The 72,089-nt window shown below is 39.3% G+C and overlaps 2 protein-coding genes across 4 annotated transcripts in view; one reads left to right on the top strand and one right to left on the bottom strand.

Annotated features, from left to right (window-relative positions):
- The window catches only part of EIF3H (eukaryotic translation initiation factor 3 subunit H), an 88,745-nt gene extending 80,736 nt beyond the window's left edge, over positions 1–8,009 (bottom strand). For all 3 annotated transcript variants that reach the window (XM_029222999.1, XM_029222997.1, XM_029222996.1), the window contains exon 1: positions 7,820–8,009. In XM_029222999.1, the coding sequence (XP_029078832.1) occupies positions 7,820–7,951 (132 nt within the window). In that variant the 5' untranslated portion in view covers positions 7,952–8,009. The remainder of the gene's footprint in view (positions 1–7,819) is intronic.
- Positions 8,010–21,806: 13,797 nt separating this feature from the next.
- UTP23 (UTP23 small subunit processome component) lies at positions 21,807–27,433 on the top strand. The gene is made up of 3 exons (XM_029222414.1): positions 21,807–22,083; positions 25,514–25,688; positions 26,887–27,433. Exons 1-3 carry the CDS (start codon positions 21,896–21,898, stop codon positions 27,268–27,270), a joined length of 747 nt encoding a protein of 248 aa, XP_029078247.1. The 5' UTR covers positions 21,807–21,895; the 3' UTR covers positions 27,271–27,433.
- Positions 27,434–72,089: the final 44,656 nt, after the last annotated feature.

Genomic DNA, 72,089 nt, shown 5'->3' with positions numbered 1-72,089 from the left:
CCTATTCTCACAGCATAGTTACAAGGATTAAAAAATAACCCACCCAAAGTACCTATCACACTGTGCCTAGTAAAGCCTCAATAAACGTTAGCGACTATTACAACCACTAGTTTACAATAAATATTTTACCTAATCTCTTTCATTCATCCATCCATCTATCTATCCCACAAATATTCAGTGAGTGACTGAATATTCCAGATACCCTCATGGCACTTACCCTTGTCTCCTCAGAATGTTCACAGTCTATTCCTCAGAGATTTTTTTCAGTCTTATAAGATATAAATATGACTTATTAAAAATCAGCCACTTAACGCCAAACTTCCATTTTTGTTCAGACTTATCAGGCATCTGTACCTATCTCTTATAACAACCAATGCCACAGGGTTTCAGGACAAGATTTTTTTAATCTGCATTAAAAAGTCAAGAGTGTGAGTAAACTGATTAATTGATTTATTCAAAATATTGTGTATGGATAGATGGATGTAAGTTTCCTTAAAAACATCATTATCCTTGCTAAAAATAAAGACTAGATCCACTACAAGAGTGTCTTAAAAGTCTGAAATAAAAAGGTAAAGCCCAAACTGCACCAGTTGCTAGCCAGACAGAAGAGGTCAGACAGGATGCATGATTCCTAGCTGGCTTTATTCCAGTTTTGTAGATTCTGGGAAGTAAGGTCCACAGCCTGAATTTCTCACATCAATCACCGTCAAAGAACAGCTATTACTGTAGAAGAATTTTAGTCTCAAAGAAACTGTAATGCCACAGAATCTCCCCTTAGCATATTCTGTAAAGTCAATATCTAGACTTTCATTTAATTCTGGCTTCTCTCACTGACTGATCTGTGAACTTGGCAGTTTTCTTATTTGGTTAAGCCTGGATCATTTTTTCTAACACTGAACAAAGAAGGTAGTTACTGCCAAAATGTAAATTCAAAAAACAGAAAGCAGCATTAGTCTTAAATTTAACACATTTTATGGCTCAAGTGGGATGGGGTTCCATTTCATAACTGGCTGAGTCAAATAATAAATAGGATTTAAATCACTGCTGTTAAGTTTTGATGTGAAAGAAATTCAAGTAACTTCAATAAGAAGAAGAAGAAAAAAAGATATTTTGCTCCTGACACATATGGGATCAGTTACAATGTTCCAATACACTTAACCAATATCGCTTCTATAATATTGCAGTTGAAAGACTGTATTTCATAATTATTCTCTTGGATCTAATGCTCATTGATGGTCCACAGTTTTAAAGTTAAATCAACTATTAACTGTTGGGGAAAGGGGAAGAAGAACAACGCAGCCTCAAGAAATTCAACAGAATAGCTCTGCTCTCATCATAAAAATTAGTCATCAGAAAGTACAATGATGCAATCAAACATACAAATGTATAATTGCAATTAAGTGTTAACTGAGAAGGATATTTAACTTATAATATTAAATTTTTACTTTACCAACTCAATATACATAACCAAGAAGCAAATTTTCCCACATATAGCTAGAAGATAATTTTCCTAAAGTAAGAGGCTTAGCTGGAACAAAATTCATTTCCCCTCTCACACAAAACAAACAAAATTTCAAAGCTGTTACGAGCTGTCTGCTTTCCAACACAGTTTAAGCTTATTATATTCAGGAGCGTGAACCACTGCTTAATTAGAAGGCCTTAAGGTGATTTTTAGGTGCTTCGATTACAGTTTGTTTCTGCTTCCTTAACAGGAGGCAATACTTGCCAAAATAGGTCCAGAAGGACATTCAAAAAGAGTAACTGTGACTCTGCCCCTGAGAAAAGGGTGGGTGAAGATAGGAATGAAAGTGACAGTTTCTTTTCACTACCTACTCTTTTTTGCGTTTTGATTTGTGTACCATGTGTACCCAGAGAAATGGCTGTGTTTAATTAAACAGGTTTAATAAATTAAAAGCACTTCAACTTTCCAGCATAAAAAGTATACCACAATAATCCCAGGGGGAGGTGATTATTCACCTTCTTTATCCTCAAGAGGTCCTTCAGAACAAAACTGAAGGTTATGCATTTCTGAACAAAATCTAAAATGGGTTTTATTCTACCCAAAAGAAAAAGAGGTTGGTTTTGTTTTAAAGGCTACCCTTAAACCAAACTTGAAAACAGTGTATCTACAAGCTCTCATTTGGAGGCTATAAACAAAAGGTAAAGAGGATCTTAAAAGTCAGGCTGTAAAGTTTGATGTTATTTTGTGTAATGAGGATTTTTCCAAGGAGTTTCTGCATTCTAGGACCACAGCTACTAAGTAAGTGACTTTGAGAGAATCCAAGGGAAGCCCTAAGGAACAATCAAAGATAATACCAGAAGGCTGGGTGACTTGGGCAGATCTGTGAGTGTTATCACTATCAGACAAGAAATGTTTACTGAACTGATGAATCACTGCAACAAGCACACTAACATGCATACTTAATTTTTAAAATAAAGACTAAGATTTTTAGAAACCATAACTTTCAGGTGGCAATGGTGTCAAGAAACAGCACTCTGTACTCTGTAAGTGGGAAAGCACACTGAACTATACAACTATTCTGGAGAGCAGTTTGGCAACGTGCTTAATATGCTTAAAAATGTGCACAACCACCTTTAACCCATTAACTTCAACTATAGATCTTTATTAAAGCATTGAAGAAACGCTAGAGAAGAAAATTCCGAACTCTTAATAGTGTACCCACCCTCAAGTTATGAGCATATAAACTGATTTCCTTTGTGTTTTTTATATTTCTCCAAATTTTTCTTACTATGAATGTATACCATTTTTTGTTTTCTAAAACATCCAATTTTAGCACATTACTGCTATCCCATAGATAAACAAACATTTGCTACTCATATCAAATGAAACTAGTTGGGGACAGGGATAGAAGGTAAAGGTATTGAGAAAAAACAATGTTTCGTATTAATCATCAAGATACAATGAATACCTGTGGCTTTTGGTACTATTTGGGAGGAAAATAAATCCTTAAAATTTTATGCCAAAATACAGTTGATATTCAGACTCAAAGAGCAAAAAAGTTTTATATTTTGAGTAAGTTAATACTGAGTTACCACTATTTTGCTAAATCCATTTTTTTTTCCTTGTATGCTTGGGCTTGGTACCAACATCAATAAAACTCCAGAATACGGCTCTGGTATATACCAGTACGCACTTCAGCCCTTCGGTTTTGATGAAACAAGTACAGTTTGTCATCAAATAGATGGATATGTAAATTGCACTATACTTTGCTATCAAGTCTAATCTTTACAGGAGATAACCATTTTATAGAACAATCTTCTACAAACAGTAGTTTGCAGGGGGAAAAGATAAAGCTATTTTCTCTTTAAGTGTATTTTCCCATATCCTGCCAAATGAAATAATATCCAAGTACCGTAATTTAAATATTTTACAAAAACAAAATTATGAACTAATTTCCCAGAGAAAAGCAAATGCAACCAAGTTTTCATGTAGTGCTGAAATCAGGAATTTTTATCTAAAAAACTATCTAAAGGAGACTTGGTAAAGTAAAAGAGTATCTGACCACAAAAATAAGAACTGGCAAACATCCTCTTCAAAGCCTAATGATTTATAGAGGCTTTTCTCCCCAATATCGATACTAAAGGCCCAGAAAAAGGTTGCCAAGGCTTAAAATATCTGGATAAACTTATGAAATCCTGGATAATAAGATCAGAACTTCTAGTTATACAGGAGCTAGTTGAAGCCAAAGGTGACAAGAAAGCAAAAGATAAAAAACCAGTAGTCTGATGTAAAAGACTTACTGTGCCCACACCTTTTAATGTCGAAGCAGGCATTTGGGAAGTGATACATGCCATTTCATCTGGACTGCAACAACTATAGTTTAAATTTCTCAACATATTCCATTTACTTGGTCAGGCATCCAGTTTGGAATCCCACTGTAACTAATACCAACTATTAAAATCAATCCCAGCTACTAAAACTGTTATTGACAATGATTAAACATCAGTAGGAAATTTTATATGTTAAGATTTTATTACAGTAGGAAGGCCATGCCTTATCCTCACATTAAAGCAGAACAAACTAAGGTCCAGAAACGCTATTTATTAAATCATCTCCACGTGAAGTACCACGTATGCTAAGCTCCTTCCATCATCCCCACAAAGCTACAAGGAACACCACTAATATAGCTCGTCACCAATGGTGTACATGCCATAAACACAGGAAGCAAGCACTGTCATGAAGTTTTTTTAAAAAAGGAAATGGATTTCAACAAGCTTTCTCGCCTTAAGGGAAAGAAACAATGTCCAGGATGTCTGCAGGGTTATCCAAACCTTGGGAGCAACCAGAGATGAAAAAGCCAGATGGACTTAGGTTTGCCTACCTAAGGCAGGTAAACTACCTTACTTATGGATACCTACTAGTACTCCGCCTGACGTTCCTTAATATACAGTAAACCTTTCATTAACAGCAAATGATTACACGCCAAGATGAGCAACACAAGCCGTCACCACAAAAAGTTCAGAGAAAGGAAGAGATCGATGTGGCCCAGGGCAGTACTACTCAAACATTAATATGCTATAAATTACCTGAAACAGTAGATCAGGAAAAATTCTGAAATACTGTATTTCTGCATTTCTAACAAGCTACCAGGCGAGGCCAATTCTGCTTGTCTTGCTGGTCTTTGGACCATACTTTGAGTATCAAAAGTATAATGTACATAAGTAAGGTAAGATTCAGCCTGGTTTGGGGGGAACAAGGTGGGTTTTACATGAAAAGTCCAATAGGAAGAATTAGCTTGATCTTCTCTAGGAACAATGAGAGCACTTGACTACAATGAAGACTCACTCATCCGTTCTACAAGGATATACTGAGCACTGACTCTGCACAATGTACAACAAAAGACACACTGACAAGCCTGCTGAAATGCACAATTAAGATTGTTGAGAGATATCATTTCACACAACAAAAACAAGCCATCTAACTGTCCATTAACATTTAGATGAGGAAAATTATGTTCTAGTCATACAATGAAATGTAATATAGTAATGAAAATGAATGAATTATAGCTCCTCACTCTAGAACAGAATAATCTCAAAATCATGGTATGAGATATGCATATATATGATTCAAGACACAGGCGAACATATACTATGATTTAATTAATATTTCATTTTTTATTAATATAAATAGAACAAACTAAACAAATTGGGAATACTCTGTGTGGTGAAGCTATAGAGAAAACTAAGAAATCACTGAAACAAAGCTCACAGGAGTGATTATAGGTTTTGAAGAAGGGATGGGAGAAAAAGATGAAACGGGAAGGGGCTTCAAAGGTACTCAATGTTCTATTTCTCAAGTTAAATGCCAGGTAAGTGGATGTTTACTTTGTGATTATTTAAATTATGTACTACAGACACTATTTTGCATGTATAATATATCTTGATTTTTTTTTTTTTTTACAGTTTTTTGATAATGTTATCAATGACCTTTTTAAAAACTAAGTCAGGGACTTGGTGATGGCAGATTCTAGTAGCAGTGAGTTAAAAAAAGAATGGAAGACCACAAATATAGACAAATTCTTTAACCACTGACCTCAAGGAAAAAAGTGGGGACTAAGAATGAACACAAAGTACTAAGTAAAAAGAGACAGGGCTGAACATTTTAATATGGGAAAGTCTGACAATGGTCACATGTTAAGAGAAAGGTAACATTAAAGATACAGAAAAAATTGATGAAACAGGACTAAAGCTTAGAAAGGAAAGGCCCAAGAAAATAAGAAGAAAAATTGGCCTTGGCCATTACCAAGACACTGGAAACAAATGTGATTAAACATGAGGCTAACCAAATTAGTCCTGTGTGGCTGGAATGAACCGTTCCTACGTTGAAGCTTGGAAATAGTAGCAAATAAATGTGAACACAAAAGCAAGGACAACATCTTGGTGGGCCTTGAATTCATTGCAAAGTCACTAAAAACATTTCAAGGGACTTCCCTGGCAGTCCAGTGGTTAAGACTCTGAGCTCCCACTGCAGGGGGCACAGGTTCAATCCCTGGTCAGGGGAACTAAGATGCCACATGCTGTGCAACGCGGCCAGGAGGGAAAAAAAAAAAACCATTTCAAGAGGAAAGTTAACAAGGTCTGAACGTTCACATTAAGTGAATGTTTTAATAAAAGTATGCAGGCTAAGAAAACAAGTCAAGATACCATTAAAATAATCTTTATAAAAGAAGATATCGGGACATGAAACAGGAGCAGTACAAAATTCATCAGTTTATCCTATCTATATCAATTAACCTTTTCAGTTTTGGAAATAGAATAGGTGAAAAACCATAATCCCTGCCTGCCCTCAGTAGCTTACATTCTAGTGGGGGGGCCAAACAAGAAAGCAAACGAGACAATTACAGGCAGTAGAAAATACTACAAAGGAAATAAAGGTGATGTATGCAGAGTGATGGGGATGGGACTATTTTTTACCGGGTTGTTAGGCAAGGCCTTTCTTGAGATGCTGACATTTAAGCCAATACCAAAAGGCTCAAAAGAAGCCACGGAGAAGGAAAAATATTTGAGAGAGTATTTCAGGCCAAGAAAACAAAACTCTGAAAACTCACTGTGACTGAAGCCTAGAAGAAAGTATGAGGTGAGTTTGAAGAAAGAGACAAGAGTAGCAGGACCCTCAAGTCTGTATAAGAAGTCTGTATTTTATTGTAAGTGGATGTGGTTGGTGGCAGAGAGATGAGAAGCAGATGAATTTCATATATTTTGAAGGTGAAACAAACAGAATTTGCTGACGGACTGTATGCTGAGGGTAAAAAAAAGAACATGCATACATTAATCCCTAGGTTTTGACTTTTTCAAATGGAGAGATAGTTCCACTTATTAAGATGGGAGAGACTGAGGTAAGGTTAATGAGTGGGAGAGAAGAAGGAGAGGGAGAGTCAATAATTTTATTTTGGACACGTTAAATTTGAAGTACCTATGAGATATCCAAACAGTGATAGCAAGCAGGCAGCTGGATATATAAGAGTGGCATTCAAGAACCAAGTCAGGCAAAGAATATAAATCTAGGTTAAAGCTTTGAATAGGGGCCTTAAGGAAAGTCTACCACTGTAACTTCTACAAATAATAACAGTAGCAGCTAAAATTAAATGGTAACACGTTTTACCATTTAATTTACCAAGCAGAAAGAGATTAAGTAACATGCCCAATGTCATTCAGCTAATTTTAGAGCTGGATTTCAACCCAAGCAGTCTGACTCCAGAGTTGTGCTTTCATCTACTTTGTGAAGCAGAGACCAGGTGGAAGGAAGCCTAAACCCAAATCCTGAGGCACTCCAACGTTCACAAATAGGGAAAGCAAAAGCCAACACAAAAGATATTTATTCCAATTAGGCGGTTTCAGGTAAGCGCTGAACCACAGGCTCAAAAGTGGCTACAAAGTAAATCTCCACTTGTGAAGTTACAGATGTCAAATGCCAGCAGGGAAACAATAAAGTTTACTCTCCCCTTCCAAAAGCCCTAGAGTCCTAGGTCCCTCTCGACACCTCCGTCACCTACTTGTCTCCCAGAAGAGTCATTCTCCAAATACCCTCTCCCAGGCATCTCAAAACAAGACCCCAAGAATCTGTCACACACACACCCTAGCCTAGGTCCCCTTTTTCAGCCCTCACCTCCCCCATCAGATGGCAGAGAAGGCGGCCGCGTCTCCCGAGCAGAAAGTGAAGATAAAGAAAGGTTTTAGGGAAAAACCTTGTCCCAGCCTCAGCAAGCCCAGAGGGGAGGCTGCCGGGAAGCACGTCTGGCGGAACCGGGCTGGGAACTGAGCTCCCCACGTGGGCCTGGGGAGACGGAACCCCACTCACCAAGCCATCTATCTGCACTTGCTTCACGGCTGAATCTCCGGACCCCCCTTTGCCTTTGCCTTTCCCTGCAGCGCCGGTGGTGGAGCTGGAAGAGGTGGCAGCAGAGCCGGTGCCTTCCTTGCGGGACGCCATCTTTCCAGCCGGACAGGAAAAGAGAGAAACGTGAGTAACCGGAAGCGGAAGTACACGCTTCACGTGACGTCAGACGCAGTCTGGCGTTCGAGAGGCGGAGCTCTTAGGAAAGGCCCGGGGAGGCCCCGCCTCCTTTCTCACTTCAGTCACCTTCTTCGGCAACGGAATCCTCTGCACATGCGCGTTGTGCGTTAGCGGCTTTCAGAAAGCTTTAAGAAAGGAAAAAATGGACTTTTTAAAATGTTTTGCACTTTATGTTTAGTCGGTCTCAACTAGGCAGTTGATCATAACTGCATTATAGCTCACATTTATGTACCGTCCCATTCGTAAAAAATCCTTTTACTTCTAATTTTTAAAATTAATCCCCATTTCCAATCTTGGAAACTATGAAGAGCTATACAAACTCCCATGTTAGGAAACTGAGACGTGATTTGTCTAACGTCATTCTGTTAATTAGTGGTGAGCCATATTGCAGTTTGTTTAAAATTTCTTTGAATTTTTGTCCTTTTAAATATCCCACTAAGATTTTCCAGTCATGTATGCTAAACACACTACATGGGTTCTTGTAATCTGAACAAAGTGTATGTGGGCCCTCTGCATGAAATAGCCCAGAGCCAAAAAATACAAATACAGAGACAGAGAAAGAGAGAGAGTGCGAATGAAGTAGAATTTTAAACAGGAAATCAATATGATCACCCTAACTAGAAAGGGTCTAGAAGCAATGACATTCCTTCACTTGGATTCCTAGTTTCCTTCCCATCTCACTGACTGATCCTTTCTTCTCAGTCACCATTGCTGACTTCTTTACCCTTCCCTAATTTTAAACTTAAAATTAAAATTTAATTTAATTTAATTAATTTAAGAACAGCAGCAGTGTTCAGTCCTTGTACATCTTCATTCCCTTATCTTTACTCCCTATCTCACGGGTCATCATGCAATGCTAATGATTCCCAAATTTATATTTCCTCAGACCTCTCCACTGAACTCCACACCAGCATATCCATCTGTCTATTCAACATCTCCACTTAAATGTCCCACAAGCACCTCCAACTTAACCTTTCAAAAATTGAGCTCCAAATACCACCTCCCCTCGAAAAAAATGTTCTTCCCACAGTCTTCCCCCTGTCATTTGATGACAGTGTTATTCTTCTAGTTGATAAGAACAAAGCCCTTGGGGCCATCTTTGACTCCTCTGTTTCCTTCACACCCTACCCCTGCTCCATTGGAAACTTCTGTAGGCTCCACATTAAAAATGTATTCAAAATCCAGACTTCTTTTGGGAAGATGAAGTAGAAATATTTTTTCCTATTCCTCCCTATGAGTACAACAAAATCCCAGGGTATTATATATAAAAGAAACATAAGAAGACTCTGCAAGGTGAAGAGAAGGAGAAAGACTGGTTAGGGACATGGGGACCCAAGGAGCAACACAGTTGTGATTTCCCAGTTTCTATTTGCCGCATATATCCCAGACTTGGAGCTGAAGTCCAGTCACCTGAAAATATCAACAGGCACAGATTTAAAAACTCCAACAAAAGTCTGTTCTCTGCACACTGCCAGTAGAGACCATGTGGGGAGCTTGAACTTTCACCCCCACCAGGCAGTAATAGGCACCCACTCCATCCCCCAACGGAGTGATGTCAAAGAAGGCCTAGTGGAGACTAAGGATTTCACCACAGCTTGTAATGAGGCCACCCACTCCTAATGCCAGTGAAGGAAACAAGAAGAGCAGTAATGAAGCATTACTACCCCTTCCATCCAGGAGATATAAGTTTACGGGTAGTGGGAGCTGGAACTCCCATCCTCTAGCAATAACAAGGAACTAGTCCTACCCCCAAGGAAATCAATGGAGGCTGAACGTGAAACTTCTATTTGTACCCTTCTAGGGCAGTGATAAGAAGGACTCCCTCCTCCTTCCATTGCCAGAGCTGTGTCAGAGGAAACCAGCTAAAACATATGTCTCAAGATCCAGTGTTCTGCACAAATAACAAATGTTGGCGAGAATGTGGAGAAAAGGGAACCTGCATACACTGTTGGTGGGAATGTAAATTGGTGCAGCCACTGTGGAAAACAGTATGAAGACTTCTCAAAAAACTAAAAATAGAGCTACCATATGACGCAGCAATTCCACTCCTGGGTATATACCCGAAAAAAACAAAAACACTAATTCAAAAAGATACATGCAACCCAATGTTCATAGCAGCATTATTTACAACTGCCAAGATATGGAATCAGCCTAAGTGTCCAATAACAGATGAATGGATAAGGAAGAGTGGTATGTATGTATAATGGAGTACTACTTGGCCATAAAAAAGAGTGAAGTTTTGCCGTTTGCAGCAAAATGGATGGACTTGGAGGGCAAGTGGTTACCAGTGTGGAGAGGAAAGGGGAAAGGAGCAATAGGGGTGTGGGAATTAGAGGTACAAACTATTAGTTATTAAATAAGCTACAAAGATATATTGTACAACATGGGGAATATAGCTAATATTTTATAATACTGTATATGGAATATAGCCTTTAAAAACTGTGACTCACTATATACCTGTAACCTATATAATATTGTACAGCAACTATACCTCAACTTTTTTAAAGTTTAAAAAATAAAAAAAGAAGATCCAGAGTTCTGTAACAAAATACCCAAAAGTCTATGTCTTAATTTTAAAAAATCACTTATCATCGCATCAAGAACCAGGAAGATCTCAAACTGAATGAAAAAAGACAAATAGAGGCCAGCACTGGAATTACAGAGATGTTAGAATTATCCAGCAAGGATTTTAAAGCAGTCACCATATAATGCTTCAACAAACAATTACGAACACACTTGAAACAAATGAAAGAGTGTCAGAAAAGAAGTTCAAAGTCTCAGCCAAGATATAAATAAGAATGAAACATAAATTTAGAACGTAAAAAAATACAATAACCAAAAATAAAAAAACTCAATGGATGGGCTTAACAGCAGAAAAGAAAGGACAATGGAAAAAAATCAGAGGACTGGAGATAGAATGATAAAAATCACCCAGTCTGTACATAAATTAACAGAATATAAAATGGTACAGCCACTGTGAGAAGGAGTATGGCAGTTCCTCAAAAAATTATCATAGAATTACCAATTTCACTTCTAGGAATATAGCCAAAAGTATTGAAAGCAAGGACTCAGACAGATATTTGTACACCAGTGTCATAGCAGCATTATTCATAATAGCCAAAAGGTGGAAGCAACTCAAATGTTCTTCAACAGATGAATTAATAAATAAAATGTGGTATTTACATACAAGGGTATATAATTCAGCCTTAAAAAGAATTGAAAGTCAGAGACATGCTGAACCTTTTCAACGAGGATGAACCCTGAAAACAGTATGCTAAATGAAATAAGCCAGACACAAAAGAACAAATATTGTATGATTCCATTTATATCAGGCACCTAGAATAGTGAAATCTGTAGAGAAGAAACAGTAGAATAGCAATTACCAGGACTTGGAAAGAGGGAGGGATAGGGAGTTACTGTTTAATGGATGCAGGGTTTCAATTTGGGATCATGGAACAGTTCCGCAGATGAACAGTGGTAATTGTTGCACAGCAATGTGAACATACTTAACGGCACTGAACTGTTCACTCAAATAAGGATTTTAAATATAAGTTTTTATGTTATGTATATTTTAAAAACAACTTAAAAAAAGGAGACTGGAACAAAAAATGAACAGAGACTCAGAGGTCTTTGGAACTATAAAAAATACATATCTAACAATCCTGTCATTGACGTCTCACAAAGACAAAAGAAAGAGAGCAGGGGTTAAAAGGTATTCGAAGAAATAATGAATAAAAACTTCCCAAATAGGGCAAAAGTCATAACCTACAGTTTCAAGAAGCTTGAGTGAATGCCAAACAGGATACATCCAAAGAACTTCACACCAAGACATATTACAGTCAAACTTCTGAAAACCAAAGAAAAAATCTTGAAAGCAAAAAAAAAAAAAAAAACTTTATATATATATTTTTTATTTTTTTTGCGGTACACGGGCCTCTCACTGTTGTGGCTTCTCCCGTTGCGGAGCACAGGCTCCGGACGCGCAGGCTCAGCAGCCATGGCTCATGGGCCCAGCCGCTCCGCGGCATGTGGGATCTTCCCAGACGGGGGCACGAACCCGTGTCCCCTGCATCGGCAGGCGGACTCTCAACCACTGCGCCACCAGGGAAGCCCCAAAACACCTTATATTGATATAAGAGAAAAACAATTAGATTAGAGTGGATTTCTCAACAGAACCCACAGAGACCAGAGGAAGTTGCATAATATTTTCAAACTGGTAAAAGAAAGAATTACCAACCCAGAAACCTATATCCAGCCAAAATATCCTTCAGGAATAAAAAAGAAATCAAAACATTCTTGGATGAAGGGAAACTAAAACAATTTGTTACCAGCAGACCTACCCTAAAAGAATGACTGAAAGAAGTTCTCTAAAAAGAAAAGACACAATAAAAGAATAAATCTTGGAACATCATAAGGAAGAAAGAACACAGTAAACAAAAATATGAGTAATTACAATAGACTTTCCTTCTCCTCTTGAATTTTCTACATTATTTTTGAGAGTTAAAGCAAAAATTATAGCATTACCTAGTGTGGCTCTAAATATACGTAGAAGAAACACTTAAAGCAAATAAGGCCTGGTTAAGGGACATATAGGAAGGTCAGGTTTCTACAAGTCACTTGAACTGGTTAAATGACTTAACAGTAAACTGTGATGTTGTTTTTATCTGATGTAATACCTAGAGGAACCACTAAAAATGCTTTACAAAGGGAGACACTCAAAAACACCATAGATAAATCAATATGAAACTCTAAAGAATGTTCAAATAACCCACAAGAATGCAATAAAAAGAAAACAGAAATAAAAACAGAGAATTATAGGGGAAAAAAATGAAATGGCAGTCTTAAGCCTAAACATATCAATAACTAGATTAATATAAATGTTTTAAATACACCTATCAAAATACAACTATTGGAAGAATGGATAAAAACAACCTAACCATAGGCTGTCTAAAATAAACTGATTTCAAATATAACGATATAGGCACATTGACATAAAATGATGGAAAAATCTATCATGCAAACATCAATCAAAAGAAGAAGGACTGGCTGTATTAATATCAGATAAAAGAGAATTCAGAGCTAAGATAATCACCAGAGACAGTGGGAAATATATAACGATGAAATGGTCAATCACCAAAAGCACACAGCAATTCTAAATGTGTATGTCCTAGCAACAAAGCTGAACTTATGTTGAGAAAAAACTCATAGAGCTCAAAGGACAAATAGACACACCCACAGTCATAGTTAGAGATGTCAACTCTCCTCTCTTAACAATTGATAGAACAACTAGAGAGAAAATCAGCAAGGATATAAAGGAATTTAGCAATGCCATCAATCAACAGGACCTAATCAATATTTATAAAACATTCCACCTAACAGCAACAAAATACACATTCTTGTCCAGTCCCCATGGAACATAGAGATCATATCCTGAGTCATAAACCAACCTTGACAAATTTAAAGTAACTGAAATCTTTCAGAGTATGTTCAGCAACCACAATGGATTCAAACTAGAAATCAAAATATAAAAGTAAGAGAAAATTTTCCAAATACTTGGAAACTATACAACGTGCTTCCAATAGCCCATGGATCAAACAGGAAGTCTTAAGAGAAATTTTAAAACACACAGTAAACTGAATGAATATGAAAATATAAAATGTTAAAATTTGTGGGACACAGCTGCGTCAGTACTGAGAGGAAAGTTTATAGCTAAATATATACATTATAAAAGAGGATATATCTCAAATCAATAAACTAAACTTCCTCTTCACGATCCTAGAGCAAAGTAAGCCTGCAAACATGCAGAAGAAATTAAATAACAGAATACTGAATATATTTGATCACCCAAAGAAGATTGCTCACAACCATTAAATTGTACTTTAGCCGCCCTCCAAAAGGCAGTTTTGATGTTGTGGTTATTAATTTCACTGTGGATATTCATATACCAGATAAAATAAATTTATCCTGTATTCCCAATAATATGTTCTTCATTCTCTCTGTCACTGGAGCTAAAGTTTTTAGCATACTTCTATATGTGCTGGAAATATTTCAAATTTAGTCAGAGGCAAAAAGAGAGAGGATGGTAAAGGCCTTCCAAAGCAAGCTGTGGGGCCTGTCCACGGTGATTACCGCATGAGGACAGGAAGCAAAGGATAGCCTGCCATGCCTGAGAGAAAAAATGAAAAAATAAACAGTCTGACTAGTTCTGCTTTTGTGGCATAGTAACTCAACCCATTCAGAAAACACAGCCCAGTGAATGTCAGACTGTGACCAGTCCATGCCTTAGACCCAGCCAGTACTAGAGCTGTTTTCCTTCACTTGGCTAAGATTTACCTAAATCCCTTTCAAGGCAATAAAATAGAAGAGTCAAGACACCAAAGATGAGCCAAAGGATTTTTTTAAATGTCACTTTATTCCTATTCAGTATTCAGATGAACCAAAGGATTTTTTTTTTTTAATGTCAGTTTATTCCTATTCAGTTGTTGCCTTCTTCCAGACCTCTATGGAAGGCAAGGTTCCTTTGGACATCTTGACAGTCTGAGTTGAGCTCAGGGTTGGCAGGCAACCTCTATAGGACCAACTTAGCATTGGTTCTAGCCTTGGTATGAAGGAAGAGGGTAGAAAGTCATCTGACCTTTCTATTTACTGTCCCTCTGGAAAGTAACCACACGTTCGTGACATACAACCGAGGAATTGTTCTGCTTTAGTACCCATTAGAAACAAAGGGGTCAAGGAAGCACCATTTTCGATCAAATTTTCAATGAAAGCCTATAAGGGGTGTATGTTCTTATCTCTTCTTTGTAGATTATTTTCTAGGAAAGGAACACAAAGATCTTTTTTTCCCCTTGAGAAGGAGATACCATTATGGCATGGTGACAGGATCTCCCCAAACAACAGATTAGTCACTCCATTGTTAGGGAGTCATAAGTAACCAGGTATAGAGAGAAACAGGAAGCCTACCTTCCAATAATATTCACTCATAAGGAGGGGAGCAGAAACTCCCTACTCTATAGAAATGGGAGGAAAGGGCAAGAGCCGTCCTATCTCCTCCTCTCCAAAAGAATATGTGGTGCCATCACAATTCATGAACAAGGCCTGGGACACAAAAATTGGACATAAGCAAAGCCAGAAGAAACAACGTATAAATAGGGCAAAACTAAAGCTCTGAATTAAGTTCATAAACTCTTTACAAGTCCACAAATATTCATTTGGCCAAAAGAAATCATTTGGCTTAAAACACTAAATGCTTTCCTTAATATTTAACTAGAATGGAAAAAATGCCTTTGGGAGATAGTTGAAAGCAGCTAATAGCAACACTTAACTTTGCATCCCAGCCTCTTCACAATGGTGTCCAGGACAAAACAAGAACATATGCAGAACATCTTAAACTTCTTTAAGGTAAAATATTATACAGGTAATATTATCATTTTCCCTTTAAAAGTACATTTTCTTGCATAGATTTAACAAATATTCCATCAGTTAGGATGCTTTGGGCTACAAGCAACCAAAAAAAAAGTAAACAAAAAACAATTTAAATTATTTTAAACAAGAAGGAAATGTATTCTATCACATAACTAAATGTCTAGAAGGGGGCAGACTCCAAATGAAGCAGCATAAAGACTCCAGTTCTTGGCGATACGCGGGCCCCTCACCGTTGTGGCCTCTCCCGTTGCGGAGCACGGGCTCCGGACGCGCAGGCTCAGCGGCCATGGCTCAGGGTCCCAGCCGCTCCGCGGCATATGGGATCTTCTCGAACCGGGGCACGAACCCATGTCCCCTGCATCGGCAGGCGGACTCTCAACCACTGCGCCACCAGGGAAGCCTCTTGACTCTGTCTTTTACCGTGTTTTGGTTCTGTCCACAAACTGACTGGCTACCCCTATAACCTCAAAATACCTGCCAGTAGCAAAGAACACAATGTGCTTCTTTTTAAATGTTTATTGTAAGAAAAAGAAAACCTCTTCTCCTAACCATGGGGAAAAAGTCTTTCTCTTTAGTCTGGGATCAATTTAAGTCATCTGTCTTCTTCTGTGTACATACATACTATGTGAGGTTATACTTTGAAGAACAAAGTGATTTGTTCAAAATTATGAAAAGTCACAATAGAGAGGGTAAAGAGAGAGCCAATAAAAAGAAAATAATATTCATTATTCCTATGACTCAGCATGTGGGTATTTTCTATATGTTTGCTAAAATAATAATTTTAAAATGACGTTTGATCTTCTCATCCCAGTATTTTGATGTATGACTTATCAACTAATATTAAAAGAAAGTGATCTCACATTGAAAACATTTGCACAGATTCTAAGAGCGACTTTTATTTGGTATAATATCATGTAACTAATACCTTGTATTGGTGTAATTCAATTATAAATATAAGACTTTGAAATAATATTCTACTGAATTATTGAAAGCCTTGCCACCAGAAGTTCAGTTTCTGCCCTGAAGTCCTCCTGCTGCTTAAAAATATATACGAAACCATGAGTGAAAGGGTTGTCTTCAACATTTTGTTCAATATAAATAAATAGTGTTTTTAGGAACTCGTTTAATGCCATAATCTGACATAATTCTCAATCTTTAAACTCCTTTAAGTAACAGTAATAATATTTGCTTACTTAGAGTAATTTTATAAGGATTCATTAATCTTCTAAAAATGCTTTGGTAGGTTAAAAATGAATGACCCCATACAGTGTGAACTTCTCTACCAGTTTCAGTTATGATTTAATTAAATTTCAAAGGGCAGTTTGTTATGTATGTATCAAAGTAAAACATTTTGCACATTGCTACCACTTCTTAACTTTTCTTTTTTCTCTACCATTGTATGTTTTTACTACTTCAATTAATGCCACTGAACATTTTGTAGTAAAATCCCAATGGAGAGCACTATGCAGATCTATTGTGTAATAATAAATTCCTTTCAACTTACCTCACATGGCAGTATTTGTTCTCTGTATAATTTCATTCAAATAAACTATTTAGCAAGCAAATTTGCTAGTCTAATTTTACAGCCATCTGACAACAGTCATCTGATAACCAATGGTGAACTACTTCCTGATCACTGTCTTGCTTAGAAATATCCTTGACAAAGAGCAATCCCTTGAAATTTTTTTCCAAGAGACAGTTTCTCCTTTGTCATTTAAGGAAGAGCCCACTGGTACTAGCTGGGCCAACAGACAGAAATTCTGCTCGCTTTCTTTGATTGACAACTGGGTGACACTAACATTTCCTTGATGTTTCTTGCCCAAGCAGCTGGGGTTCTTCATATTTAACTAACTTTTCCAAACAGGAGATATATCCCACTGACATTCTCAGTTCAAATCAAATTGTTTATACGTTCAAAAGAAACAAATGTCAAGATAACTTCTATAGTATGTAAAATGGATTTAGTTTATTTTACTTTGAAAAAGTTTTTTACCTTTCACAAAACTTATAAACTAGGATTTTGAACCTGTTCAAAGAAAGGGTAATTGTATTGGCAAACACTAACCAACATCAAACTTTTATCAAAAACATCTGCCAATATAAAATTCTCTAATTCTGGCAAGTAGTTTTAACATACTCTGTCAATTAAGATTGGGTTTGGCTGCATATAAAAGAAACAATTTATCAATGTAGGTTCCTTCTTGGTTGAAAAAAATGTACCATTCCGGTGAGTGATTTTTTTTTAATGAATTATTTATTTATGGCTGTATTGGGTCTTCGTTGCTGCACACGGGCTTTCTTTAGTTGCAGAGAGCAGGGGCTATGCGCAGGGTTCTCTTGTTGCAGAGCACGGGCTTCAATAGTTGTGGCATGTGGGCTCAGTAGCTCCACAGCATATGGGATCTTCCCGGACCAGGGCTGGAACCCATGTCCCCTGCATTGGAAGGCAGATTCTTAACCACTGTACCACCAGCAAAGTCCTGAGTAATGCTGATAATGGGGGAGGCTATGCATGTGTGGAGGCAGGGGCTACATGGGGAGTCTCTATATCTTCTTTTCAATTTTGTTGTAAACCTAGTACTGCTCTAAAAACAATAGTCTCAAAAAATAAAAAGAAAATAATTTTTTAAAACTAAAATAGAAGTTTATTTTTCTTCTCATGTAAAACAAGGCCAGAGGTAGAAAGTCTAGATTTGGAAAGGTAGTTTCATAGTCATTGATGGCCCAGGCTGCTTCTGTTATCTACTTTGCTGTCTTAGCACATGGCCTCCATCCTCAAGTTTACTTCTTGGTCTAAAATACACTGCTAGGGTTCCCTTTGTCACATCCAAATTCCAGGGAGTGGTTAGAAAGGCAATGGAAAAAAAACAAAAGTGCTCATCACCAAGTTAAGTTCCTTTAAGCAGCTTTCCCAGAAGTCCCTTGTCACACTTATACTTACATACCCTTGGCTAAAACTTAATCGTTTGACTGTACTTGACTGCACAGAAGGCTGGGAAATGGATTCTCTTTTCTGGGCACACTATTGTCCAGAATAAAATTAGGATCCTATTACTAAAGAGAAGAGATATTGAGCATCAATTTACAGTCTGTGTCACAGTCATTATGTTAAATGTGGTGATTTTGTGGGAAATTTCAAGCAGCCATTAAAAATAATGAATAAGAACTATGCCAACTGACTTGGAGTATGTGTGGAGAGGATTTCCACAAGGATTGTTGGGTAAGAAAAGCAAAATGTACAGAAGTGATAAAATACGATTCTATCTTTGAATAACATAGAGTGACAAAAATCTCTACATATGTATGCATATATGTAGGCAAATAAGTATATGAATATTAAAAAATTACAGAAGTTACACAGTAGATTAACATGTGTTATTTGGGCAAGGAAGAGTAGATGAATGTCCTGTGTTGTTCCATTGTTCCTCTTGTTATAACAGGCATGTGTTATTTTTGTAATTTGAAAACTGTAAGGATGATTTTTAAAAACGTGGCAGCCTCCAGAACCAACCTTCATAACACCTTCCCCTAATATAAAAACTCACAGTAAGCAAGTCCCAGATGGAGTTCATCCTAGGGGATCTTAGTGAAGGACTAATAAGCCCTCAATACAAACCAGTTTACCTAAGTTGTTTTAAATTATTTATTTCAGGAAAATATTTATTTAAAGAATATGTTAGCTGGATAACGTTAGGGAAAATGTTGTATTCCTTTGGAGCTAATGGATGTTAACAAATATTTAAATATGAATATAAGGCAGAATAATATCACAATAGATATCTTTGCTGAATTATTTGGTATACTAGTATTTATGAAATTAAACAAAATAACCTTTATGAATTGTATTTAATATTTACCTATTTAATTCCATTTAGGACATAAATCTTTCATGAAAATTCTTGTTTGGAAATTAGTCATACCTTGCAGGAATAAATCATTTTCAGGTCAACTTGGCTTCATCAAAATTTCATGAAGGAAGAACTTCAAAATCATGTACAACAACATCATATTATAAATTATATTTGATCCAAATGTAATAAAGAATATGAAGAGTATGAAAAAATAAAGAAAAATAAATGAATCTCCTACCCCAACTGAATGTCTATTTGGCCTGGAAAATATCCAGTGTACTGACCTGAGGAAAAAAATAGCAGCTAGCAATGCTGAGACATTACTGTTCCTGCACTCTAAAGTCAAAAAAATTTTCAATGACTATTAAAAATTTTTAATTAAAAATTTTTAATAATATTATAATTTTCAAAGTAAAATTTCAGATTTAAACTTATATCCAAATAGTTTCTCCAATAATGGCAATATTTGGCTTCTGCCTTTTGTTGTGGCCAAATATTGATTTTCCAATACTAGGTCATTTGGCATCAGGCCAAAACGTATTCAGTGGACCATTTAATGAAAATGTCCCATTGGGTAAACAGTGATGCTTTACTGCAGACAGTCCTTCTGGAACACCAATATGCATAATAAATGACTTGGGGATATTGTAATAAATGTCACTTCCTCTCTGATTAGTATCCCTCTCCCGCAGTACTTGTTTTGAATCAGAAATGGGCATATTAAACAAGCACACTAAGAACTTTTCTGCAGGTCCCAGGATCATGTTTTGAGAAACACTGCTGTAACAGAAAATTCTGTTTTAGACTTGATAATCAGCAGTATAGACTGTCTTCTTATTTGTGAAATAAGGGTCAGTTGTGTAAATAGCACTGTCATATACATAGAGCTTGAAAAAAATGCTACAGTCTAGTAAATTAAAAAAAAACAAACAAAAAAACTAGAGTATGACTCAAATCCCTAGTCCTGAACCTCATTTTTCTTAGTAGTGAAACGTGGCTAACAGGATGGAGCTGGTAGATAAATCTGTGAGCCTGTTTTTTTTAAAACTGTTTTAACTGTTTTGCAAGGCTGGGATAATATATTTTCTGTCTTTGGCGGGATTATAGTCGGAGTGGGGTGTTGGCACACAGGGATAAAGAGAGTATTCAGATTGGAAGGTCATGAGCAATTATACTCAAGAACCATAAATCCAATCCTACAATAACTCTTCATGTCTTCCAATTCCTAAATTTATTTTCAGTTAAATGAAAGCAGTCATCTAAGGGGTGTTGTGCTGTGAATCAAGACAGGGTTAACATTATAGAAGATTTTGGTTCCAATTTCATAAACCTATATCTTCAAATAAAACCCCAAATGCAAATAACACATCTCGATCACTTTGTAAGTTATTTTTCTGCATTGGTTCTTTCTCTCAATCTTTAGCTAAAACGAGATTTGGGACAGATTCCAGGCCAGAAGAAAAAATGCAAAATTCCATACTCCCCATTCTTTGGTTATTTTGCCTAGAATTGAAGTGGATATGTGGCAGTTAGCCACGGGGGAACTCAAAATTTTCAGATTTACTCTCTTCATTAGTCAAGTTGAGCAAGTAATTTCTAAACTTTCGGTCAGCTTTGTACCTCCCTGTTAGTAGCCCAGTATGTCGTTCTCCTACCTCAGAGACTATAGACATAAAAAGCGTTCTTAAAAGTCATCTAGTCCTGCCAACCTATTTGACAGTGAGGAAGCTGAACCCGTTTCTTGGGGAGTTGCTCAAGGTCAAATGGCTTGGGTGAGGGGCAGAATTAGCACTCTAGTTTAGGGACACTGACTCTTGGAAAACGAAGTTCTTGAATAAGTCTTCCGGAAACACTCCATGCGAGTGATTTAGGATGGTCTCCAGGAGAACAGGAAATGCAAAACGATGGGGACTTTTTGCCCTGACATTTGTCTTTTCAGTGGGAGTGGTCCTATGGCGGGAATGTGTGCGGGAGGTGAGGAGGAGTGCAAGAATATTTGAACTTCAGGCAGGCGACCTGAGTTCCGGTGATAGTTCTGACACTAAAGAACCACGTGCCCTTAGTAAACGTGCTTAACTTCTTTATAGGAAGGCAATCACTACAAACCTGCCCAATCATAGTCGCCCAATATACTTTGGTCGCTTTCTTCCCTCATTTGAGAATTATTAACATTAAAGGGAAAAATATAAGGTATATTACCTAGAACAGTGCCTAGGACATATTAAGGCTCAATATTTTCACTGCGGATTTTTCAGATGCCGTGCCAGGTAACGCGCAAGAGGCAGTGTGTATTTTTTTTTTACCTGGACCATGACTGCGCATGTGCGCCTCTAATCGAGCACTTAGTCGTTTTCCCACTTACGCGCAAGCTCCGCCCCCCCGAGGGCGTGTCCCTTAAAGCGCGGGCACCGGGTAAAGCGCGCTCTCGTTTGGGAGTGACGTAAACCAGGCCCACAGATGGGGCGTTTGCTTCCGGGGCCAAGGCTTCTTCATTTCCGGGAGAAGCCAGTCTTGCCGATAGCGGGCTGTGTGGGGGGCAGTTCGCTGCTGCTTTCTGGTTCGGTGGCTCGCTCCGGGAAAGCCAGGCATGAAGATCACGAGGCAGAAACACGCCAAGAAGCATCTTGGCTTCTTCCGCAGCAATTTTGGGGTCCGCGAGCCGTACCAGATCCTGCTGGACGGCACCTTCTGTCAGGCGGCTTTGCGGGGCCGCATCCAGCTGCGGGAGCAGCTGCCCCGCTACCTCATGGGGGAGACTCAGCTGTGCACCACCAGGTGGGCCTGGCTGGTCCGGGTGGAGGCGCGGGGGCCCCGCGGGTGCGGTAGAGGCGAGGCCGCTGCTCGCAGGCATCCATTGGGAGCCCTCGAGGGGCAAAGCGCGCCGCCCACGAGGAGCTGACAGTTCAGCGGGACCGCTAAGGAGGGTGGGCGAGTATCTACCAAGTAGATAGACAGTATAAGGTCCGGCGAGTATTCATCTTAACCTGGAGGATAAGACACGTGCTTTGCCGTTCGACCTGGTTTCCAATATTGGGCCCAGTTCTACCAGCTTTGTGATTTCGGACAAGTTACTTAACCTCTCTGAGCCTTGGATTACTCATTTGTAGAAAAAAGCTCGTAACTACTTACACACTTCCTATAAGTCGGACGAGGTATAGTATATGTAGAGCGTTTATTGGTATCTCAGACCTGTATCCTCTAAGTGATTGCTTGTTGTTTGCATAGCTTTTCCCAGTTTAAGAATTTTTCAAGCTTCACAACTGCCCCATGATGTAATATCTTCGATTCCCAGAAAGATAAGTCAGGACTCGATGTTTCCTAACTTTGTGCAAGGTCATTTGTTTATTCAACTGTGTTTATTTTGCACCAGCCATACGCCAAGCACTGCTCTAGCAGAGGATAACTTGGTGAACAGGATGATCTCCCAGCCCATATGGCCAGCGAAGTGCATAAATCAACCTCTAATTGGTGTGTTTTGACCCCTAGTTTCCTCACTTCTTCAAAGTGTGGGAACACCTAAGATGGAATCTTGGGGGGTTGATTGGAGGAAAGATGGAATCAAGGAAGGTTCCACAGAGGAGATAACTTTTGAGCCCAGTCACGGTTCAGTTCTGAGGGGAAGGACATTTTTTGAGTGAAAGAAAAGAGAAGTGACTTGTAGGGACCTCTTGAACAAAGGAGTGGAGTGGAGTTGTGAAATGCCAGGGAAAGAGATTAGAGCACAGCGTATATTTGGGAAAGAAGCTGATAAGAAGATAAGTTGAGTCTGCATAATGAAGAACTACTATTCATAAACTTAGTTTTGTTTTTTTTTTCCTTTGTAGAATATTTCCTTTAAAAAGTGAACAGAGAAAATTTAAATGACCTATAATACCACACCAGTGACTTACCACTGTTAGCATGTGGTGTATCATCCAGTTCTTTACACACACACACACACGAATGGGCTCTTACTCTGCATGTGATATTAATGGCCTGCTTTTCTCACATAACACTACTCCATGAACAGCTTTCTATATTCAGAACTTCATGTGGGTTTCATTCAAGCAGAGCCTCAAATGGTCATAGATACCCCCTAAGTTTTGATCCCCATCTCCTTCAGAGCTCCCAGACAAGTTCTCAGATGGTCTGTGCCCCAGAGTTGATTGCTTCTGGCACAAGCCTTGTCTACTTACCCCTGTCTGCCATAGAAATATTAACATTTTTAATACAGGGCTGTAATATAAAAAAGGTTGAGAAGTACTGCATGAAATTATATTCTGCAGCATTTTTCCCCCTAAAGAATTTATTTTAACTTATGGGATATTTTATACATACACAAAAATAGAATAGTATAACGAAACATCTATCACCCAGTTATTGCAATTATTGACATGGCCATTCTTTTTTTTGGCTACCTCGGGTGGGTCTTAGTTGCAGCATGTGGGATCTTTCGTTGAGGCGTGCAGTCTTCTCTCTAGTTGTGGCTCGTGGGCTTAGTTGCCCCGCAGCATGTGGGATCTTAGTTCCCTGACCAGGGATCGAAGCTGCGTTCCCTGCATTGGAAGGCGGATTCTTAACCACTGGACCGCCAGGGAAGTCCCAACATGGCCATTCTTATTCATTTAAGAATAAGTTACTGCTAGTTTATTTTAAAGCATATTATTGTCAATTCTTGGTGTGTATCAAGAGATAAATGCTATCAGACCTGATAAGTATCTTCTAGAAAAGATAACTGCAGCTATGTGAGGGGTAAGTTGGAGAAGCAAGAGAATGAAGAGCAAGAAGAAGAAGAAGCAAGAGAATGAAGACATGCATGTTTTGTTTGTGGTTGTCTAGTCAAGAAATAATGGGAGCCTGAACCTGAGAGAGGAGAGGTAGGAATTTCACAAGGAGACGTTACAGAGGTAGATACCAACAGCTGAGATAGGACTACCACTGATGGGGTAGGGGCAGGGGTAGGAGTGAGGAAGCAAAGGTTAAATAGGATTTCTGATTTCGAAACAGTATCTGAGAAGATAATAAATTTAAAGAGGTAGCAAGCCCTGGAGAAGCCTGGAGGCAGGAAAGTAGTTTGATTTTAGACATCGTGAATTTGACGAAGAGTTGATGGCGGGCCATCCACAAGAAATATTCAATAAGTAGTTGGCAATTTAGGCCTGAAACTCAAAATGGATGACTTTAGAAGCAAAATCTCTTAAAAAAATCAAAAACTAATGGTGTGATAAAGCGGGTGAGGCAAGGTAGAATCAGGCAAAGGCTGGCTAAGGTTGAGAAATCTTTGACTCAGTAGTTCTCGTGGTAATTTTTAAGAGGAAGTACCTGGGGAGCTTATTAAGATGCTAATGTTTGACTCCACAGGAGTTCAGATTTGGGGATGAGAAAGGAGCTAGAAATTAATATCACTGTGTCATTCAGATAGGGGTAGTTTATAGATGACAATTTGAAAAACATTGCCTGATATTAATATGAAAATGCGAAGTGAAAGAAAGTTGTGATTTGTTTTTAAACACACCGGTGACTTGAGAATGTTTACTTTTCTAAGCTGAAAATATTCTGAAGGTGCACCGATTTGCACTTGAAGGAGAAGCCTGTAGCACTGTGGTTGGTCCAAAGCATCTATCGTCAAACTACTTAGATTCACATTTCAACTCTACCTCTTATTAGTTGTTTGAATTTGGGCATGTTACTTGAAATCTCGCAGAATGAGGTGTTCTAAAATAAGGATAATTTTACAGTAAGCTGCCCTCATACTGTATAGCACAGGGATCTCTACCTTATGCACTATGCTAATCTGAATGTGAGGGAAGTCCAGAAGGGAGGGGATATCTGTATGTGTGTGGCTGATTCATTTTGTTTTGCAGTGGGAGCTAACACAACACTGTAAAGCAACCATACTCCAAGAAAAATTAATAAAAATAAATAAATAGAATAAAAGTAGAAAAAAAATAAAGTAAGCTACCCAACTTTGTAGGGCTGTTTTGAGATAAGCGAGAATTTATGTAAAGGCAGTTAGCATGCTGCCTGCACATCATAAATGCTCAGTACATGTTAACTGTTTATTATGTTCCTTCTACTTGGTGTATGCATTTTTCGGGTCTTTTAAGAGTGAAATGCTTAATGTATGGTTTGTAGTTTAAAAAGAAGAATTGAGTATTTTTTTTATAATTTATGTGAACAACAGATATGTTATAATTGTGAGCTGCTAATAACTTTTTTTTTTCAGGTGTGTGTTAAAAGAGTTGGAAACATTGGGAAAGGACTTATATGGGGCAAAGCTGATTGCACAAAAATGCCAGGTTCGAAACTGTCCCCATTTCAAGAATTCAGTGAGTGGATCAGAATGTCTGCTTTCCATGGTGGAAGATGGGAATCCTCACCATTATTTTGTGGCAACACAGGTGATACCACTTTTAAAACCAGAGTCAATCATAATCATTTCTATTTATACTCCATATGGAGCCATTTATCATTAGAAAAAATTAGGTGGAAGTGGTTTAAGTGTTTCAACTTTTTAAAATGCACGCTTTCAAGTTAATTTGTAGTCAACAAAAGCAATTGTTATTTCAGAATTTGAGGAGAGAGCCTTAAGCATAATGATTTTCTTCTAAATTACTGAAGTTTCCTTTTGTAAAATAAAAATTATTGACAGATGTGATGATATGTTTTGGGGCTCTTGAAGGGAAAGGGAGTAGAGCAATGATTTTACATTTTATGTTTATGCATGTTTTTTCACGTTCCCGTGTTTCATATTATTTCTTAGAAAGTCGTGTTTCTTATTGTTTGAGACTATACCACCAGTATGGAACTGTTTCAGGCTTTTAAAGACTGGGAAGCAGGGGAGGAGAGACTCTCAGGGTCGATATTAATGAATAAGCTCACATACATACAGATTTCCTTAAATTTGCTTGTAGGATTATAAAATTACACAATTAGAAGCAGAGCTGAGTCTAGAATCTGAATCAGCTAATCCCAACTTTATTTCTATTCTTTCAATCTCTGTGAGCATTCTTTTTTTTTTTTTTTTTTTTTTGTGGTATGCGGGCCTCTCACTGTTGTGGCCTCTCCCATTGCGGAGCACAGGCTCCGGACGCGCAGGGTCAGCGGCCAAGGCTCACGGGCCCAGCCGCTCCGCGGCATGTGGGATCTTCCCGGACCCGGGCACGACCCCGTGTCCCCTGCATCGGCAGGCAGACTCTCAACCACTGCGCCACCAGGGAAGCCCTCTGTGAGCATTCTTGACCCTTTCTGAAACATATCTCAGAGTAGAAATGAGGGACATCACCTAGTATATTTACCTTTGCATTAGTTTGTAATTCGAGGTCCTAGAAAATTTTTGGTCTTAGAATATTGATCAATATAAAATATTGATAAATCCCATTCACATTGTTGCCACTTAACTGCTCAGTTTTTATGTTTTTCTTCCTTTCTTTATCGTAAAATATACTCCCATTAGTAAGACATAACTGATTTGAAAAGTAAAACCTGGGATCTCTTTTATTTTCAGTATAGCCCACTTTAAGTTCTTAGAAATCTCTTTAAGGCATCTGATTTAATTGACATATTTGAAGTAAATAGTTCTATTTTTGTTTTTAATAGGATCAGAATTTGTCTATGAAAGTAAAGAAAAAGCCTGGAATTCCTCTCATGTTCATTATTCAGAACACTATAGTCTTGGACAAACCTTCTCCAAAAACAATTGCATTTGCTAAAGCAGTAGAGTCAGGTCAGCTTGTCTCAGGGCAAGAGAAACAAAGTATCAAGCAACTCAAAGAGGAACAGGGTTTACTAAAAGACCCTGAACAGAGAAGAAAAAAAAAGCGCAAGAGAATAAGTGGCCCTAATCCTCTTAGCTGTTTGAAGAAAAAGAAAAAAACACAGGATACAAACTCATCTGCCTCTGAAAAGAAAAGAAAAAGAAAAAGAATCCGAAACAGATCTACCTCAAAAGTACTTTCTGAAAAGCAGAATGCAGAAGGGTAATGAGTCCTTTGGATACTTTTAAAGACATGCAAATATGAAAATGAATTTCTTTTTGAAACTGTGGAAGTACTTACGTTAAAAGACTAAACTTATTTTTGTAAATGAATATTGACCCACAAGCCTTTGTATAAAATTATTTGTTAAAAAAAAAAAAAAAAAACCCAGAATGGATGGATTTAGGTGTGATCATGTTCACTTTTCTTAGAGAATTTGGAGGTTGTTTTTTAATGTAAAACTGTTGTCTCTTTCTGTCTTACTGCTGCCCGCCACCCTCCAACGTTATATGCAGATAGTTTAAAAAAATCATATAGTACCAAAACACTTGTGACAAAAAAGAGGTAATCCCTTTTTCACATTCACAAAGGAAACTTTCTCTTTCAACTCATGTAGTGGTTTTAGAATTTACCTGTACATTTCCAAATAATATGAATCTGCTGCTACCTTTGGATCTGCCCATTATTTATTGACTTCCTACTAGAAGGAGCGGAAATTTTGCTTACTTATTTTACTCCACCATTTTTCTAATATATTAATATTTCAATCTTTATACATCCCAAATTCAGTATTTTCATTTTGATGACTATAAACTCTGTTTACCGCTAAACCAAGTAGCCTGCTATGGTTGAATTTATTTTTTATGTTACTTTTTTGTTATTCCAGAAGTTAATAATGGTCTCATTTTCTTCTAGCCTCTGACTTGATCTTACCATATTCTCCAGTAACTCTGGAAAGGATCTCATAATTTTCAATATAATATCAGGTCATTTCTTACCCCTGGAATACTTCTGGAGCCAGCCCTCTGTCCTCCAATGTGGAAAGGTTTTCTGCCAAGCATGTTGCTCAGCTATCAGCCAGGCATTTCCTGTCCTTATCCAGAGAATCTACTTTGTCACTTCTGTAGCCTAGATACTTCATTCTACTCATTCTTGATTTCCTCTTCTGCTGTGGTGGAGCATAGAGTGTGTAGGAGGTACATTTTTTGAGGCTCAACCAGTGTGTCTAAACCTGTATTTGTTGCACTGATAATCTAGCAAGATAAAGAATCTTTGTTGAAAAATCATTTCTCTCAATTTTTCTTGAGAACTTCATAATTGTTTATAAGGTCCTAGGGGGGAAAAATATCCCTTTACTTTTTTTGAGTTCTGGAGGACGATTTTCTTTTAGATGTAAATGTTATCTTAAATGGCAAAAATTCCAAAATAATACTCTTTCAGGTTGGCTTTAAATGTTACTTTAAAAATGTCTAAAGGTGGGGCTTCCCTGGTGGCACAGTGGTTAAGAATCCGCCTACCAACGTAGGGGACATGGGTTCGGTCCCTGGTGAGGAAAGATCCCACATGCTGCGGAGCAACTAAGCCCATGCACCACAACTACTGAGCCTGCACTCTAGCGCTCACAAGCAACACCTACTGAGCCCGTGTGCCACAACTACTGAAGCCTGCGTGCCTAGAGCCCATGCTCCACAATGAGAGAAGCCACTGCAATGAGAAGCCCGCGCACTGCAATGAAGAGTAGCCCCCCTCGCCGCAACTAGAGAAAGCCTGCATGCAGCAATGAAGACCCAACGCAGCCAAAAATAAATAAATTTTTTAAAAACTGTCTAAAGGGTTAATTCAATTAGGAATTGAATAATCAAGCTTTTCTTTTTCGGCCCCCTCCCCAATTGTTTTAATCACCCTTCAGGCCAAAATTAAAGTAGCCTTGTAAGTTTGAAGTGTAAAGTTGTCAGATTGATCAGTAGCTCCTGACTTTCAGCTGCCTGTGATACCTTCAAATAGTGGTTCTAATCTGTATCCTTAGAATATCATGATCATGTATGAAATACTTCATGAATAAGTTCTTATTTATGGCTAAAATAAATAACTTCTTAAATATGAGAAAATTCAAATTTATTCCTGTAGAAATGTCATTCTCAGTTGAATTCAAGAGGTGCTTTTTTGGTGGAAGGTGGAATTCTAGCTTTACACCAGGAGGACCACACAGGCTATATTACCTGTCAAGCCAGATGAGTGTTTTCTATTGTCATTTCATGATTCTGGTTTAAATTCTAAATGGTAGGAACATTTTTTTCAAAGGAAAGCAAAGGTACTGGAAAAAAGTGAATATAGTTCTGTAGTTCTTGTGAGGAGATATAACATTTTTCAATCATGACAAGAGTTAAGATTAGCAAATCAAATGTAGATGAAGTGATAAAGCAAGTGAAATGTACACTGATGATACTTGTTTCAATATCCTCAAATGCACAAATTTTAGGTATTTTTAACAAGGTTTATATTTATTCAGTGCTATTTGATTGCCTATTATTAGAGTCCAAACTGGAGAGCTGGAAAAGTCAACTCACTTTTATAAAATAGTAATTTTTAAGTTAAAATATAAAAAATAAAATGCAGGGACTTCCCTGGTGGCGCAGTGGTTAAGAATGTAGGGGACATGGGTTTGAGCCCTAGTCCAGGAAGATCCCACATGCCGCAGAGCAACTAGGCCTGTGCGCCGCAACTACTAAGCCTGCGCTCTAGAGCCCACAAGCCACAACTACTGAAGTCCGCGTGAAGCCTTTCCCAAAGGGACCTGTGGCCATTTTCTAGAGTGAATGTGCTTTGGGGAATAGAAATATCTAGAACTTTTGGAGATTACTACACCCTGACTCTGAATTGATGCTGATTGCTAGGGTTTCAAAATGCAACTGGTCCAACATTCAAAATGGAGGTTTATGGTGGTCAGGTGATAAACTGAGTTACATGCCAAGTTTGAATCCCAGTAGCTCCATGAGCCCACCCTGTGTTTTTTCTCCAGTTCCAGAATGTGCAACTTAAAGACATACTAGGCAACTGATTGTGTCCCTGTATTAGCTGTCTCATTTATGAAGGGTCATTAGGATATGAAGGGTCAAAGGGAAGCTATTGGAATTTCTCTTCCCTGCCAGGATAGTAAACCAAAAGAATAAGACATCTTTGGAGGAATTGCAGGGATTACTACCATCACCAAATACTTGAATGATGCAGAAATGTTGATTCTTTTTTTTTTTTTTTGGTACGCTGGCCTCTCACTGTTGTGGCCCCTCCCGTTGCGGAGCACAGGCTCCGGACACGCAGGCCCAGCGGCCATGGCTCACGGGCCCAGCCACTCCACGGCATGTGGGATCTTCCCGGACCAGGGCACGAACCCGTGTCCCCTGCATCGGCAGGCGGACTCTCAACCACTGCACCACCAGGGAAGCCCTTGATTCTTATTTCATCTCCATTTAACACATCTATTTGGTCTGTGCAGAAGGCAGATGGATCTTGAAGCATGACTAGATTATTTTTATGTTAATCAGAGGGTAACTCAATTGCAGGACCTCTTCCAGATGTAATATATTTGCTGGAACAAATCAACACAGCTCCTGGCACCTCATGTGGAAAATCCTTTTTTTTTTTTCTCCTTCAACTTTTAACAATTTGCTAGGACCAGCACCAAAAATCAGTCTGTTTTTCCTTGACAGGGTCAATAGTATACCTTTACAGTCTTGTTTCATGCTAAGTCAGCTCATTTGCCTTCAGCCATAGTATAGTCTGTGGAGATCATGAGCATCTTGATATTCCACACAATGTCACACTGACCCACTACATTGATGGGATTACGCAGGTTGAATCTGATGAGCAGGAAGGTGCAAGTACTACAAACATGTTAGTCAAGTTAGGGACTTGGAAAGAATAGGATTGGAAGATTTGTGAGAAAGATGTCTGGTGAAAAAGTATATAGATGGATCTTTTAGAATGGGCACAAAGTATGAAGATAATTTGTCCCATGTGAAAATCCGTCAATAGGCATTCACTGCAGAGGAGGCTCTCAAAAATCAGGTGGACAGAATGGCACTTTCTATAGATGTCAGTTAGATGTCTTTTCCCGCCGCTGAGTGCTTGTTCACTGGGCCCATGAAAAAAGTGGCTATGGTGACAAAATGGAGACTATGCATGGGCTTCAACAACATCGCTGACCTAGTTATCACTACTGCTGGGAACAACACTGAGCCCACAGTATGACACCATTCTGGTGGGGAGGGGAAAGGAACCCGTCAGCCACCTGCTGGCAGGTTGATTACACTGGATCCTTTCCATCATGGAATAGAAATTTATCCTTAATGGAACAGAGCCTATTCTGTATGTGAGTTTTCTTTTCTTTCCTATAATGCTTCTGTCAGTATCACTTAACAAAATGCCTGTTTGCCATCATGGTATTCTGCCAACACGGATTCTAATCAAGGAATTTGTGGTATTAAATGGTCTTGCTATAATACATCATTATGTAAGTAATGCCAGTTTGGAGACAACACCTTGAAAGGATGGATATTCTCTTACAAGATGCAGTATAAACTTTGAACCAGAGGTCAATATATGGTGTGTCTCTTCCATACCTAGAATACATGGGTCCAGGAATTAAAGGATAGAAATGGGAGGAGCTCCTCTCACTATTACATTTTATAACCCACTCAGAGAATTTTTGCTTCCTCCCCTCACAACTTTGAGCTCTGCTGGCTTGGAGGTCTTGTTTCTAAGGGTGAAATGCTCCTACCAAGGATGCAACAATAATTCCATTCATTTGGAAGATGAGACTGCCACCAAGTCATTTGGGGGTTTCTTTCTTATGCCTCTGAACCAACAGGCAAAGAAGAGAGTTACTCTACTGGCTGGAATAGTTGATCCCAATTTCAAAGAGCAAATTAGATTCCTGCTACAGGCTGAGAGTAGAGAGGACTATTTCTGGAACTGAGGAGAGTCTCTAAGATGCCTCTTATTACTTCTATATCTGATAGTAAATGTTAATAAAAAACTACTACAAACAAAGAGAGGCAGAACCACGGTGTATTCAAACACTTCAGGAATGAAGGTTTGTGTTGCTTCACCAATTAAAGAACAAATTGAGGCTCTCGCTGATGTCAAAAGAAACATGGAACACATGGTTGCAATAGCCAGCTTCCAAGATGGTGCCCCCAAATTCTCACCTCCTGGTATTCATAAGCTTGTGTGTCCTCTTCCACACTGGATAGAGCTGACCCATATAACAAATAGAATACTAATACTATGGAAATGATGGCATGTACCTTCTGAAGCTAGGTCCTAAAAAAAAGTAGCTTCCATCTTGCTCTTTTTTTTTTTTTTTTTTTTGAGGTACGCGGGCCTCTCACTGTTGTGGCCTCTCCCGTTGCGGAGCACAGGCTCCGGACGCACAGGCTCAGCGGCCATGACTCACGGGCCCAGCAGCTCCGCGGCATGTGGGAACTTCCTGGACCGGGGCACGAACCCGCGTCCCCTGCATCGGCAGGCGGACTCTCAACCACTGTGCCACCAGGGAAGCCCCAAGTGTTTTTTTAATTTTTTTTTTTTTGAAGTATAGTTCATTTACAATGTTGTGTTAATTCCTGCTGTATAGCAAAGTGACTCTATTATACACACATATACATTCTTTTTTATACTCTTTTCCATTATGGTTTATGCCAGTATATTGAATATAGTTCCCTGTGCTATGCAGTAGGACCTTGTTTATCCATTCTATACATAAATAGTTTGCATCTACTAATCCTAAACGCCCAGTCCATCCCTCCCCCACCCCCTACAAGTGTTTTTTATTTGCGGTTAACTTTACCATTTGGTCTTCAGAAACAGAATTTCATCTGGGACTGAGGTTGAAATTGAGGGGGTAATTAACATAACCTAAAGACAGCTACAATGACCATTAGGATTTTGCATCTTCTCATTTTGTGAAGAGTGTGAGAATACCTTCATTTGTATGAAAGACAGTTGCATCATGTTAGGTGAAACAGGGAGTTAATTGTTTGAAAGTTTAAATGTGTAAAGAAGGGTGCATACGGATGCTGAGTAGCTAAAGGGGTGGCCTGTGCCAGCTCCAAGCCCACTTTTCTATGCTCTACATTGTGGCACTGGAGCTGGAGCTCTGCAAACCACAATTCTCTGGTGGCAGCTTTTTTGTAGCTTCTGCCACTGAGGGGCACTGAGGCAGGACCTGGAAGGAGGATGGAAGAAGAAAGGACATGCTTCTTCCTGTGAGCTTCCTGTAGACTCCCTGACTGCTTGGGGCTCTTGCGAGTGTCACTTCTTCACTCTAGCAGCTGCAGTTTCTTACTAACACGGTCCCTGAATCCAATTTGCAACACTTGCAGAAACAGCTTTACTGCATCCACCCCTCTCCCCCCACCAGAGAGCCAGACACCAGCACTAAGGGGATGGAGCCCATTCTGCTGAGATGTGTGTGGGTACCAGACCCATGGGGCCCCTCCTCGGAGCTGAGAGACGTCTGCACCAATGGATTGGAGTTTGCCTTCTCCGTGGTTTCAACTCCAAGGGCTGCTTCTCCACACTTCTGTTTTAGTAATTCTCACCTGTTCCGTTTTATCCCCTTGCTTTAAGGGCAGAAGTTGCTTCCTGCAGTTGCTATACCTCCAGGAGCTTTAGGTTTCTCTTTCTACCTATTTAGGGTCCTGGTTAACAACTTGATACTTAATTAATACATGCTTATATTACATTATCTCTTTCACATGACTGGTGTGGTTTTCCGCTGCGACTAGGCCCTGTTCTGATACAACGTTTCCAATTAGCCAGGCCTGATTCAGGTGTTCATTCTGGCGCTGGGGGGAGGAGGTCAGCTCTACTCAAATCATATAGACTGAGAGTGGATAAGAGATAGTCCTCATGAAAGAAAAAAAATGGGGTACTATTATAAAGAGAGGTGAGAAGGGATCAGGCAAAAAAATCACATCTAAGCATTAACATAATCTTTAAAGATTATAAAAGAAGTTTTCACAACCTTTTTCTCCCCTACAAAAACCGCCCAAATAAAATTATTGTGAAGGTGAAAAGACAAATGGAAATTACATGCCATTTCATACTCACTAGGATGGGTTATAATTAAATAGACAAGAAATAACAAGTGTTGTCAAGGATGCGGAGAAATTGGAACCCACATACATTGCTGGTGGGAGTGTGAAATGGTGCAGCTCCTTTGGTAAACAGTCTGGCAGTTCCTCAAATGCTTAAACATAAAAGTACTGTATTATCCAGCAATTCCTTTCCTAGGTATATACCCAAGAGAAATGGAAGTATATGTCCACACAAAATCGGACCACAAAATTCATAGCAGCATTATTTATAATACCAAAACGTGGAGACAATACAAATATCCATTAACTGACGAATGGATAAATAAAATGTGGTATATCCATATAATTTACTTGTCAATAAAAAGAAATGAAATACCAATACATACTACAACATGAATGAATCTTGGAAATATGCTAAGTGAAAGAAACCAGTCACAAAATATCATATATTGTGTGATTCCATTTATATGAAATGTTTAAAATGGGCAAGTCTATAGAGACAGAAAGTGGATACCTAGGGGCTAGAAGAGATGACAGGCGGATAGGGGATAAGGGGTGCAAGGTTTCTTTTCAGAGTAATGAAATATTCTGCAGTTGACTCTGGTGATTAGGTGTACAATAATGTGAATATATTAAACGATTGAATCTGTACACTTTAAATGGGTGAATTGTGTTATGTAAATTACATCTCAATAAAGCTGTTAAAAAAGTATATATACACAGTAGGTATACAATACATACTTATTCATGAATTAGTCATACAGCCAAGTGGATGGAACAAAATATACTTCTGCACTCTAGATGTTTTTAAGGGGCAGCTAAAGAGAAAAAGAAAATGTATGAATTGTTTCCAGTTTCTTTAAAGGAAAAGAAAATTACTGACCAGCTCTCTGGGTGCTAAGATTTCATTTCTTTTTCTCCAGTGAATTAATCCCTAGTGGCTCTCCGCCAGCTTGCTGTTGTTCCCTGTTCACTCCCTGATGTTTTCAGAAAGATGCCATCGTTCCCTTTAGTGGCCAAGATGTTACAAATTATCTAAACCTTTCCACAGGTAGTAAACGCTGAAAAGGGACATCTTCCAAATGCTCATCACTTTGCACACTACTGTACAAAGATATATAGTTCAACTTGATGTGAAAATGACAATCCCCATGTAATGAAATATTTGTAATCTCCAATACTGAATTAGCAAATGTCAGTATTTTATATGGTGAGCAACCTGACCATGGTGCTGTTTAGCTGTATGATGTAATAATGTTCATAGTGGCACTTAGAGAGTTTTCTACATTCAGAAAGAGTAGGGCATGAGAGGAAACTGTCCAGGAATGGCATGGACTTTTAGAAGAGCCATGTTTGTTGTTACCATGTACTGTCCACATTGGTGGCCCTTAAAATGGTGGTGAGCCCAAACAGCTGGGCAGGTAGGTAGCATCCCTGATCCTGAAGAATTCCGGGGTTTTATGTCTCAGCATCATTCCCTCAAACAATACATTTAGACATGTAGAGCTATCACTAGGCTTTTCTTTGGTTGAAGTTCAAAGAAAATGATCTTATTTTACTCTTGTTTTCTAGTAGTGCTTGATGTCATTTCTGGCACCTAGGTGCTTACTAAATGTTGAATGAGTGAGTGAATGAATGAATGAATCAAATTGGATGAAATGAATTATATTATTATCACCTGTATTCCAGGGTCTCTAGCCTTCCTGACTCATGACTGTCAGTATCACGCTGTTTCTTTTACATGTGACAAAATAGGGGCCATCTACCTTTACTTGACAATATAGCACATACAATGAATGCTCCACTGAGCCCTTTAGCATTTGGAAATAACCAGTAGTTAGAATAAAGAATCTAACATTTTGGTGGAAAAGAAGAAATATTTAGAAATATGTTTGGCAAAATATCGTGTATCCTGACTGAAATATTGTTAATTTCATATACCTCTAAAAGTTATTGACTACTTTCCCCATCACTCTGTTATGAATTATTCTAAAGTGACAATGTATGTGTATGGGGGGCATTGAGTGTGTGCACTTTGATTCAGTGTCCGTCCTACTCTGTCATTATCCTTTGCACTGAAACACGCTCTGCTCTGACATCCTGAAAACACAATTTTGTACCATCCCTCATTATTTCTCACTGCAGTGAGAAAGTACTTTAGTCTCTTTGGATGTAATGTCCTTTCATCATGTATTGTTACATGGTCCCTACCATGTTCTGGCTAATACACTCTGGACCATCTGAGATTTTGGGGGTGACTTTGGAGAAGTAACAAAAGGAGCAGAAGAAAGTGACTTCACTAAAACTGGAAAAGGGAATTCAGAAATATGTATATACACAATCAGTACGAGAAGCAGAATGCTGTGGGACAGTGGTTCTTAGCTCTGTGCATCAGAATCATGGGGACTAGTAAAAACAATGAAAGATGTCCAACTCCCACCTGAGAGATTTAGATTCCTTTAAATCTGGTGAGAGATCCAAGCATTTGTGTAAATTAAATGTTCCTCACGTGTTTCTAATGTGCAGCCAGATTGAGAACCTCTGGCGTAAAAAAGAACTTGGGTTTGGGAGTCAGGCAGTTCTAGGTCCAATCAAATGGGGCTTCTCTCGGCCTCAGTTGTTTTAATGGGTAAAACAGGGTAAATATGGATTGTAAATAAGATAGTGTCTGGCCTTTAGTATATGTTCGATAAATAGTGCACAGCTTATAATGGAATACCATGCAGCCAATAAAACTTGTATTTTCGAAGGCTACTTAATGATCCAAGAAAACAAATGTTTGTTCCCTTGCCCCCATTCTCTCTCTTTCCCTGCACTGCCAACTTCTGCAGGTACATGCCTGGGTCTTACCTTCCTTCCTAAGGACAACACAATTCAGAGCAGTCTTTCTCATCTCTTGGTTGCAAATTTTTTTCTCATGAGACCTTTCAGAAAATCAAATGAGAATCTCTAAGGGAGGTGCCTGAGCTTCTGAATGTTTTAAAAGCTCCCCAAGTGATTCTAATATGAAATCAGCATTCAAAAGCACTTAATGGAACAGTGGATCTCAAACTCTGGCATGCATGAGACTCATTTGGAGATTTTACTAGAACTCTGATTTCTGGGTCTTAATCTCAGAGAGTCTGATTCAGTAGGTCTGGGGTAGGGCTCAGAATCTTCATTTTTAACAAACTCTCAGCTCCTAAGACCAGGAGCATCAGCTGGGAGCTTGTTAGAAATGAAAATTGAAGAGCCCTACCCCAGAGCTACCAATCAGAATCTCTGGGGGTGGGGTCTAAGAATCTCTATAACAAGCTCTCCAGGTGATCCTAACCCATGGTAAACTTTAGGAAGCACGCATTAGATGAGAAGAGAACGCCAAAGCAAGACGCAGGGCACCACCAGGAATCTGGGAAGGTCACCAAGACTTGGAATGTCCAACCTGGGACCCGGAGTCTGAGGCTAGAGCCAGAGAAAACACAAGGAGTAAGTATAAGGGAGAAGTTGTTCTTCTAAGGAAACTCAGGTGACATTGCCAAACCAAGGGGAACAAAGGTTAGATAAAAACATAGCTATCCCCTACAAATATGGAGGGGAATATGGAATTATGGCATTTGTTTTTGAGGATGAAACAAAATGATGCAGGCAAAAGTGTTCTTCAGTGAGTGTCTGGCACATAAGTACTTAGTTATAGGAATGATTTTTTATTAAAGTAGCATTGGGGGCAATCAGTTTAATTACATTAGGAAATATAGCCTTTGTGCTTTGTTTCTGGTGTTAAAAGTTTAAAGAAAATAATTTAGGTAATACAAACTTTAACACCTCGTGAAGAGGACAGTCCCCTTTTGGAGAACTGCAAAATGGGGTGAAAGGCAGAAAACGTTAATAGGATAAAGAATAAGGAACAAGGAAGGAAGAGAAAAATAGAAAACATCTGATTGGCTGGGGCCACTTAGTCGACCTTGTTGGGGGTGAGAAAGAACAAGGAAATACGTGTAGAGCCCAGAGTTGGCTTGGAGTTGGGGGTTGGCTGACTGGATATACTGCGTTTCTGCTCAAGCAGAGCATTTACAGGGACACAAAAATTATCTAAGCTTTGGTTTGCTGACGTGGCACCCTGGGGAGGAGCCACTCCATCTTGGGCCTAGAAATTTATTTCAACACTGGGTTTTACGGTTAGGTATGTTACTGACCAGGGTTCTTTGCCTCCGCAGTCAATAGAAATTGATCAGAGGCCAGACAGGAAATTCAGGCAAGGCTTTATTGGGACCCCTGCTGCAGCAGTGAGGAGCTAGATCAAACAATAGGTCCCTTGCTTGCTTGCTCCCCGAGGGGTGGGGGTGGGGGGCAAGCTAGTTACTTTTTTTTTTTTTTTTTTTTTTTTGCGGTACGCCGGCCTCTCCCGTTGCAGAGCATAGGCTCCGGGCGCGCAGGCTCAGCGGGCATGGCTCACAGGCCCAGCCGCTCCGCGGCATGCTGGGAATCTTCCCAGACCGGGGAACGAACCCGCGTCCCCTGCATTGGCAGGCTGACTCTCAACCACTGCGCCACCAGGGAAACCCAACCTTCTTCCTTGTATGCGGTGAGGGTAGGGGTGTGTCCAGGGGGTTTGCCCACCCCTTAGGTGGTGGTGTGTGCAGGGGGCATGCGCAGTGCCGTGCTTTTGCTGCTGATCCCGTGTTGTGCTCCGAGCTCTTGAAAAGTAGCAGCTGGGTTTTTTGGTTTCTTTATATCTTTTGTCCAGAATTTGCCCTAACTGTGCAGGCATGCAGTTATTTTTAGTCCCACATAATTTCCTTGTATTTTGTTGCTCGACGTGTACCCAGGTGCAAGCACTCCAGCAAAGGGGCCCAGGTCCCAGCCTGTCTCAGGTATACTGGCCATCTCAAGTTAATTTTTGTGTATGGAATGACTTATGGATCAAATGTTATTTTTTATCTATATAGGTATATGTAGTTGTTAAAGCAGCCTTAAAAAAGACTTTCCTCATTAAATTAACTTGACTGCTATTTTCCCATTTTTTTTTCAGTTAGCAGTTTTTCCTTTTATTGAGGTATAGTTGATATACCATTATTATATTAGTTTCAGGTATATAACATAGTGATTCAAAGGTTTTATAGATTATATTCCGTTTAAAATTATTGTAAAATGTTTGCTGTATGCCCTGTGTGTACAATATTTCCTTGTATCTTATTTATTTTATACCTAGTAGTTTGTACCTCTTAATCTCCTACCCCTATTTTACCCCTCCTCCCTTCCCTCTCCCCACCAGTAACCACTAGTTTGTTCTCTGTATCTGTGAATCTGTATGTCTTGTTATTAAATTCACTAGTTTGTCTGTACTTTTTAGATTCCACATATAAATGATAATATAGAGTATTTGTCTTTCTCTGTCTGACTTATTTCACTAAGCATAATACCCATCCATGTTGTTGCAAATGGCAAAATTTCATCCTTTTTTATGGCTGAGTGCTGTATATATATGCACCACATCTTCTTTATCCATTCATCTGTTGATGGACACTTAGGTTTCTTCCATGTCTTAGCTGTTGTAAATAATGCTGTATGTATCTTTTTGGGGTGCATGTATCTTTTTGAATGAGTATTTTCATTTTCTTTGGATATATATACCCAGGACTGGAATTACTGGATCATATGGTAGTTCTATTTTTAATTTTTTGAGCATATCCATACTGTTTTCCTTAATGGCTGCACCAGTTTACATTCCCGCCCACAGTGTACAAAGGTTCCCTTTTCTTCATATCCTCACCAAGGTTTTGTTATTTGTGGTCTTTTTGAGGATAGGCATCCTGACAGGTGTGAGGTGATAGCTCATTGTGGTTTCAATTTGCATTACCCTGATGATTAGCAATGTTGAGTATCTTTTCATGTGTCTGTTGGCCATCTGTATGTTTTCTTTGGAAAAAATGTCTATTCGGATCTTCTGCCCATTTTAAAGTCAGGTTGTTTGGGTTGTTTTTTTTTTTTTTGTATGCAAATATTCATAGCAACTTTATTCAAAATAGCCACAAACTGGAAAAAACCCAAATGTCCATCAACTGGTGAATAGATAAATAAATCGATGGGATACCCATACCATGGAATGCTACTCAGCAGTAAAAAGGAATAACTAATGATACAGGCAGCAACATGGACTCATCTCAAACGCAGCTGCTAAGTGGAATAAGCCAGACACTAAAGGCTATGTACTGCATGATTCTATTGGTGTGACAGTCTGGAAAAGGCAAAGGGGACAGAAATCGGATCAATGGTTAACCGGGGGCTGAGGATAGGGAAAGGGAACTGATTCCAAAGAGGAGGAAAAATTGGGGGGTTATAGAACTCTTCTGTATCTTAATTGCAGTTGTAATAACACAACTATATACATCTGTCAAAATACATGAATCTGTATCCTTTAAAGGAGTGAATTTTACTGTATCTAAACTATACCTCAGTATGAAATCTTATTGTCCTCTCATGGTTTCCTTTTTAACTCTGTTGTCTTCTTCACTTTGAATCTCTAAAGGGCCAAAGCTTCTAATTCCGGGCCCACCCCTCCCTGGAATGAGCTTTCAAGGATTCATAAGTGCTGATGAGAACTTCTTGACAAGAACAAGAAAGAGATGGCCTGCTATGGTCTGAATGTTTCTGTTCCCCCCAAATTCGTATGTTGAAATCCTAAGCCCTAAAAGTGATGGTATTAGGAGGTGGGGCCTTTGGCAGGTAATTAAGTTGTGAGGGTGGAGCTATCAAGACGATAATTAGTGTTCATAGAAGAGATTCCCGGAGAGCTCCCAGCCCCTCCTACCACGTGAGATACAGTGAGAATTCTGCGACCTGACCCATTACAGGGCCCTCCCACACCATGCTGGCACCCTGATCTCACACTTCCAGCCTCCAGAACTGTGAGAAATAAATGTCAGTTGTTTATAAGCTACCCAGTCTGTTTTATTTTGTTAGAGCACCTAGAATGGACTGATACAGGGTCCCCCAATTGTTTCCAAGAAATCATTGGTAAAATTTGTCCTGCACAAAGAAATGCTGCTGGCCAATCATAGAATATACAGAGGAACAGAGGACAGGATCAAAGACAAGGATGCTTTCTCTCCACGTCTAAATGGAACCAAGGGAAGGCTGTCAGCGTGGTTTAGACGGAGGTTTCACAGAGTAGGCTGTGGTCAGCAAGTGAAGCCGAGGCGCCTTCCTAGCCGTCCCTGCTGGGAGTGTTCCAGCCACTCTGGGATGCCCCAAAGTGTAGGCACAGGGATGGTTTCCCCCACTCCACCAAGGTTCACAAAAGCCAAACGGTGACCTCACAGGGCACCTGTGAGACACGGGCAGACATCATTTCTGCTCATGGTGCCTGGACAGTTGGCTCCAGAGCTCCTGCTACAGATGATGCCGGGTTCCCAGCCAAGGATGGGCCGATGAGGTCTCTGGTGCAGTCTAGCCATAGGGTCCTGAATCATGGAACTCACCAAGTACTGTCTTCGATGGGCATATCTTAGGATGTCCAGGATAGGAAAATTACTATCAAACACCAGGATCAGACCCCAAGTATCTGGGCCTGACTCCTGCCAATCCTGGGAGCAAGGTAGTGATGGGAAATGGAGTTCTACCCTGCCAGGATAGAACAAACATTTCAGGTGTTTGTTGAGGGGACTTCTTTTAGTTTAACAAGTCGCAGGAGAATCACAGATTTTAAAGACAAAGAAAACTTCCCAGGTTTATGCAGGCACTAACGAACGCCGGTGGTGATATGGCTCTCTGGGTTTTTTTGATAGAGTTGTATGAGCTGTTTATATATTTTGGATATTAACCCCTTATCAGTCACATCGTTTACGAATATTTTCTCCCATTCAGTAGGTTGTCTTTTTGTTGATGGATTCCTTTGCTGTGCAAAAGCTTTTAAGTGTAACTAGGTCTCATTTGTTTATTTTTGCTCTTGTTTCCTTTGCCTTAGGAGATAGATCAAAAAAAAATTGCTACAATTTATTTCAAAAAGTGTTCTGTCTCTGTTTTCTTTATGGGTTTTTTTTATGGTTTCAGGCCTTACACTTAGGTCTTTACTCCATTTTGAGTTTATTTTTGTATAAGGTATTAGAGAATGTTCTAATTTCATTCTTTTACAGGTAGCTGTCCAGTTTTCCCAGCACCACTGATTGAATAGACTGTCTTTTCCCCACTGTATATTCTTACCTCCTGTGTTGTAGATTAACTGACTGTAAGTGTGTGTGTTTATTTCTGGATTCTCTATTCTGTTCCATTGATCTATGTGTCTGTTTTTGTGCCAGTACCATACTGTTTTGATTAGTCTAGCTTTGGTATAGTCTGAAGTCAGGAAGTGTGGTACATCCAGCTGTGTTCTTTCTCAAGATTACTTTGGCAATTTGGAGTCTCTTGTGTTTCCATACAAATTTTACAAATTGTTCTAGTTCTGTGAAAACTGCCACTGGTATTTTGTTAGGGATTGCCTATTTTCCTGTTTGCACACTCCTGGGAGACTTTGACTTTATCTTATACTCCTTTGTATCTGAATTAATTAGGATTTGGCTTGGCTCTGAATAATAGGGAGGCAAAAATGACAGTAGCTTGAGTAAGTGTATCAATTAGGTATTCCTAAATAACACACCATGCCAAACTCACTGGCTTAAATCAGTAAAATCCTCTACAGTTGTTGGCTGTGGTTTGGCCGATCTAGGCTGAACTTGACTGGATGGTTCTCAGGTTGTGGCAGCTGAGGCAACTCTGCTCCTCACTGAGGTCTGTGGTTTCACTGGGATGGCCTCCTTCATCCTTGGATTGGGATGGGGGCCAGGCTAACCAGGACTATTCTTCTGGTAAAAGAAGAGGCACAAAGTAACAAGCAGGCCCCCTAAGGCCCAGTCTCAGAACCAGCACCCTGTTGTTTCTACCTACGAATAAATCACGTGCTGAGCCCACAGTCAGAGGGTGGAGAATCCTCTCTGCCCATGATGAGGCTATGGAAAGGATGTGGGTATAAGGAGGAGTGAAGAATTAGGGGTAATTGTTTAATCTACTACAACAAGACAGAAATTTATTTCTTTCATCTAAAAATGCAAAGGTTGGCAAAATTTTCAGGAACTCAGGCTGCTTCTGTCTTTTTTTTGTTGGCCACGGGGCTTGCAGGATCTTAGTTCCCCGACCAGGGATCAAACCCAGGCTCCCAACAGTGGAAGCGTGGAGTCCCAACCACTGAACCACCAGGGAATTTCCTGCTTCTGTCTTATTGCTCCTCTGAGCGTGGCCTCGTTGTCAAGGTTAACTCATGGATTAAGGTGGCTTCTTTAGCTCTGTATCAGGTAGGAGGAAGGGACAAAGAAGAAAGGGAACAGAGGGCACAGGCAAACCATCATTTAAGGGAGGGTCCTGGAAGTTGTCACATGACACTTCTACAACATGTGGCCACTGTTGGTTGCAAGGGAGACTGAAAATATAACCTTTATTCCAGTTAGCCACATACCCAGGTAAATCAGGGCATCTGTTACTAAAGAAGAAGAATGGATATTTGGGACAAGACAATACTTTGTACATATAGCCTTGTTCAGAGTATGGATGCAATAAATATTTGTTACTTTTAATTTTTTAAATGCCGTGAAACAGTGGTTGTTAATTTTTTATGGGAGAAAAGAGTAGCTATTGTCAATAATAAAATAAGAAAAATGTGTTTTTTAAAATTCAGAGATTCAATTTTGTTTGGCATTGTAAGTGCTTATTTTCAGGTCCCACAATTACAACTGACTGAGAAACATTTTTTTTTTTGTATGAATAGGAGTATTCTCTCTAAATCTTTAGACTTGACTCATTGACTTTAATAGTATTCAAATCAAGGGATTAAAACTAATAAAATTCAAAACCACAACGAGGTACCACTATGCGCCTATTAAAATGATCAGATTGAAAAAGCAAACAGACATATGGTAGCAAGGATATAGCACAATTGGAACTCCTGTAGATGGCTGGTGGAAATGCAAAATGGTAGAGCAACTTTGGAAACCAGTTTGGCAGTTGCTTGTAAGCATTCACTTACCATAAAACTCAGTAATCCCACTCTTAAGTATTTACCAAGGAGAAATACAGGCATATGTCCACACGAAAACCTGTATGCAAATATTTATAGCATCTTTATTCATAGTCACTAAAAACTGAAAACAATCAAAATGTCCATCTATAGGAAAATGGATGAAGAAATTCTGTTATAGCCATACAATGGAATACTACTCAACAACAAAAAGAAAGGAATTACTGAAGAACTTGCAGCAAGATGAATAAATCTCAGAATAATTAGGCTGCGTGAAAAAAGAATCAAAAGGCTACAAGCTATGTAATTTCATTTATATGACATTTTGGAAAAAGCAAAATTATAGGGACAGAAACCAATTAGTGGTTGATAGGGGGCTTGGAGGGAGAGAAGATCAATGGTAAAAGAGCATAAGGGAACATTTTGAAATAAGGGAAATATTCTTTATCTTGATTGTGGTAGTAGTTACAGAATTGTATTCATTGTCATCTTTCACAGAACTGTACACCTAAATGTGAATTTTACAGTATATAAATTACATCTCAATGAACCTGACCCCCCCCAAATTCCTTTTTTTAATCTTTTTTTAAAATTGAAGTATAGTTGATTTACAATATCGTGTTAGTTTCAGGTGTATAGCACAGTGGTTCAGTTATATATATATTCTTTTTCAGATTTCTTTTCCTTTATAGAGTATTACAAAATATTGGGTATAGTTCCCTGTGCTGTACAGTAGGTCATTGTTGTTTATCTATTTTATATATAGTAGTGTGTATCAGTTAATCCCAAATTCCCAATTTATCCCTCCCCCCCGCCCCTACTTTCCCCTTTGGTAACCATAAGTTTGTTTTCTATGTTTGTGAAAAATACTGTTTCTTTTATCAAAAAATAAGCAATACAAATTTGATAAAACTCAGGAGGAAAAAGTAATTGATTTAAATTGGTGTTTGAAACTCTATTATTAAGAAAATAACAAAGTCAGTTATTTCTATAGTTAAAAATTCATATATAGCCTAGAATTAAATCTAGCTTCAAATAATTAATTACTTTTACATTTTTAATTTTAGTCCCATATCTGCAGTTGCTCAGTGTGAAACAGATAAACCCATTTAGGAAAATGCTTCTCTCTCAGCCTTGTTTAATAGTGACTCAGGTTACAGTACACTAGGTATTGAAGGGCTAAAAGGAATTGTTTTTATAATGTAAAATGGCATATCCTGGGGCCATGGAAATGATATGAGAAAATTCTACAAGAGTAATTGTTCTGCTCTGGTAAAAGAAAAGATTAATAATAGCTCTCTCACAGATTGAAGATGCTATGCTATACTTTCATTACCACGTAGGCTTACTAAATATGAGAACCAAAGATTTTCCTGAGGGAGGGCTGAGGACACCGTGGTGTGAAGAAATAGATCCACCTGAGTGGAGATAAGAGGTGTTACGGATGGGCTGAGGGGATGAAGGAGGTAAAGGAAGAAAGTTCATCTCAGGGAGGGGCATATCCTCAAAAGGCTGAGGTCTAACTCTAGAAAAAGACACACTGACAAATAGGGCAATAAAGTGTAACAAGTGAACAGACATCTTTTTTTTTTATTATTTATTTTTGGCTGCGTTGGGTCTTCGTTGCTGTCTGTGGGCTTTCTCTAGTTGTGGCGAGCGGGGGCTAGTCTTTGTTGTGGTGCGTGGGCTTCTTGTGGTGGCTTCTCTTGTGGAGCGTGGGCTCTAGGCACATGGGCTTCAGTAGTTGCAGCATGCGGGCTCAGTAGTTGTGGCGCATGGGCTTAGTTGCTCCGTGGCATGTGGGATCTTCCTGGGTCAGGGCTCGAACGTGTGTCCCCTGCGTTGGCAGGCGGATTCTTAACCACTGCATCACCAGGGAAGTCCTGGACAGACATCTCAAATTCCATGTCAGGGGGCCTTGGAGGTCACATGGCTTATGTGAAGAGGAAATTCTAAAACTGAGGTAAGAAATAGAGGAGTGAGTGTTCCATGTAGCTGACGTTGTTGAGCAGGGTGGGGAAGTAGGGAAGGCTCCAGGGTAGACAGTTGTGTGGGGTTGAGGTTTGGAGAACAAATGGGGTGTGGCTATAGAAGGGGTTGGTGTATTTGGGGAGATGGGCAGGAGGCAGCTCTGTGAGTCCCTGTAGATTTTCACCTCCACTTGCTCCTATAGGCAATGGAGAGCCAGTGTGGAAAGTGATATATACAGATGGCCCCCAACTTACGATGGCTCAACCTAATGATTTTTAGACTCTGTAACAGTGCAAAAGCAATACACATTCCATAGAAACCGTCCTTTGAATTTTGATCTTTTCCCAAGCAAGCAGTATGCATTCTGATACTCTGTTGTGATGCTGGACAGGGGCATTGAGCAGAGGCCCCCAGTCATCCATGTGATCACAGGGGTAAACAACCCATGCACATACAACCATTCTGTACGCATATAATCATTCTGGACCCGTACGACCATTCTGTTTTTCACTTTCAGTATGGTATTCAATAAATTACATGAGATATTCAACATTTTATTATAAAATAGGCTTTGTGTTAGATGATTTTGTCCAACTGTTGGCTAATATAAGTATTCTGAGTATGTTAAGGTAGGCTGGGCTAAGCTATGATGTTTGGAAGGTTAGGTGTATTAAATGCAGTTTTAATTATTTACTTTTTTATTGAAGTACAGTTGATTTACAGTATTGTGTTAGTTTCAGGTGTACAGCACAGTGAGTCAGTTATAATACATATATTTTCAGATTATTTCCTTTATAGGTTATTACAAAATATTGAGTATAGTTCCATATTAAATGCACTTTTTTAAACTATTTTTTTAATTAATTTATTTTTAAAATAAATTTATTTTAAAAATAAATGTATTTATTTATTTTTGGCTGCATTGGGTCTTTGTTGCTGTATGCGGGCTTTCTCTAGTTGCAGTGCACTGGGTTCTCATGCGATGGCTTCTCTTGTTGTGGAGCACAGGCTCTAGGCTCGTGGGCTTCAGTACTTGTGGCACATGGGCTCAGTAGTTGTGGCACGTGGGCCCTAGAGTGCATGGGCTCCAGTAGTTGTGGCACATGGGCTCAGTAGTTGTGGCACACGGGCTTAGTTGTTCTGCAGCATGTGGGATCTTCCTGGACCAGGGGTTGAACCTGTGTCCCCTGCATTGGCAGGCAGATTCTTAACCACTGTGCCCCCAGGGAAGTCCCTAAGTCCATTTTTGACTTAATGATATTTTCAATTTATGATGCATTTATTGGGATGTAACTCTATCATAAGTGAAGGAAGATCTGTATCTGGATTTTGAGTAAATCACTTTGGTTACTCTGAGGGGGGTGGGGTCACGTAGGGTAAGAGGTAGTGAGTGGGTGGACAGTGGGGATGGGTAGACCATTTAGGGAACTGTTGCAAAAGTCTGGCTGAGATATGATGGTGGCCTGAAATGAGGGGCAGTAGCCATACGGATGCGAGGGACAATTATGAGAGCTATGTAGTAATTTCCTCAGGATAAAATTCTGAGGAGGATGTAGAACCTTGGATAAGGTTCTTTTTTTTTTTTTTTTTTTTTTTTTTGCGGTACGCGGGCCTCTCACTGTTGCGGCCTCTCCTGTTGTGGAGCACAGGCTCTGGACGCGCAGGCTCAGCGGCCATGGCTCACGGGCACAGCCGCTCCGCGGCATGTGGGATCTTCCCGGCCCGGGGCACGAACCCGTGTCCCCTGCATCGGCAGGCGGACTCCCAACCACTGCGCCACTAGGGAAGCCCAAGGTTCATTTTTTTTAAAAAAACATGATTTAAAAGCTAAATCATCAGCTGGCTCCAGCTTACTTCTGTAGTTCATCCATCACCACTGTCTCTTTGTTTCACGCCCTTGTATCCTGCCTCATACCTTTTTATTGGCTTCATTCTCAGGCAGGGTCTCCAGATAAGGCCAGAGAAATGGTCCAACATTTTCAGGCTTATGGAAAAAAGACTTAGAGTTGAGGATGCTGGCCAGTCCTTGGTCAGGTGCCACTTCCGGGGCCGGGTTCACAGTGGGTATGCGTGAATGTATTTCTCACACAGAAGAGAGGTGTTATTATCAAGAGAAGGATGAAAGAGACTTGGCAAGAAAACACAAATTACCAAAAAAAGGACCTCTGTTATACGTCCCAAATTTCCACAATAGATGGGGGTTTGGATGGGCAGAAAATGGTATAAAATATAGCATCATGTTGCTGCAGAGTTAAAGAAATGACTAGGCTAGCTGGCTTGGCATCTCAGGGTGCTATTTTATCATGTGGTGCCTCGTGATGGTTTATGTCTGCTCTGTCCTAATATCTCTCAGGACAGTTGTCATGTAAACGGACTGACTTTTATCTGGGACAAATGCTAAACTACACCAGTACTAGGGTGACGGGTAAACCAGGATGTTCCCAAGCAAACTGGAGCATATGGTCACTCTCATTCTGTGTCCTGCATTTGGCTGAACTTCCAGGAATCTCCTGGTTAGTTGATGCCTGCTCCCTTTGGTCTAATTCTGAAACATGGAGCCAGAGTCATGAGGATCCATCTTCTGCCTCCTTGCCACCTGAGGTGGGATGGTTCTACTTCCTGGTCCTTCCCTACTTTTTCTTACCCTCCATTCCTCCATCACCACCAGAAGATATGAATATTAGCCTGACCCCTTTCAAGGGATGGGCAAAAGGCAGTATCCCATGACCATTTGCATTATATCCAAATGGTCATAATCAGGCTTGTGTTTTACTATCTTATGTTGATTTTTGTTAAAAGCAAAAAAAATTGCAGATGGTGGCAAGAATAAATCATTTTGATAATTTGTGTGTCTCTGTATCTTGAAGTATCCTAGCGTTATCTGTGTCATTCTCTCCACTAGACTGTGGGCACCTTGAGGACAAAGGACAGGTCTTATTAACCTTAGTATCATCATTTCTTATCACAGTGCTTGAGCCTTGTCAGGCATTTCTTCAATTACCCTGAAGCCTCATACCAAGTTAATGATTATGCTACAAAATTCAGCAATAGAGTTAAACTGAGGAATTATCTGAGTGGAGAACCTACCCATGTTTGTTTGTATCCTCAATATAGATTCAGCAGTAGACCACATGCATTGTTAGATTGTGACCATGTTTTATCCACTGCTCTTCTTGGTAGTGATCATAATGGATAAACACTGTCACATCAACCCTGACCGGAGCACGGCATTTATGTTCAGTGGTATTTAGCTTCTGAGGAGCAAAGCAGGCCAGATGAGCTAGGTTCTGATTTATCAGTTGGTCTCACAGCTAAAACTTAGCTCTTCTTGTAATGTCTTTCATAATGTTAGGCAGAGGGAGGTGACATGCTGGTAAATGTTTACCATCCAGCTCTCCTGGAAAAAAAAAAAAGCCCTGATTTGTAGACCTTGCCAATTTCTGTGGTGTAAATACTCCCACCATGGCTGCCTCCAAACTCCCGATGTGATGTCACCAAACAAGAAGCTGGGAAGAGATGCAAGCTGGTGTGAGCAGACTCCAGCATACCACTGGTGCAGAGTTGACCCAAGCCTGTAGCTGACAGCTCCTTTTGATATTAATTCATCCAACAGACAGGTATTTATTGAGCACCTACTGTTTTGGTGCTTGAGATACATTAGAGGAAAAAAAAGATGAAGATTCCTATGCTTGTGGGACAAATTCTTTAGGGAGGGTGGAGATAGAAGATAAAAAATAAACATATAACAAGTGAATTATATAATATACTAGAAGCTGATAAGTGCTACAAAAAATAGAAATATACAAGGATAAGGGCCGTTGAGGATGTAGGAGAGGTTGTAATTTTAAATGAGATGGTCAGAGTGGACCGCTCTGAGAAGATGACATTTGAGCAGAGATTTGAAGGAGGTGAAGGGAAGCAAGACTCCTGGATATCTAGGGCAGGAGTGTTCTAGACAGAGGGGGCAGCTGGTGCAAAGGCTCTGAGGTGTGAGGCCGCACGGCTAGTTCAAGGAACTGCAGGGAGGTCAGTGTGGCTAAATGGGAGAGGGAGAGGGTGGGAGAGCCAAGGAGAGGGAGGGAGGGGGAGGGAGGAGGAAGAAAGGGAGGTGGGGAAGATGGGGAAGGGGAGGGGGAGGAGAGAGATTGACTGACTCTAGGTAGAAGGAGAGGTCACAGGAGAGCGTTGGCAAAACAAGGGAAGACAGACCTCATAGAATATTGGGAGGGTTCTGGGTTTTACTCAGAGGAACTGGAGAGCCCCTGCAGGCAGAGCAGAAAGTGACATCCTTTGATCTAGGTGTTAATGTAATATCACCCTGGATTCCATGTTGTGAATAGACTCCAGCTGGGAGACCAGTTTGGATGTGGTGAGGAGTGTCTCATTCTGGATGTATGCTGAAGGTAGAGCCAAGAAGATTTGCTCACCAGTTGGATGTAGGGTTGCATCAGTCTGCTAGAGTGGCCACAAAAATGTACTACAAACTGGGTAGTTTAAAATGACAGAAATGTGTTATCTCAGAGTTCTGGAGGTTAGAAGTCTGAAATCAAGGTATCGGCAGGGCCATGCTTCCTCTGAAACCTATAGCGGGTAATTCTTCCTTGCCCATTCTTAGCTTCTGGTGACCCTTGGCTTGCAGCTGCAGCCCTCCGTCGTCACACAGTGCTCTCCCTTCATGTGCCTGTGTCTCTTTTCCTCTTCTTATAAGGACATCAGTCATATTAGATTAAGGGCCCACACTACTGCAGTACGACCTCATCTCAGTTTAACTCACTACATCTGTTATGACCCTGTTTCCAAATAGTGTCACATTCTGAGGTACGGGGGTGGGGTTAGGACTTCAACAGATCTTTTGGGGGAACATGATTCAACCCATAACAAAGTGGAAGAAAAAGAGTAAGGTTGAAAATAACTCTAAGGGTTTTGACCTGAGTGACTGGAGGGGTACAGTTGCCATCAGGTTAAATGGGGAAGGCTGCAGATGGAGCAGGTTTTGGGGAGAAGATCAATATTTCCAAAGTATTCCAAGTCATACCCATATAGTCAGTCATCTTACTGTCCCACAACTGAAAAGAGAGGAAAACTGCATTCGTGTAAATGTATACAGATGATAGCCAAATAACCCTGACAGTAACTGGCCTCGTAAGCAAATAACATTATGTATTCAGAAAACACTTACTCAGCCCCCCGAAGAAAAACTTAAATTACTTAAATTAATCGGAAGTTCTAAATGTTGCATTTCACTTTTGTCAGAAACTTTTTTTTTTTTTTTTTGCAAATTCACCTTTAGTGCACAGGTAGTTTAGACACTGGGGAGAAAAAACTGAAAATCTATAAAAGGCTTCTGAAGTCTTCAGAAAGGCAGAGATGACTCTTAAGGGATGAATCTATATAAACATTTACCTCATTGTGTAAATGAGGTGTAGAAACCCAAGCCATTATAATATTTCAGTTGAAAGTTATTGAATGTTCCTGGCTTTGAGACAGTGTCAAAACATTTTCATCTTTCTTTGCACGCCTTGGTAAATTACTGTTGTTTTAGGGATTGATTGTACAAACTGAAACCAGTTCAAAATGATGAAAACAAGGGTGGATTCAATGGAAGGACACAGGAATGTGTCCCGAAACCTAGAGAAGGGTGTGAAGCTGAGTTTCATAAAGACCAGAACTCAGGAATCAGAATCAGCAATACAAATCCAAGGTAGCTACTCACTCCAGCTCCATCTCTTTCCCTCTAGGGTTGTAAGGTCTCTTGTCTCTGGATCTTCTCTGTGCATTTGCTTTGCTTTCTTCCCTTCCAAGATGGCCAGTTGCCTCTTTCCTGCTTTGCCCATCTCCTCCTTCATTCAATGGTGCCCTTAGCCTCAAAGAATTTATATCACATCATAAAGCCAGAGTTGACTGCTCGTAAATCCATATTCTCCAGAACCTGAATGCAATTTTTGCAAGTGGGAATCTGATTGGCCCCAGGGTCTGAAATAATTCACTCTTGGTCTAATCAGCTGTGTAGGAGGGAAAAGTTCATATTCACTCATTAAACAAATGCTGATTGAGAGCCTACCACTTGCCACTTGCTCTTACAGGCTATCTGGATACTGTAGGGACCAAACTCTCCAATCTCAACGGAGCTTGAAATCCAGTGGTCCTGTGAAAAAGTGCTTGCATTTCACCCTGTGTAGATCTGTATGGAATAGGTTGGTGTTAGAGAAAAGTGGACAGGCGTCCTAAAAGCAATATCCCATTTGGGGATCTGCCAAAAACAGAGCTGTCACATCTTTCTGCACTAGATCATATCAATACTTTGATTCTTTTGATTGCAATTGCAAGTAAAGGGATTCACTTTCCCTTTACTCCCTATCAAAAGCCAAGCAATATACTGCTTTCATCTCTTTGCCAGAAGGTGAGACTTTAAAATCATTTGTCCCGTCCTGTCCCAGGTGATATAGAGTTCTTTGCGATGGGAGTGGGTACAGGGCAGGGTATGTTCCATTCTACAGTTAAACCTCTGTTTAGCCAACCTCGTGGTTGTTCCATCAGATAATCAACAATAAGAGCTATTATTCTGATAGTTTACAATGTTGCTTTGCAATGGTTTAAGCCCTTTATGTCTGTTATCTCATCTATTCCTTACAAGTCCATGGAGAAGGTCCTCATTTTACAGATGAGAAAACTTAGCAGAGAGGTTGGGTGACTTGCTTAAGGTCTCTCAACTGCAAGTGGTGAGCCAGGATTTGTACCTAGAGTCTATGGAACAATCACTACATCATTACATGTTCTCTAAGGCATTCCTGGTGATGATGGTTGGGGTTTTGAACTACTTTTAGTGCCTTTCCTGGTACATAAATGATAGGTCCATGGAGATTCCCAGTCTCAACTTTCATCAACCTATTTGGATGCAAGATGACAGGCACTCTGACTTACGGAAATATATATTTCAAATGAATAAGCCAGCAAGATTTTTTAATCAAAGGGCTTCAAGCAGAGGATTGGTGGGAATTACAAATTCTTCTCTCTCCAGATATACGTCTTATCCTTTTGAAAAGTGTGCATCAACCTTTAGAGTTAGACACTTTGCTTCAGTATCTTCCCCAAGCTCTTTTAGCTAGCAGATGGTGAAACCAGGATCTGAGACTAGAGCCATGATCTTAACCACTAAATTACATTGTTTTGAAGGTACCTGAAGTGATGGTGACGGTAGGGAATTCCAAGAGACCACACAGTAGTTGTGGTCTGAAAATCACATCTACTTTCCAGTAGAAGGAAAAATTTTGATATTGTATTGTGGGGGTGGTAGTGGTGATAAAGGCGGAGTGGAGGAGGGTCCCAGGCCCATTACAGTGAATTTTCCTAAAGGTCTTTTCTAAAATCCTTCAAGGCCAACCCTTATAAAGACTTCTATGAGCATCCATCCCCTTAAGCAGAGTTGATCATTCCTTTCAATATCCCACAGCATCCATTGGCTATATTTCCATTAAATTATGCAGTTATCTCACTATAATCCTCTTATTTTTTTTTTTGAATTTAGGATCTGTGAACTCTTTAAAGTCAAGAGATTTTCTCTGTTCACTGCCAAATCCCTACTGCCTAAGCACTTGTCCCTATCGTGTGTAGTAGACACACAATAAATGTTTGTTTGTCAAAGAAGAAAGAAAGGCAGACATACCAGTGCTTTACTGATAATCATCTTCTGTGGCTATTTGGAAACTGTTTCAATTACTAGTTCCAGTATTTCCAGCACCAAAGCTCTCCAAAATGACCAGAGCTCTTTCACATCAACAAAGAAGAAATCTGATGTCTTTGTGGTATCATTTTATGGCCCTGTGCTGCATCCAAATCCAATTATCGTTGGGTATTCTTGTTCATATTGCAAAATTTCTCCCCTTTTTTTAGCATGCATAATAACCATCAGTTGCAAGTTTATGCATGTTTTCATGTTCTATCTACCATCTGTTCAGAGGTCAAATTGAATTTCACTTCAGGGTAGTCTGCCATTTGATTTGCCCATAAAACGTCTAGTTAGTGGCAGTGAAGTTTATTCAGCTAATCATGAATTTAGGACTTTAAAGTGTACTAATCTTATTAAAAATGAAGCCATGTGGATGAACTAAGGGGGATAGGAAACGCTTATGAGTTTTAGGATAGAATAATAAAGTGATTTAACTGCACATCAGAAGGATATCTCTGGAGACTTGTGTGGAAAACAACCCTAACAATACAAAATGAAAGATGGGGGAGCGTTTGAGAAGATACTGGAACAATACAAGCGAGAGCCAATCATAGGTTGCAGTAAGTTAGAGGTGGTGAGGTTCTGAACATATTTGGAAGAAGAGCTAACAGAATTTGCTGAAGTGCTTGACGTAAGGTGAGGGAAAGAGGGGAGGCAAGGACAACTTCGAGGTTTTTAACCTGAACAATTAAAAGAATTATATCGTCCATTACTAAGTTGGGACAACCTGGGTGAACCTCAGTCTAATGAAATCCTGTAACTGTATAAATTCTATTCCCATGATGGCGGGGAATGAAGCCATGTGCATTAGGAACATACCATTATTTTAGTCATAGTTTGTGTTTAGGTTGAAAAAGAATAAACTAGGTTTAGGATGACTGGTCCTAGAAGAGGAGCAATCCACAGACTTAGAGCTGGTGAAAAATGTAAGTTACACTAAGCTGGATACTTATGGTTGCAAGTAACAGAAAACTGGCTTTTAAAAGGCAGAGTTTGGGAATTTCTTGACGGTCCAGTGGTCAGGACTCCATGCTTTCACTGCCGAGGGCCCACGTTCGATCCCTGGTTGGGTAACTAAGATCCCACAAGCCACGCGGCATGGCCAAAAAAAAAAAAAAAAAAGACAGAGTTTATTGGGTCACACAACTGAAAATCCAGGGATACATTTAGCTTGTCTCAGCTGGATCCAGGTACTTGACTTCGTTCAGACCACTCTCCTACTCCATCTTTCACTTCTTCTTTTCTTTGTTTTGGTTTTACTCTCAGGAAATTGTTCTCTACCTGGTGGCTTCCCAGAACCTGCAGCTGGAGCAGAAAAGAAATCACCCCTCTCTCACCTGCTCCAGCAAAAGATCCAAGAATGTGCACGTTCCTGAACCAGTAGTGGAGCCCGAGAGTACAAGTTGATAGCTACCTCTTGGTTACATGCCCAGCTCTGGCTCTGGGAGTGAACTCCATCTGAATCACATGGACAGAGAATATCTAAGCGTTGTTTCCCCTAGGAAAACTGCAACACTGCTATCAGAAGAAGGGTAAGTGATGTTTTTATTTATTTATTTAAAAAAAAATAAGGATGAGTGAATGCTGACACGTAAGGTACAAATGGCCACTACTGATAGCTGCGTGTTAGAGTTTAATTGAATCTTTACTAGGATTATTTAATTTTTTAATTCTCATCAGAGTTTGTATAAAAATATGGTATAACTTACTATCAATCCTCAGTATGATCAACTGGGTTCTTGTATTATCATCACGTGAAGACCATACTCACCATCAAAATTAAAAACTTTGCAACTTCACTCACTGCTACTCGTTCTCGTTTCCTTCATCTGGCTTTGATCCCTCGGTAAAATTGTAGAACGTGTGTATAATTTGGGGGATTACAATGATATGCTTTTCTTTAGGATTACATTCTAGAAAAAATTCTTGAAAATTCACTTTCTTTCCAGTCCTTTTAAGAAAGTCCATTGCAAAGATTTTTAAACATGTAGGTATTAATTATTTTTTTATAAAAAACCCCAAACAAGGAACACTGATGTGGTTTTATCATTAGAAATGATTATATAATATGGGGAATTTTAGGTACATAATACATTATTGTTAACTATAATCACAAATGCTGTGCATTAGATCTCCAAGACTTATTCATCTTCTAACTGGAAGTTTGTACCCATTGACCAACATCTCCCCAGTTCCCATATCCCTAATCCCTGGTAACACCATTCTACTCTCTGCTTCTATGAGTTTGGCTTTTCTGGATTCCATAGATAAGTGATATCATATAGTATTTGTCTTTCTCTGACTTATCTCCCTTAGCATAATGCTTTCAGGTCCATCCACGTTGTCACAAATGGTAGGATTTCCTTCTTTCTCGTGGCCGAACAATATTCCACATATAGTTCACCCTTGAACAAGGTGGATTTGAACTACATGGGTCCACTTATACAAGGTTTTTTCCAATAAATATATACTACAGTTCTACACAGTTTGTAGTTGGTTGAATTTGTAGATGTAGAATTATGGCTGCGGAGGGATGACTGTAAAGTTATACATGGATTTTTGACCTGGGGGTGGTATGTTAGTGCCCCTAAACCCTTTCATTGTTCAAGGGTCAACTGTGTGTGTGTGTGTGTGTATATGTAATATATGTTTCTCATCTCCCTTACCTATTCATCTGTCACCTGAGATTGATGCTTAGGTTGTTTGCATATCTTGGCTGTTGTGAGTAATGCTGCACTAAACATGGGAGTGTAGCTATCTCTTTTGATATCCTGTTCTCATTTTCTTTGAATATGTACCCATAAGTGGAATTGCTGGATCCTATGGTAGTTCTATATTTAATTTTGAGGAACATCCATAATGTGTTCCACTATGGCTGAACCAATTTGCATTTCCGTCAACAGTACACAAGGGTTCCCTTTTCTCTACACCCTTGCTCAACACTTGTTATCTTTTGTCTTCGTGATGATAGCTATTCTAACAGGTGTGAGGTGATATCTCATTGTGGTTTAGATTTGCATTTCTTTGATAGTTAGTGATGTTGAGCACCTTTTCATGTACCTCATGGCCATTTGGATATTGTCTTTGGAAAAATGTCTATTTCCTTTGCCAATTTTTAAATCATATTATTTTTGCTAAGTGTGTGAATTCTTTATGTATTTTGGATATTAACACCTGCTCCAATATGGTTAGCAAATATTTTCTCTCATTTTGTACATTACCTTTTCATTTTTTGGTTGTTTCTTTTACTGTGCAGAAGCTTTTTATTTTGATATATACCACTTACTAATTTATGCTTTTGTTGCTTGTGCTTTCAGTGTTGTATCTAAAAACATCACTGCCAAGACCAATGTCAAAGAACTTCTTTCCTATTTTTCTTGTAGGTGTTTTACAGTATCAAGTCTTTGTTTGTGTCTTTAATCCATTTTGAGTTAATTTTGTGAGTGGTATAAGACAGGGGTTGGATTTCATTCTCCTGTGTGTGCTGATCCAGTTTTCCCAACACAGTTATTGAAGAGACTATCCTTTCCCCATTCTTAGCTTCCTTGTCAAATATTAGCTGACTGTAAATTCAAGGGTTTATTTATGTGTTTTTGACTCTGTTACATTGGTCTATGTGTCTATTAGCCAATACCATACTATTTTGATACATTTTTGTAATCTGGTTTGAAATAAGGAAGTGTGATACCTTTAGCTTTGTTATTCTTTTTCATGATTGAGTTGCCTATTTGGGGTCTTCTGTGTTTCCATACAAATTTTAGGATTGCTTTTTCTATTTCTGTGGAAAATGCTATGGGAATTTTGACACAGATTGCACTGAATCTGTAGATGGCTTTGGGTAGTATATACATTTGAACAGTATTCATTCCTCTGATTCATGAGCACAATATTACTTCTTCCTTTCTGATTTGGGTGTCTTTTATTTCTTTATCTTGCTTAATTGCTCTACCTATGACTTCAAGTACTGTGTTGAATAAGAGTGGTTAGAGTGGGCACTCTTGTTGTCTTCCTGATCTTGGAGGAAAGTTTTTCAACCTTTCACTGTTAAGTATGATGCTGGCTGTGAGCTTGTCATATATGACCTTTATTATGTTGAGGTATGTGCCTTATATGCCCAATTTGTTGAGTGTTTTTATCATAAAAGGATATTGTATTTTGTCATGCTTTTTATGCATATTGAGATGCTCATGTAATTTTCATCTTTCATTCTATTAATGTGGTGCATCACATTTATTGATTTCTGTATGTTGAATCATTTACATCCCATGGATAAATCTCACTTGGTCATGATGTATAATCTTTTCAATGTGTTGTTGAATTCAGTTTGCTAATATTTTGTTGAGAATTTTTGTACCTATTGTGAAATAAAACTTATATTTTATGGCAAGACAAGAAAAGTTTAAACATAAAAAGTTTTCTCTGCCCTTTGGCCTTCTCTCTCCCCCTACTGTGCATTGTGTATCTGCATCATGCATCAACCAAACCTCCCCATTGGCAGAAATACCTTCTCAACCATAAAGGAGAACATTTTCCTAGCATCAACAAGACAACTCCTTAAAAGATAACATTCCTTTTTAATCTTGTAAGGGGTCACATGACCCACCACTTTGTACTTGTGTAAACTGTCAATAATACATTATTTAATGTACAGCCCTCTGTCTCAAAAAACTTATATAACTGTGCTTTGACTTCTAATGGACAGAAGAGTTCTCGGAGCTTTCTGAGAGGCTGTTCCCAGGTTATAATCCTCAATTTGGCTTGAATAACATTTTTTATTTCTTTCATCAGTTGGCTGATTAATTTTTCATTGACACTATATTCATCAGAGATTTTAGACTATAGTTTTCTTGTGCTGTCCTTATCTCAAGTGCTGGCCTCCTAATATGAGTTTTCAGTGTTCCCTTCTCTTCTGTTTTTTGAAAGAGTTTGTGAATGATTGCCGTTAATTCTTCTTTAAATGTTTAATAGAATGCACCAGTGAAACCATCTGGTCCTGGGGTTTTCTGTATTGGGAGGTTTTGATTACAGATTTAATCTCCTTACTGGTTATTGTCTCTTCAGATTTTCTATTTCTTCATGATTTAGGCTTCGTAAGTTGTACGTTTCTAGAAATTTATCCATTTCACTAGGTTATCTGATTTGTTGGCATTTAATTATTCACAGTAGTCTCTTATGATCCTTTGTATTTGTGTAGTATCAGTTGTAGTGTCTCCTCTTTCATTTCTGGTTTTATTTGAGTCTTTTCCTTAGGAAGAGTAGGTAAAGGTTTGTCCATTTTTCTTTTTTGAAAAAACAGCTCTTGGTTTTGTTGATTTTTTAAAATTGTCTTTCTGGTCTCTATTTCATTTATTTCTGCTCAGATATTAGTTATTTTAGTTATTTTCTTCCTTCTGCTTACTTTGGACTTATTATTTTTTTTCTTTTTCTAGTTCCTTTTGATATAAAGCTAGGTTGTTTGAGATTTCTATTTTCTTAATACATGCATTTATTGCTATAAACTTTCAGAACTGCTTTTGCAGCATCCCATAGGTTTTGGTATATTGTGTTTCCATTGTCATTTGCTTTGAGGTAGTTTTTGATTTCCCTTTGATTTCTTTTTTGACCCATTGGTTGTTCAATAGTGTGTTATTTAATTTCTACATTTTTGTAGATTTTTCAGATTTTCTCTTGTTACTTATTTCTAGTTTTGTACTATTGTGGTCAGAAAAGATACTTGGTATAATTTCAGCCTTCTTAAATTTGCTGAGACCTTGTTTTGTGGTCTATTACATCATATCCTGGGGCTTGTTCCATGTGCACTAGAGAAAAATGTGTATTCTGCTTCTGTGGGATGGAATGTTCTATAAATGTCTCTTAGGTCCATTTGGTCTAATGTATGGTTCAAATTCAACATTTCCTTGTTGATTTTCTGTCAGGATGATCTTGTCCATTGTTGAGGGTGGGGTATTGAAGTTCCCTGCTATTATTGTCTATTTTTTCCCTTCAGATCTCTTAGTATTTGCTTAATATATTTTGGTGCTCCAATGTTGGGTTTGCATATGTTTGTAATTGTTATATCTTCTTGATGAATTGATCCCTTTATCATTATGTATTGACCTTCTGTCTCTTTTTACCATTTTTGGCTTATAGCCTATTTGGTCTGATATAATTATAGCTACCCCTGCTTTCTTTTGGTTTCCACTTGCATGGAATCTCTTTACCTGAGCTTTTGTGAGCTGAAGTGAGTTTCTTGTATGAAGCATATAGTTGAGTCTTTTTTTTCTTTAATTCATCCAGTCATTCTGTGCCTTTTGATTGGTAAATTCGACCTATTTATGTTTGGAGTTATTATTGACATGTAAGGACGTGCTAATGCCTCTGGTTCATTGTTTTTTGGTTCTTTTGTATCTCCACCCCCTCCCCCTTCTGCATATCTTTTTAAATTGGTGACTTTCCATGGTGGTGTGTTCTGTTTCTTTATCTTTTGTGCATCTACTCTAGGACATCTCGTAGATAAAACAGTCTATTTTTAAGCTGATAGCAACTTAACTTTGCTTACAAAAGCTTCAGATTTTTACTCCCCCATTTTATTTTTTTGATGTCATTATTGGTATTAGTTATAATTACACCTCTTGTAATATTGGTGTTAGTTGTAATTATACTAGCTATAATTATTTTTAGTATTCTTTTCCTTTGCCCTTTATACTATAGTTAAGTGGTTAACACATCATGCAATTACAGAATTAGAGTTTTCTAAGTTTGACTTTATATTTACCTTTACCAGTGTATTGTATACTTTTGTATATTTTTATGTCATTTCATTTCAGCTTGAAGAGCGTCCTTCAGCATTTCTTACAGGTCTGGTGGTTATTAACTCCCTCAGCTTTTGTTTGCCTAGGAAAGTCTGTATTTCTCTTTCACATCTGAAGGATAACTTTGCCAAATAGAATATTCTTGGCCGGCAGTTTTTTTCTTGGAACACTAAGGATATATCATTCCACTCTCTTGGATGTCTAATTCTCTCCCCAGGTTTGGGAAGTTCTTAGCTGCCATTTCTCTAAATCTGTCCCCTTCCTCCTCTCTTCTCCTTCTAGACCCTGATTATTCTAATGTTTGTTCTTTAATGGTGTCCCATAGATCGTGAATGCTTTCTTCTCTTTTTTTCACTCTTTTTCTTTGTTCCCTCTAACTGGGTTATTTCAAAATTCCTACCCTCTACCTCACTTATTCAGTCTGCAGGTGCTCTACTCTACTGCAGATGTGCTGTACTGCATTTTTCATTTCATTTACTGAATTCTTCAGCTCTAAAATTTCTGCTTGGCTCTTTTTGATGATTTCTATCTCTGGTAAATATCTCATTCTGAACCTGTGCTTTTGTGTGTGTGTGATTTCATTGATTTGTCTATCTGAGGGTTTTTAAAATTTTTTTGGTAGCTCATTGAGTTTCTTCATAACAGTTATTTTGAATTCTTCATCAACCACATTGCAAATTTTGTGTTTTGAGCTCTGTTATTAGAGGATTATTAGTATCTTTTGGTGATAACCTGTTTCTTTGATCCTTTATGTTCCTTGTAGTTTTGCTTTGCTGCTTTTGCATTTGAAGAAGCAGATGCCTCTTTAAATCTTTGCTAGTTGCCTTCATATAGGTATTCAGTTCACTGGTGCTGATATTTTCTGGGGTTTTCTCTGCCTTTGTGTAGATACACCTGTTCCACTCATCTTGTTCCCTCTTGTGGCGGAATTCTTAAGCTTTTAAGTCTTCCCTCGTGCTTACAACTCACCAGGCTGGCTACTTGAAACCTCTCTTTTGTTTTCTAAAAGTGGTACTATAGCTCGAGCTTTAATTTCTTCGTTGCCCACAAACCTTCGCCCGTTTTCTAAGCACATTCACCGTCTACGGAAGCTTTCTCTTGTCGCCACACTTGGGAGTGTACAAGGAGCCAGTTGCAGACTGGAGGGAGCTATGGGTTTAGCCCTCAAGGTATTGGGGGTGCCTGTGGACTTGGTAGGGAGATCCCTGGCTGTGGGACTCCCAGAGGCTTGTGGATGGACTTCCTGCTGACTATGTTTCTTTTAATGCCCTATGACAGTCTTACCTGTCCGTTTCCTGATCTCCTCTCTCCTCCCATTCATGGAGGTTCTACCTTGGTCCTCTTGATGCTGCTGGAGAGAAACAAGTTTCTTCAGCTGTGTCCTGCGTCCCTGGTCACTCACCACTCTCCTTTTCTCCTTTTCTCCTGCAGGAGAATTCACCGCCGCCTGATAGGTCAGCCCCGTGCAGTGTTGCCATGGTGGGGGGAGACTGGTGTTGGTAAAGTTCTTATTGTCTTGGCTGCATTCAGACTCTCTTTCCTTTAATGAGGTACTTGAATCTTTTCTCAGGTAGGCTGGACTTCTAAAATTTCTCTCTTGACTATGGGTATCTGCCCAGTTTATTCTCCAGGCTTTTTCCTGACCGTGTGACAGGGGTTGCGGCGTTTGCTGCTCTGCTTGTTCCATCCTGTACTGAGGTCTGTCTGCTTATTACTGGATACACAGGTGAGTGAGACTCCTCCTGTGTCCCTTGGCACGTGTTGCTGGATCCCACAGCTCCCACTAAGGTACTGTGGTTCATGGATGGATGTCTAATTCTTTGTTGAAAAAAGGGGGACAAAGAGAGGAGTGCCTTATGCTGCCATGATGCTGTCACCCTATCTACAATGTGATGTTTTTATGTCACGTGCACTTGAGATAATAACCACAATCAAGCTTATTAACATATCCATCACCTTGCATAGTTAATTGTTACACAAAAAAATTTAAGATCTACTTTTTGCAAATTTCAAGTATACGATACAGTATTATTAACTATATCACCATGCTGTACATTAAATCTCCAGTACGTATTTAAACTTTGTACCTTTTGACTAATAGGTCCCCATTTTCCCCTCTGCCCCAGCCCCTGGCAACCACCATTCTACTCTCTGCTTCTATGAATTTGACTATTATAGATTCCACATATAAGTGGTACTGTATAGTACTTGGCTTTAAGTGTGAGACTTGTCTTTAGGTGTGAGACTTATTTCACTTAGCATAATGTCCTCCAGGTTCATTTCTATTGTCACAAATAACAGAATTTCCCTGTTTTTGGAGACTGAATGATAAATGATATTTCTTTGTATATGTACACCACATTTTCCTTTTCCATTCGTCTGTCAATGAACATATAGCTTGTTTCTGTGTCTTGGCTACTGTGAATAATGCTGCAATGAACATGGGAGTGCAGGTATCTCTTTGAGGTACTGATTTCATTTCCTTTGGATATATACTCAGAAGGAGCATTGCTGTATTATAGGGTAATTCTATTTTTAATGTTTCATGACCATCCATACTGTTTTCCATAATGCTTTACCTGTTTACATTCCCACCAATAGTGTACAAAGGTATTTTTTTGCTACACATTTCCTCATCCTCAACTTCATCCAAATATCCTATACTTTACACAGAACCTGGAATATAAAAGATACTTTATTTGCTAGGTGACTGTGTAGTTAAAGGAGAATTGTTAAAGCTGTCATTGTGTTTGTTGTTCCGGTGATGTTGCTATATTTTAAAGCATTAACATTTTTTCTTAAAGAAATTTGCCTAGTGTCAGTGCTGCATTTTTGAGGATATTTTCTTTGGCCCCTAGAGGGCGCTCCCGCCTCCTCTAGAGGTCCCCTCATCAGTACTTTCCTCCAGGATTTTGTTATTCCATGCCTAAAGAGAACTGAAAATCTCTAAACAGCAAAAGCATTTCCTGGACGTGTATTTAGGGGCATGGGTTTCTCTCTAGATCATACAGCCACAGAAAGACTAGTTCACGGCTATTGATCTTTGGAGCTGCCTCTCTCAGGAAGGCCTTGAATTGTTGGATTTAGTTATCTATTTAATATATATTATTTGAATGCTTGCCAGGTTCCAGGCACAGTTCTAAGGCTTGGAATTCTGCAATAAACAAGTGATAGGAGATCACTGTTTCCTAAAGAGCACACCCTGGGATATTGTACCCTTTCTGCCTCAGTCCTTAGAAAGAAACTAAATACAGGTCCAACCTTAGCAAGCTTGCCAGGTCCAAAGCCTCCTAGTGATCCCAGGGAGTCCTGGCCTCTACCACTCCAAAGGTGGTTCTTAAATATAAATTGTCATTGTGTTAGCATAAGACCAACGGCTCCCCCCCACTAATTTCCCCTGAACAAAGCTGAATGGCCCAGGTGTGGGAATCCGATCAAACAAGCCCATCTGTAGGTCAGATGATAGAACAGGCTTTTCTGAGAATTTTGCCCAACAGGGACCAGTCATTAACTTGAACCCATCAGATTCTCTCCCCTTGGAATTTGACTGAGATGCAAAAAGAATTGGTTCCTTGGTGGTAGGGGGATATTACCCCAAGGAATGTCAGTGCCACAAGGGAGCAAGGACTTTGAGTATGCAGGGGATAATCCTATCAATAGTACCTATATCTTTTTTTTTTTTGCCACATCGCATGGCGTTTGGGATCTTAGTTCCCCAACCAGGGATCAAACCCACACCCCCTGCATTGGAAGCGTGGAGTCTTAACCACTGGACTGCCAGGGAAGTTCCAGTAGTACCTATCTTTTTTGAGGTTAAAGGATTAAGTGAGATATATATACGGTACTTAGCACCGTGCTAACATATATGGCTCTTATTTTCCCTGTTTCACATATAAGGAGAATGAGTGTATTAGAGTTCTCCAGAGAAACAGAACCAATAGGAAATTATGTATATATATATAGAGAGAGAGAAAGAAAGATTTATTATAAGGGAATTGGTTCATACAATTATGGAGACTGAGAAGTCCCATGACCTGCCATCTGTAAGCTGGAGACCCAGTAAAGCCAGTGGTGTCATTTCAGTCCAAGTGCAGGAGGTGACCCATATTTCAGCTAGAAAACAGGCAGAGAGAGTGAATTCTCCCTTACTCCACATTAGGGAGGGCAATCTGCTTTACTTAGTCTCCCAATTCAAAGGTAAATCTCACCAAGAAACACACTCACAGACTACACCCAGATACTTGGTTAAACATTATTCTAGGTATCACCTGGCTCCATCAAATTGATACAAAATTAACTACACATCCCACTGAAACTCAGAGAGCTCAAATAACTTGCCCATGTATGAACAGATAACAGGCAGCAGAGCTGGGATTTGAACCCAAGTCTCTAAGTCAAAGTAGCTCTGGGCACAGGTAGGGTGAGACAGCGGTAGAGTCACTGAGGCAGGCCAGGATTAAAATGTTTAGAGGTCATCTACAACAAGATTTACACCCTCAACTGGGGAGATTCCTAATCCTTTAAGGAGGAATTTGACTTCTGGAAAGGACCTAAAATAATTTCATAATAATCAATGGAAAAAAGATGTTTTGGGGAATAATCAAAGGGAAAATTAAAATATTTCTTGTTCTCTTATGTGCTTTTGACACTGGCTCTGAAGATCATTTCAAATTCTAGGGAGGGATTCTATGCAGTGTCATTACTATTGGAAAAATGTACTGTTTCCCAAGGTAGTACTTTGAAGGACAGCATTCATACAGAGGTGTTTGTATATGCGTATGTGTATTCGTTTGCTGAACACCTTGTTGGGATTCAGTGATGAGTGAGATACAGTCTCCTTTCCTGAAGTTTGTGATCTGCCTGGGGAACAGATATGTAAATAGTGAATTTTATTACATTGAGACTAGTGTTATAATAAAACTCCTTCCAGCCACAAAATTCTTTGATTGTATAATATGTAACATCAATCTGAATTTCCCGGGGGGGGGGGGCACAAGTCAAGGTATAACTATACATAAGTAAATAAATGTATTTATAAATAATTTTTAAAGATTCATTCCACCTGAGAGCTTTCAGAAAAGCTTGACAGGGGAAGCGACATTTGAAGACTCAAAGTAGCCTAATAAAAATATATTCCAGAGACAAAGAGGTATTCAATAAATGTTTCTTAAATAAACCAGTGACATAAGGATGTACCAGTCTTTCTTGATGCCAGTATATATAGTGTTGAGCCTTTATAAAAGCTGACTATACTATTTCTTTCTTTCTTTTTTTATTGTAGCCAATATTTATTTTTTATAGGAAAGAGGATTAATTGATTGAGTGCATGCGTGTGTGTGTTATGCATATTTTTTTGAATTTTATTTTTTTATACAGCAGGTTCTTATTAGTCATCCATTTTATACACATCAGTGTATACATGTCCCAGTCTCCCAATTCATCACACCACCCCCCCCATATCCTATTTAAATTATGTCTACTCTGGTAGAAAGAGCCCTTTTGAAGCTTCAGTCTAAAGTAGACACAGTTAGCTAACTGAATGAATAAATGAATGTAGCATAAGCTACCAAATATAGGCCAAGTGGATTTATGCTGCTTGCCCTAGAGCCTCAACAATTATGATCAGGGCCCAGCAGCCTTGGTTTCAGGCCCCCAGCCTTTCGGTAAATCACCTCTAAGGACTTTCTAGAATTAAGCCAAGATATAAAGGACTTAACACGTTCCTAGGTTACATTCTCAGTATTTGCTCAAGATTAACTGCCCTTTAGTGCTACTTTTCTGAGTATTTTCAGGCCCTTCCTGATGAAGTCACAGGATGGGACCAAAACAAGAGCTGGGCCACTCTTTTCTTCATTCTCACCTCATTAAGTTTGGGCGTCACCATAGCAGTAGAGTAGCTCCTGTTCTGACTTAGCTCCAGTGGGACCAAACTGTGTTTCTGCAGTGGGGTGAGACAGCAGCATCAGTATCACCTGGAGCATTGCCTGCTTAACACGCAGATTCCTGGCCCCAGTCACATCAACTAAATAAAAACCATCGTAGGTGAGGCCTAGAATGTACAATTTTAACAAGCACCCTAGGTGACTCTGATTATGTACGTCAAATCTAAGAGCCATTAAGAAAGACAAAAGAGTGGCTTCCCTGGTGGCGCAGTGGTTGAGAGTCCGCCTGCCGATGCAGGGGACACGGGTTCATGCCCCGGTCCGGGAAGATCCCATATGCCGCGGAGCTGCTGGGCCCGTGAGCCATGGCCGCTGAGCCTGCGCGTCCGGAGCTCCGCAACGGGAGAGGCCGGCAGCAGGGAGAGGCCCGCGTACCGCAAAAAAAAAAAAAAAAAAGGAGAAAAGAGCTTCTTACACTTTCCTTCTGTAGTTTTTGATTTTCTCGGGAAATGGCCAACTGTATGGCAGCCCCTATCCTAGAGGCCAACTTTCACCTCAGCCCTCTTTTCACATAATAACTCTGTGATGTGTTATTAAACTTGCTTTATAAGTGACAAGATTGGTTACAACAGGTTGAGTGCTCTTAAAATTCACATGTAGCTCAAGGCCCTTAGAACTGGAGGGTCTGATTTGAGGGATGTTAAGTGATTGTTCAAAATGACTCGCTTGCAGAGGAAGGGCGTATGGGTGGGCATGACTAAAATCCCTGGGGTGCAGGGCAGTGACATCTCCAGTGCTTGAAGACCAGACTGCCAGCTCTTGAGAGAGGTTTTATTTTTTTTAACATTTTTTCATTTTTTTTTTAATTTGTAAAAAGTGTTATACATTTATAAGGAAAATTAAAACATTGTAGAAATAGGAGATGGAAAACGAAAGTCAATGATTAAATGTCCTCAGCAGGAGAGAGTTTAAATAAAATATAGCACATTTCTCTCTATAGAATTTTATGTAGCTATTAAGAAGATTGAGGTAAAGGTATATGTATTAATACAGGAAGAGCTTTAAGGCGTGTAAGGTAAAAAGCAAGTATCAGGACATTACTATAGTATGATTCTATATCTGTTTAAAAAACAGAGATGCATGTGTATGTATGTACACATATAAGGTATATATATGCATAGAAACAGGAAGGGAAATGTACTCAACTATTGACAATGGAATGGAAATGAGACGAATAAAATGAGATTTTCTTCTTTGTTTTGTTTGCTTTTCATTTTTTAGATAAACCTTTTTTTTTGGCCACACCATGCGGCTTGCAGGATCTTAGTTCCCTGACCAGGGACCGAACCCGGGCCACAGCAGTTAAAGCACCAATCCTAACTACTGGACTGCCAGGGAATTCCCAATAAACTTTATCTATTTATTTATTTAATTTTATTTATGTATTTATTTTTGGCTGCATTGGGTCTTCATTTCTGCGCAGGGGCTTTCTCTAGTTGTAGCGAGCAGGAGGCTACTCTCTTCATTGTGGTGTGCAGGCTTCTCATTGCAGTGGCTTCTTGTTGCAGAGCATGGGCTCCAGGTGCATGGGCTTCAGTAGTTGTGGCACTTGGGCTTTAGTAGCTGTGGCTCGCAGGCTCTAGAGCACAGGCTCAGTAGTTGTGCCGCATGGGCTTAGTTGCTCCGCAGCATGTGGGATCTTCCCAGACGAGGGCTTGAACCCATGTCCCCTGCATTGGCATGCAGATTCTTAACCACTGCACTACCGGGGAAGTCCCTCCTACGTTTTCTTTTACAAGTTTTATGATTTCAGGTCTTAGAAAAAATGAACTTAAAATGGATTAAAGACTTAAGTGTAAGTGGTGTAAGATAAGTGTTGAATTTCATTTTTCTGCATGTGGTTGTCCAGTTTTCACAGCACCATTTATTGAGGAAAGTGTCCTTTCCCTGTTGAGTATTATTTGCTCCCTTGTCTAATAGTATTAGATCATATATGCAGGGGTTTATTTCTAAGCTCTTAATTCTGTTCTATTGGTCTATATGTCTGTTTTTAATGCTAGTACTATACTGTTTTGACTACTATAACTTTGTAGTATAGTTTGAATCAGGATGTGTGATGCCTCCAGCTTTGTGGAATCTAAAAATTCTAATGCACAATTTCTCTGTAGCATGCAATGCTGTTTGATAGCATTTTACCCACAGTAGAACTTCTTTCAAAATTGGAATCAAACCCTACCACTGCTTTATCAACTAAGCTTATGTAATATTCCAAATCCTTTGTTGTCATTTCAACAATCTTCACAGCATCTTCAACAGGAGTAGATTCCATCTCAAGAAACCACCTTATTGCTCACCCATAGGAAGCAACTCTTCATTCGTTAAAGTTTTATCATGAGATTGTAGCAATTCAGTCACATTGTCAGGCCCCACTTCCCTTCCTTCCTCCTTTCCTCCCTCCCTTCTTTCCTTCCTTCCTTCTCTCTCTCTTTCTTCACACATTGTGGGATCTTAGTTCCCTGACCAGGGATCAAACCCGGGCCCTCAGCAGTGAAAGCTCAGAGTCCTAACCACTGGAACGCAGGGGAATTCCCTCAGGCTCCACTTCTAATTCTAGTTGTCTTGCTATTTCTACTACATCTGCAGGTACTTCCTCCACTGAAGTCTTGAACCCCTCAAAGTCATACATGAAGGTTGGAACCAACTTCTTCCACATTCTTATTAATGTTGATGTTTTGACCTCTTCCCATGAATCACAAATGTTAATGGCATCTGGAGTGGTAAATCCTTTCCAGAGGGTTTCAGTTTACTTTTCCCAGATCCATCAGAGGAATCACTATCTACGGTAGCCATAGCTTTACAAGCTCGGTCTCTTAAATAATAAGACTTGAAATTCTAAATTACTCTTAGATCTATGGGCTGCAGAATGGATATTGTATTAGCAGGCATGAAAACAACATTAATCTCGTTATTCATCTCCATCAGAGTTCTTGGGTGACCAGGTGCATTATCAATGAGAAGTAATATTTTGAAAGAGATCTTTTTTACTGAGCAGTAGGTCTCAATAGTGGGCTTAAAATATTCAGCAGACCGTGTTGTAAAGAGATGTGCTGTCCTCCAGGCTTTGTTGTTCCATTTATAGAGCAAGGGAGAGCAGATTGGGCATAATTCGTAAGGGCCCTAGGATCTTTGGAATGGTGAATGAGCATTGGCTTCAACTTAAAGTCACCTGCTACAATAGCCCCTAACAAAAGAGTCAGATTGTCCTTTGAAGATTCGAAGCCAGGCCTTGACTTCTCTCTATGTATGAAAACCCAAGATGGCATTTTCTTCCAATAGAAGGCTGTTTCATCTACACTGAAAATCTGTTGTCTAGTGTAGCCACCTTCATTAATAATCTTCACTGGATCTTCTGGATAACTTGCTGCAGCTTCTACATCAGCCCTTGCTTTCTCACCTTGCACTTTCCTCATGAACCTCTGCTAGCTTCAAACTTTTCTTCTGAAGCTTACTCACCTCTCTGAGCCTTATAGAGTTGAAATGAGTTAGGGCCTCACTCTGGATTAGGCTTTGGCTTAAGGGAATGTTGTGGCTGGTTTTATCTTGTATCCAGAACACTAAAACTTTCTCCATATCAACAATAAGGCTGCTTCACTTTCTTATCATTTGTGTGTTCACTGGAGTAGAACTTTTCATTTACTTCAAGAACTTTTCCTTTGCATTTATAACTGGGCTCACTGTTTGGTACAAGAGGCCTAGCTTTTGGCCTGTCTCAACTTTTGACATGCCTTCCTCACTAAGCCTAATCATTTCTAGTTGTTGATTTAAAGTAAGAGACATGTGACTCTTCCTTTCAGTGAAGACTTAGAGACTATGTTGGGTAATTAATTGGCCTAATTTCAATATTGTTGTGTCTCAGGGAATAAGGAAGCCTGAGGAGAGGGAGAGAGACAGGATTGGCCAGTGGGTGGAGCAGTCAGAAAACACACATTTATCTATTAAGTTTGTGGTCTTATATGGGTGTGGTTTGTGGCACCCCAAAGCAATTACAGTACTAATATCAAAGATCACTGATCACCATAACAAATATGATCATAATGAAAAAGCTTGAAATATTTCAAGAATTACCAAAATGTGACACAGAGACGCAAAGTGAGTGAATGTTATTGGAAAAGTGGTGCCAATAGACTTCCTCAACACAATGTTTCCATAAATGTTCAGTTTGTTAAAAAAAACAAAAAACAAAACCTGTAAGGCACAATAAAACAAAACTCAATAAAACAAGGTATGCCTGTATAGATATTTGATGCTGTACATTTCCTTCTAAGTTCGGCTTTATTTGTATGCCATAAAGTTTGATGTGTTGTTTTTCTTTTTCATTTATTTCAAAACCCTTTCTAATTTCCCACTTGATTAGGTTAGGAATGTGTTACTTAGTTTCCAAATTTTTTAGTTTGTAAATATTTGGAGATTTTCTCAATATCTTTCTTTATGGATTTCTAATTTAATTCTATTGTGTTTAGAGAACACACTTTGTATATTTTGAAATTTTTAAATTTATTGACTTGTTCTACAAGACAGCATGTGGTCAACTTCTGTAAATATTCCATGTGCATTTGAAAAGATGTTTTCAGCTGTTGTTAGGTCATGTGTTCTATAAATATCAATTGGGTCAAGTTGATTGATAGTCTTGTTCAAGTCTTCTATATTAATAATACATTAGTCAGGATTCTCTAGAGACAGAACTGATAAGATACACATAAAAGGAGATTTATTAAAAGAATTGGCTCCCACAGTTATGTAGTGCAAAAATTCCCCACAGTCTGCATCTGTGAGTTGGAGAAGCAGGAAAGCTGGTGGTATAATTCAGTCATGTCCAAAAGCCTGTGAACCATGAGGCTGCTGTTTTAAGTCTTAGAGTCTGAAGGCCTGAGAACCAGGAGCTCCAATGTCTGAGGGCAAGAGAAGATGGATATCCCAGCTCAAGAAGAGAAAGGGAGGGGCTTCCCTGGTGGCACAGTGGTTGAGAGTCCGCCTGCTGAGGCAGGGCACACGGGTTCGTGCCCCAGTCCGGGAAGATCCCACATGCTGCAGAGCAGCTGGGCCCGTGAGCCGTGACCGCTGAGCCTGTGCGTCCGGAGGCCCGCGTACCGCAAAAAAAAAAAAAAGGGAATTTAACTTTTGTTCTGTTTTCGGCCCTGAAGGAATTGGATGATGCCCGTCCCCATTGGTGAAATCTTTACTCAGTCTACTGGTTCAAATGCTAATCTTTTCTGAAAACACCCTCATAGACATATCCAGGAATAATGTTTTACCAGCTATCTGGGCATCCCTTACCCCAGTCAAGTTGGCACATAAGATTAACCGCCCCACCTACTGATTTTCTGTCTGCTTGTTCTATCGATTATTGAGAGAGGGGGCATTGAAATCTTCAACTGTAATTGTACTGGGTTGGCCGAAAGGTTCGTTCGTTGTTTTCTGTAAGATGGCTCAAGTAGAGCTTAGTCGTTTTTTAGTCGTTTTTAACTTCATTCAAAAGAATTTTTTTTTGGCCTCT

This window comes from Monodon monoceros, unplaced genomic scaffold, assembly GCF_005190385.1.
Source record: "Monodon monoceros isolate NGI ecotype Baffin Bay Population unplaced genomic scaffold, NGI_Narwhal_1 Super_Scaffold_14, whole genome shotgun sequence".
Lineage (NCBI taxonomy): Eukaryota > Metazoa > Chordata > Mammalia > Artiodactyla > Monodontidae > Monodon > Monodon monoceros.
This window is presented reverse-complemented; position numbering and strand designations above follow the sequence as displayed.

Excerpts from the sequence above, each read along its gene's own strand:
- UTP23 (XM_029222414.1), top strand. The coding sequence starts at position 21,896 with ATGAAGATCACGAGGCAGAAACACGCCAAGAAGCATCTTGGCTTCTTC. Across the intron at positions 22,084-25,513 it reads ACTCAGCTGTGCACCACCAG|GTGTGTGTTAAAAGAGTTGG; the intron begins GTGGGCCTGGCT and ends TTTTTTTTTCAG. Across the intron at positions 25,689-26,886 it reads ATTATTTTGTGGCAACACAG|GATCAGAATTTGTCTATGAA; the intron begins GTGATACCACTT and ends TGTTTTTAATAG.